Source organism: Acomys russatus, chromosome 10 (assembly GCF_903995435.1).
Source record: "Acomys russatus chromosome 10, mAcoRus1.1, whole genome shotgun sequence".
Lineage (NCBI taxonomy): Eukaryota > Metazoa > Chordata > Mammalia > Rodentia > Muridae > Acomys > Acomys russatus.
The window spans coordinates 65,378,589-65,450,677 of record NC_067146.1 but is presented as its reverse complement, the minus strand read 5'-3'; the positions used below and the strand labels follow the sequence as shown (position 1 = coordinate 65,450,677).

Genomic DNA, 72,089 nt, shown 5'->3' with positions numbered 1-72,089 from the left:
CCAGATTTTTAAAAAAAGATGAGTTTTTTCGTCTTCTTTTAAAAAGGGATTTATTTTTATTTTTATTTATATGTACAAGTGTTGTGCTAGCATGTATCCATGTGTGCATTCCTCGTTCTTGAGTGTTTTCATGTGTGCATTCCTGGTTCCTCACATAGGCCTGAGGAGGTCATGGAACTCCCTGAAACTGGAGTATCAGATGGGTTTCAGTGACAGGCTGGTGTAGCCACAGTTATTGCTTGATTTTCTAAATTACAGCTTCTTCCTGAATTTCAATTGTTCTAATAGCAAAGCAAATTCTTCATATGATTTAACTAAAATTTGTGGCAATAAATATATCCATTCCATTTTGCTGCCAAGTTTTTATTCATTGTACATTGTTTTTTTCCCTTTTTTAAATTAATTTATTCTTGTTACATCTCAATGTTTATCCCATCCCTTGTATCCTCCCATTCCTCCCACAGCAAGTAGCCAAGAAGAGACTTGATACCCTATGAGAATATATAGGGGGACGTAATCCCCCTCATTGTACATTGTAAGTTGCTTTTTCCACATTAAAATTTCTACTCTCTATAGCTTACTTAATACAATAAAAATGTTCTTGATGCTAAGATGAATAAAAAGATGCTCCCTGCTAATATTGACATCGTAAGCCTTTCTTTTGAAAACATTTTAATCTACTCTTGGTCATCAAAGGTAATGGAAACTGTATCTTAAGTCTGTTTATTAATACAAGTTTCTCTGGATCATATACACAATGTGAATTTAAACTTTTTACACTGACCCAAATCATATATAAAAATTTCATATGCCTGTTTATTTCATTTCATCTACATTTAGTGAACTATTATTGGTAAATAAAAATTGTTGTATACACATACATGATGTACAATGTGTTTTATATGAATGTGTGTTTTGTATGCTTGTGTGTTTGTTTCAAGTGTTCCTCTCCATATGCCACCATTTAAAAATTATGTTTTTATTGACAAAAATTTTTATAGAATTATTCTTATTAGGGATTTCCCTTCCCCTAGTCCTTCCAGTACATCTTCATCTCCTCTCCCAACCAGATCCACACCTTTTCTGTCTCTCCTTAGGAAACAAACAGGCCTCTAAGTAGTAATAAAATAAACCACAATAAGATAAAACAAAATAAACAAAATCAGAATAGGATAAAACAGATAGAACAAATAGAGTCAGCGAAAAAGCACAGTTAGCACCCAAGTTCAACACAGGTATCCATAAAGACACAATCAATTGCAATAGATGCAAAAGTCCAATAAGGATTGCACTGAGTTCTTGAGTTGTTGTTGGGCATCTTCTGGAGGGCATGGGGCCTACCCTTAAGAGTAATATATTTACCCAAATGAGATTCTCTAAGAGAAAACTAATGATTAACTCCCAACTGGATATCAAATGGAGTTGGCTTCTAATTAGGGATGGGGTGTGTATCTACTATTTCTGCTGTAGCCTCCCATCTGGTACAGACCTGTGTGGCCATGTGCATTGTGTCTCAGTCTCTGATCTTATATGTGTGCCTGTTTTGCTGTTTTTAGAAGGCCTTGTTTCCTTCATGGCCTCTATCCAGTCTGGCTCTTGTAGTGTTTCTACCATCTTCTGAAAAGAATTCCCTCTGGGGCCCAGAGGATGAATGTATTGGAGACATCCCATTTAGGGATAAGGGTTGCAAGGTTTTTTATTTTCTTCATATTTTCTAGCTATGGGTCTCTGTATCTGTTCCCTTCTGCTGCTTGGCAAAGCTTCTCTGATAATGTCTGAGCCAGACTCCTATCTGTGAGTCCATCAGAATGTCAAGAGGAGTCACTTTATTGCTACATTCTTTTAGCAAAATTTCAGAATTTTGTTTTCTCCTTAATCCCTGGCCTATCTAGTTTCAGGTTCTTGATCACCAGAGACATGCTGGGCATGTTTTCCATCTCATAAAGTACTTGCCTTAAATCAAATAATTTATTAGTTGGTTACTCCCAGTAGCTTTGTGCCAGTATTGCACCAGTAAATCTTGCAAGCAGGTGAGATTGTAATATTCCAGTCAGTGTCTGTGTGTTTCTAGTTACACCCTCACTAACCTCAATTTCCACAGAACAATCAATGCATTTAAACTACTGAAGTGTATAGGAAATAGCTGTGAATTAATTTCTTATCAATAAGTGATCAATATTTATTCCGGTTGTCATCATCTCTTTCATAAAGGCATCCAGACAACTAGCTTGCTTGGCTAAGGTCTTCACCTCCTGAGTTCCTGAAGACTTACTCTTGTTGCTCTTTGTGGAAAGCACAGCAAGCAACACAACACTCATTTACACTCTCTGAGTGGTCAAACAGCTTTCAGGTAATTACTCACTAATGGTGAATCTTAAAATGAAAATGATACCTTTTATGTAGCATATTTGTATGTCCTTAGATTACTTAATCTTCATAAAGCAGAAGGCAAAGATATCCATAAGTTCATAAAACAAAACTGTTCTAGAATTCAAACTGTGACGATGAAGGGGTAAAGTGATTTTTCTTGGGAGAACATAGAGGTATGCACAAAGCAGTTCTTGGTCTCTTGTGTTGCAGGTCTCTTCAGACAGCTGCCTGCACACTGCATAGTCTTTATCTGGGTTAATTTAATAGTGATGGCTTCTCCACTATCATGAATGTTTATGGATACACTTTAGGTTTTAGTACTTACAACTGAAATTACAATTTAAACTAATGTGAAAGTCATCAGCACAATAAAAAACAAACAAACAAAGAAACCAAATGGCTTTTCTCAGTGCATGCATATGTTAACAATCCTGTAGCTTTTGTAGCTATGACCTGTTCTGGTCCAGTCTCGCTTCAGTGAGCCTGAGCGGACGACGCCACTTGCAGATTCACAAGGTATGTCAGTTTTTGTATGTGATAAACATTTACAGAGCAATGGACAGGAAGTAGAAACTTTGAAGAAACTACCTTTGGGGAAAAATGTATACATTACTCTCTTTTACCTTATGCTATCATCTTTTGATAATAATAATATTACATGTGTTATATTAATAAATTATGGATATATAATTAATAAAAATTATTACACAGATATATGATGTGTGCATTTGCAATTTTACAATTGGACAAAGTTACTATTCTTTGAAGTTGGAGACCAAGGCTTGTATTAAAGATTATCAGGGAGGTTTTATTTATTTAATTAGTAGTTATTTACTTTTACTTTACCTATATGAGTGTTTTACTTGCATGTATGTCTGTTTAAAACCAGCATGCCATGTCAGAGAGTGCAATGGGTCACTCAGAACTAGAGTTACAGATGGTTACAAGCCATCATGCCTTTGCTGGGAATATAACCTAGGTCCTTCTGAAGAGTTAAAAGTGCTCTTAACCACTGGTCCATCTTTCCAGGCCATATCCTCTACTAGATTAAGCTCTTTAGGTGCAAAAAGATGTAATTATATGATATGTTATTTATCATACCATATTCATGGAAATGTTAAAGGATGGTCGATTCCACTAACTTGTTCATTAATTTTTATGCATACATGCATGTGTACATCTATATTTGTGGAAATATTCAAGTGAACAATTTTTTTCTCACAAAAATCTGAGTCAGCATAGTCATATTCTATTTCTCTATCACAAAGCTGATTTTAAATAACTCAACTAAATTAATTCAATAATACATTGATCCTGTATAAATGGTAAAAATAACCTACATAAGGACCAAAGGTAAGACTGTTGAATGAAACTGTAAAAGTGTTTGGGTGCTGCCCCATGGAACGTTCTCTAAAATTGATCACATAGTTGGTCATGAAGCAAACCTCAATAGATACAAGAAGATTGAAATAATACCTTGTATCTTATCAGATCACCATGGTCTAAGGCTGGACTTCAACAACAACAGAAATAACAAAAAGCATACTAACACATGGAAACTAAACAACTTTCTACTTAATGGCACATGGGTCATGGAAGAAATAAGGGAAGAAATAAAAGACTTCCTGAAATTCAATGAAAATGATGGAACAACATACCCAAATTTGTGGGACACATTGAAAGCAATGCTAAGAGGAAAATTCATAGCACTAAGCGCCTTCAAAAAGAAAAAGGAATCATCCCACATACACAACCTAATGACACATCTGGAAACTCTAGAAAAAAAAAAAAGAAGCAGAAACACCCAAGAGGAATAGACGCCTAGAAACAATCAAACTCAGGGCTGAAATCAATAAATTAGAAACAAAGAGAACAATCCAAAGAATCAACAAAACCAAGTGCTGGTTCTTTGAGAAAATTAACAACATAGACAAACTGTTAGCCAATCTAACTAAAAGACAGAGAAACACTATCCATATTAACAAAATCAGAAATGAAAAGGGAGACATAACAACAGACACTTAAGAAATACAAAGAATCGTAAGAACCTACTTAAAAGGCATTTATGCCACAAAATTCGAAAATTTAAGGGAAATGGACAAATTTCTGGACCGATTCCATTTGCCAAAATTACACCAAGTCCAGATAAACAAATAAAATAGCCCTATTTCGCCTATAGAAATAGAAGCAACCATTGATAGTCTCCCAACCAAAAAAAAAGCCCAGGGCCAGATAGTTTCAGCACAGAATTCTACCAGACCTTCAAAGAGGAGCTAATACCGATACTATTCAAGCTATTCCAAAAGATAGAAATGGATGGAATATTACCAAATTCCTTCTATGAGGCCACAGTCACATTGATACCTAAACCTCACAAAGACCCAACAAAAAAAAAGAGAATTTCAGACCAATTTCTCTTATGAACATTTATGCAAAAATACTCAACAAAATACTCGCAAAGCAAATACAACAGCATATCAAAGACATCATTCACCATGACCAGGTAGGATTCATTCCAGGCATGCAGGGATGGTTTAACATATGGAAATCCATCAATATAATCCACCATATAAACAAACTGAAAGAGAAAATCCACATGATCATCTCTTTAGATGCAGAAAAAGCATTTGACAAAATCCAACACCCATTTATGTTCAAAGTGCTGGAGAGATCGGGAATACAAGGCACTTATCTAAACATAATAAAGGCCATATACAGCAAACCAACAGCCAACATTAAATTAAATGGAGAGATACTCAAGGAAATTCCTCTAAAATCGGGAACCAGACAAGGCTGCCCCCTGTCCCCTTAGCTTTTCAATATAGTTCTTGAAGTTCTAGACAGAGCAATAAGACAGCAAAAAGAGATCAAGGGGTCCAAATGGGAAAGGAAGAAGTCAAATTATCCCTATTTGCAGATGATATGATAATATATATAAGTGACCTGCAAAATTCCACCAGAAAACTCCTACAGCTGATAAACACCTTCAGCAAATTGGCAGGATACAAAATAAACTCAAAAACGTCAGTAGCTTTCCTGTATACAAAGGACAAACAGGCAGAGGAAAAAATTAGGAAAACTACTCCCTTCACAATAGCCACAAACAATATAAAATATCTAGGAGTAACTCTAACCAAGCAAGTGAAGGACTTATTTGAAAAAAACTTCAATCTGAAGAAAGAGATTGAAGATGACATCAGAAGATGGAGGGATTTACCTTGTTCATGGATCGGGAGAATCAACATAGTAAAAATGGCCATCTTACCAAAAGCAATTTACAGATTCAACGCAATCCCTATCAAAATACCCACAAAATATTTTGAAGATATTGAAAGATCAATTCTCAAATTCATATGGAGAAATAAAAAACCCAGAATATCAAAAACAATCCTATACAACAAAAGATCCTCCGGAGGAATCTCCATACCTGATCTCAAGCTGTACTACAGAGCAACAGTAATTAAAACAGCATGGTACTGGCAAAGCAATAGACTGGTGGATCAATGAATCGAATAGAAGACCCAGAGATGAATCCACACACATTTGCTCACTTGATTTTTGACAAAGAAGCCAAATCTATTCAGTGGAAAAATGATAGCATCTTCAACAAATGGTGCTGGTCTAACTGGATGTCTACATGTATAAAAATGCAATTAGATTCTTATTTGTCACCATGCACAAAACTCAAGTCCAAGTGGATTAAAGACCTCAAAGTAAAACCAGAGACATTAACTCAGTTAGAGGAAAAAGTGGGGAAGAGCCTGGGACACATAGGCACAGGAAACAACTTCCTTAACAGTACACCAACAGCCCAGGCCTTAATGTCAACAATTAATAAATGGGACCTCATGAGGCTGAGAAGCTTCTGTAAGGCAGGAGACACTGTCAAGAGAACAAAATGACAGCCTACAGACTGGGAAAAGATCTTCACCAACCCTTCATCTGACAAAGGTTTAATATCCAAAATATATAAAGAACTCAAGAAAGCAAACACCACCAAACCAAACAACCCAATTGCGAAATGGGGCTTGGAACTTAACAGAGAATTCTCAACAGAGGAATATCAAATGGCCGAGAAACACTTAAAGAATTGCTCGTCCTCATTAGTCATCAGAGAAATGCAAATCAAAACAACACTGAGATTCCATCTTACACCCATCAGAATGGCTAAGATCAAAAACTCAAATGACACCACATGTTGGGGAGGATGTGGAGAGAGAGGAACACTCCTTCATTGCTGGTAGGACTGCAAACTAGTACAACCACTTTGGAAAGCTATCTGGCGCTTTCTCAGAAAAATGGGAATAGGGCTTCCTCAAGACCCAGCCATCCCACTCCTTGGAATATACCCAGAAAATGCCCTACCACATAACAGGGACATATGCTCAACCATGTTCATATACGCTCTATACATAATAACCAGACCATGGAAACAGCCTAAGTGTCCCTCAGTAGAAGAATGGACTAAGAAACTGTGGTATATTTACACGATGGAATACTACTCAGCCATTAAAAACAAGGGATTTCCGAAATTTGTGGACAACTGGATTGATCTAGAAATTATAATATTGAGTGAGTTCACCCAGAAGCAAAAAGAGACAAACGAACGTTATATACTCACTTATATCAAAACACTAGTCCAAGGGATACGTACCATGAAAATCTTTACTTACCAAGAAAGTGGGTCAGAGGAGAGGATATCTGATTGAGACTTTAGGCAAGAGTAGCATGGAAGAAAGAGGAAATAGTAGGCCCATAGGGTCCTGGAAACCTACAAGAAGAACTTTATGACAGGCAGATCTGGATCCTGGGGTCCTCCTCAAACTAAGGCAGCAGCCAAGGAGAATATAGGCATTAAACTTTGAACCCCTACCAAGACCTAGCCGACGAACATGATATTCTCCACCGTTGAGTGGAGAGTGAGATCTGACTCTCACACGAACTCTGGTGCCCCTTTTCTGACCATGTTCTCTGGATGGGGAGACCTGGTGGCACTCAGAGGAAGGATAGCAAGTTACCAAGAAGAGACTTGATATTCTGAGAGCATATATAGGGGGAGGAGGTCTCCCTCAGTCACAGACATAGGGAAGATGAGAAGGGGAGAAATGGGAGGGAGGGAAGAATGGGAGGAAACAGGGGAAGGGCTAACAATCGAGATGTAATATGAATAAATTAATAAAAAAACATGAAAAAATGCTTTGTAACACACAGAGACACAGTAATAAAATAAAAATAAATAAACAAAAAAAACCAACAAACAAACAAACAAACAAACAACGAATTCCCGAAATTTGTGGATAAATGGATTGAGCTAGAAATGATCATAATGAGTGAGTTAACCCAGAAGCAGAAAGAATCAAATGGTATATACTCACTTATATCTGCATACTAGCCCAAGGGGCATGTCCCAAGAAAGCCTTCACTTACCAGGAAACTGGGACAGAGGGGAAGGCATCCTATTGGGACTCTAAATGAGAGAAGCATGGGAGAATAGCAAAATAAAAGGATCCAGAGGGTCCTAGAAATCTACAAGTAGAACAATATGATAGGCAGATTTGGGCCCAGGGGTCCCGCTCAAACTAAGGCACCAGCCAAGGACAATACAGGAGGTAAACTTTAAACCCCTTCCCAGATCTAGCCAATGGTCAGAATATTCTCCACAGTTGAGTGGAGAGTGTGATACGACTTTCTCACATACTCTGGTGCCTCACATTTGACCATGTCCCCTGGAGGGGGAGACCTGGTGGCACTCAGAGGAAGGACAGCAAGTAGCCAAGAAGAGACTTGATACCCTATGAGAATATATAGGGGGACGTAATCCCCCTCAGGAACAGTCATAGGGGAGGGGAATAATGGGAAAATGGGGGGGTGAGGAATGGGAGGATACAAGGGATGGGATAAACATTGAGATGTAACAAGAATAAATTAATAAAAAAAATAAGGAAAAAAAAAAAGAAAGAAAGAAAGAAAGAAAAAAAAAAAGAATCAAATGGTATATACTCACTTATATCTGCATACTAGCCCAAGGGGCATGTCCCACGAAAGCTTTCACTTACCAGGAAACTGGGACAGAGGGGAGGACATCCTACTGGGACTCTAAATGAGAGAACCATGGGAGAATAGCAAAGTAGAAGGATCCAGAGGGTCCTAGAAACCTACAAGTAGAACATTATGATAGAAAGATTTGGGCCCAGGGGTCTCGCTCAAACTAAGGCACCAGCCAAGGACAATACAGGTGGTAAACTTTAAACCCCTACTTAGATCTAGCCAATGGTCAGAACATTCTCTACAGTTGAGTGGAGAGTGGGATATGACTTTCTCACTACTCTAGTGCCTCACATTTGACCATGTCGCCTGGAGGGGGAGACCTGTTGGCACTGAGAGGAAGGACAGCAGGTTACCGAGAAGAGACTTGATACCCTATGAGCATATACAGGGGGAGATAATCTCCCTCAGGAACAGTCATAGGGGAAGGGAATAAGGGGAAAATGGGAGGGAGGGAAGAATGGGAGGATACAAGGAATGGGATAACCATTGAGATGTAACAAGAATTAATTAATAATAAAAAATTTTGAATTATTTTTCTTTTCAAAATATACATTTATATTATTACACATTGTTAAAATATACCATCTCTATCAGGAAGAACAATGAGACAATCAGGAATTACATAAATATTACATTCATAGTGAGTTGGCTATTTGTATTTGGTGAACTTGAAGTAACCATCTTTCCTATCTCATTGGGTCTAAGTTTTTGAATGGAGATTAATATTTATCATATCTTGATCTATCTTGATCTAAAGTCATCTTAACCCCTAACCTACTAAGCTTAATTTAAAGACTAAACTATATGGTCTTCAAACCCATCAGAGACTTGAGAAGGGATAAAACAGAAATACTTGGTGAACCTAGAGTGTAATTTGGCAGCTTCCAAAATGAAAAATATGACAGAGACAGTTTACAGCCTGAATAGTCACCTAATGCTCTCTATAACAGTGGAGCATTATTTTCAGCTGTCTGGCCCAATATATCTGACAGACATAGTGGTGAGGCAGGGACTATTGTGGACTTGCTTACCATTTTGGCAGTGTTTGGCTGTTGATTCTGCCTGCACCCAAACTTGCCCATTTTTAGGCAGAATTCTGTCTGTGGCAGAAACAAGGAATTTTCCCCAGTGGTGTGTTTGCCACATTTGAAGCCAACTCCATTAGGAGGTTCTTTCATGCTTGTCTTTTTCTTTGAGGTGGCTGGGTGTTGGCAGTTGTTATCTTGTCTTTTGGTTAAAGAATCTCTAGAATAGTAAAAACATCTTTAAATGCCATATTCTGTAGATCTCTGAGATTTTTGAGGACCCTATTTAACTATTTTACCTCATATATCTATTGCTGTTACCATCAGAAAAGGACAGCATTGTAGAGAGCTTCTGATACCAATTGGTCCAGCAGCTCAGACTGTCCCACACAGGACTCCTATTAAGCCTGGAATTTCATAACCTTTAAAACACTGACAAAAAAATGTTATCCCTCACTTACTTAACCATTTCCCCAATTTTTTTTTTTTTTGGCAGAATCTCTTTTAAATAGAAAATCACAAAGAGCATCTCTATGTTCTATGAAGGTCCTCTTCAGCAAGTTCATGTTCTTCATAAAGTGTAGAAAATAGTGCCTGTCTTATTGTCACATGTTCTGTCTTGTTGGAGGCTGTCATTTCCATATCTTCAGATATGATCATGTAGCCTGTAGTAACTACAGCAACCAAGAAAGCAAAACAGGACCACGGCCAGGATAGGGGCTGTAGTGGGAGCAATAGAGAGCAGAATAGCTGTGTATAGGTATGTGATCAGGGAAATGGGAAGACAGGGCTCCTTAGGCATGGAGGGGGGAGGTAAATACAGAAGAAGGAGGTAGTTAGGTAAAATAACAATATGGATGGCTAAAAATGACATAAGGAATGATACTGTGGATGATTTACTTCCCTCCCCCAGAAAAAGTAAAAAAATAATATTTGTATTGATAGCGAGGAGTTAGTTCTTTAATCCTAAATTAGAGTTCACAGAGGGTTTAAACGAGATAGGAACAGGAATTGAATGGCAATCCATCTAGGACCATTTATAACCATATTGGTTATACAATTATAGGGTGTGGAATGTAAAGTAACGGTCTCCAACTGTATCTACATCTTCAATTCTAGATTCTGAAGATGTCAGATTTCATGAAAAAGGTGACATAAAAATATTATTAAAATAGTGAGATTAAAATTATGAGTTGAATTCCTGCATAGTTGCCATATACAGCATGGTAAAATAGCATTGTAAAATAGTAGAATACGAGACTGACTCATCTGGCTTTATCGTATTTCTTCTCTGATTCCCCCCGCCCCCAAGACTTACATAGCTTTGTTCAGTTGTGTAAATGTTATTAGCATTGTGTGCTCTTCACTTCTGTGTTAGGTGTTAGGTATAAAATGAGACAATGTAAATCAATAGCTTTGGATTTCTAAGACATGACTCAGGTGCAGTATAGGCATAGTATGAACTGTGTATAGATTTGACTGTGAATTCATTTATTATCTACAATATGCTCTATATACAGGAGATACGTGGAGTACACACACATATATATATAGGCTGTGATGTACAGTCTGGAACATCAAACGTTCAAGAGACAGGTTAATCAGAAATTAGTAGGGATGAACTGGAGTGATGGTTCAGTGGTTAAGACAATTTGCTCTTTCAAAGGACCAGGAGTAGATTCCTAGCATCCACATGGCAGCTCAAAACTGTCTGCAATTCCAGTTCCATCAGGTTGCTCTCCTTATACCAGTGAACAAAATAAAATTAAATAAATTATTAAAAAAGAATTAGTAGGAAAATAGAATGGTTATATATATATACTGTTCAGTTAATTGAAAATTTGATGTATAATCTATTTTTTCAGATATTAGAAATATTCCTACACTATGGTCTGAAGATGAAGCCACCTCTATAATGTCCTCATTAGACAATATCCTTTATTTCCAAGCTGGGCTTAAAGTCTTAGCCAATATGTTTCCTTTTTATCTATACCTGCACAATCCTAGATCACAGATATAAGCCCATGGACCTGATCTCCTGTCAACTGTCCTTCATTCACATAGTGATGCTCCTCACTGAAGGAGACTTTTGTCTTACAGATATATTTGAGTCACTGGATGTTGAGAATGACTTCAAATGTAAGACAACTTTTTACATACACAGGGTGATGAGAGGCCTCTCCATCTGCATCATCTGCCTCCTGAGTGTGTCCCAGGCTGTCACAATCAGTCCCAGTACTTATCTGTTAACAAAATTTAAGCATAAATTAAAAAAATACACAATTATTGCTTCCTTATATATCTGGTCTTTCAATTTGTCCCTCAGTAGTAGAATGTTCTTCAATGTTGGTGGTTTTACCAATGTGAGTGCGACCAGTCAGATGAAGGTCACTAAATTCTGCTCCCTCTTCCCCATGAACTACAACATCAGGGGACTGATTTTAGCAGTGACAACCTCCAGAGGTATGTTTCTTGTAGGAGTCATGCTGACCACAAACACATACATAGTGATTCTCTTGTTCATCCATCAGAGGCAATGCAAGCATCTTCATAGCATCAGCCACCTGAGACATTACCCTGAGAAAAGAGCCACACAGACCATCTTGCTTCTGGTGGTTTTCTTTGTGGCCATTTACAGGGTAGAATTCACCATCTCATCCACCCCAGTCCTGTTATGGATATATGAACCAGTCTTCCTGACTGTTCAGAAGTTTGTGATAAATGTTTATCCCATAATTACTCCTTTCGTACAAATCAGTTCTGATAATAGAATAATCATTGTGCCGAAAATCCTGTCGTCAAAGCAGGACCATATTTTTTTTTAAAGATGATTGTTGCTCTTTTTAAAAAAAATTCTTTTTTTTTATATGTACAAATGTTGTGCCACCATGTGTGCATGTGTGCATTCCTGTTTCTCACATAGGTCAGAGGAGGTCATGGAATGCTCTGAAACTGGAGTATCAAATGAGTGTCAGTGACAGGCTGGTGTAGCCCAGTTATTGTTTGATATTCTGAATTACAGATTCTTTTAAACTTCAATTGTTCAAACAGCAAAGCAGATTTTTCATATGATTTAACGATAATTTGTGGCAATTATTATATCCATTCTTTTTTGCCACCAAGTACTGTAAAGTTCTTATTCATTGTTCATCATAAGTTGCTATTTCCACATTAATTCTTCTCTTTCTTATTTTTTTTTTACTTAATATGATAAAAGTTTTCTTGATGCTAACATGAATCAAAAGAAGGTCCCTGATGATAGTGACTTTCTAAGCCTTTTTTTTGAAAACTTTTTAATCTACCCTTAGTCATCAAAATCCATCTAAATGGTGTCTCTAAACTGGGCTATGGTGGCGCATGCCTTTTATCCCAGCACTCAGGAGACAGAGGCAGGAGGAGCACTGTGAGTCTGAGGTCATCCTGGTCTATAAAGTGAGTCCAGGACAGCTAAGGCTACACAGAGAAACCCTGCTTCGAAAAAAAAAAGTATCTTTAGCTTGTGTACTAATTAAAGTTTCTCTGATTCATAAACATAATGTGAATTAAATTTTTTCATTTTTTACATTTACTCAAGTCATATATAAAAATTTCATAGGCCCGTGTATTTTCACTTCATTTCATCTACCTTTAATGAAATGTTAGCTGCAATTAAAATTGTTTACATACATACTTGATGTGCAATGTGTTTTTTATGAATGTGTGTATGATTATATGTATGTGCACACATGAAGAGTGTGTGATCATGTAGATTTGGCGGCCAGGAGAGAACCTTGGCTATTATTCTTCAGAAGCCATTCACCTCGTGCTTTGAAGGAGTGTCTCTCACTGTACACGAGGCATGCCAAGTATGCCAAGGTGGTCGCCTCAGAGATTCTCCAATCTCTGCCTCTCCACCTCTGCGATTACACCATACTCCACCATTTAAAAATTATGTTTTTTATTGACAAAATATTTTTTTCATACAATAAATTCTGATTAGGGGTTTCCCTTCCCCTCATCCTCCCTGTTCATCCTCATCTCCTCTCCCATCCAGATCCATCACCTTTCTGCCTCTCTTTAGGGAACAAATAGGCCTCTAGGCAGTAATAAATTAAACCATAATATGATAAAACAAAATAAGCAAATCAGAATAGGACAAAACAAATAGACATTATCTCAAGGTAAAAGGCTAGAAAAAGGTATTCCATGCAAATGGACACAAGGAGTAGGCTAGTGCAGCCATTTTAATATTGTATAAAATAGACTTCCAAACAAAATTAATCAAGACAGATGAATATGGTCACTTCATACTCATCAAAGATAAAGTCAACCAAGAGGACATCACAATTCTAAACATCTATGCTCCCAACACAAGGGCACCCACATTTGTAAAAGAACTATTAACAAAGCTTAAACCATGCATAGATACCCACACATTAACAGTGGCAGATTCAACACCCCACTTTCACCAAAGGATAGATCAGGGAAACAGAAACTGAACTGAGAACTAACCAACGTCATGAATCAAATGGATCTAACAGATGTCTACAAAATTTTTCACCAAAACACAAAGGATTATACCTTCTTATCAGCAACTCATGGAATCTCCTCCAAAATTGATCATATAGGAGGTCACAAAGCAAGCCACAACAGATTCAAAGAGATTGAAATAATACCTTGTACCACATAAGATCATCATGGTCTAAAGCTGGACTTTAACAACAATAGACATATCAAAAAGCCTACACACACTTGGAAACTAAAGAACTCTCTCCTTAATAACACCTGGGTCAGGGGAGAAATAAAGAAATTAAGGACTTCCTGAAATTCAATGAAAATGAAAGATCAACATACCCAAATCTGTAGGACACATTGAAAGTGGTACTAAGAGGAAAATTCATAGCGCTAAGTGCCTTTATAAAGAAACTGGAAATATCTAATATAGGCAGCTTAAAGACACATCTGGGAAAGTAGAAACACCCAGGAGGAATAGATGTCTGAAAATAACCAAACTCAAGGTTGAAATCAACAAATTAGAAACAAAGAGAACAATTCAAAGAATCAACAAAACCAGGAGCTGGCTCTTTGAGAAAGTTAATACAACAGATTAATCCATTAGCAACCTAACTAAAAGGCAGAGAAACACTATCCAAATCAACAAAATCAGAAATGAAAAGGGAAACATAAGAACAGATACTGAAGAATCATAAGATCCTACATCAAAGGCTTGTCTAGCACAGAATTTGAAAATCTAAGGAAAATGGACAATTCTCTTGATCATTTCCACTTGTCAAAATGGAATCAAGATCAGATAAACAAATTAAATAGCCTTATTTCTCCTCTAGAAATAGAAACAGTCGTTAGTAGTCTCCCAATGGGAAAAAAAAAGCCCAGAGCCAGATGGTTGTTTCTGCTTCTTTTTCCTAGGGCTTCCAGATGTGTCATTAGTTGCCGATATTAGCTATTTCCAGTTTCTTTATGAAGCCACTTAGTGCTATGAATTTTCCTCTTAACCCTGCTTTCAATGTGTCCCATATTTGCGTATGTTGTTCCTTCATTTTAATTGAATTTCAAGAAGTCCTTAATTTTTTTCTTTATTTCTCCCCTGACTCAAGTGTCATTAAGTAGAGAGTTGTTTAGTTTCCAAGTGCCTGTTGGCTTTTTGGTATTTCTGTTGTTGTTAAAGTCCCACTTTAATCCGTGGTGATCTGATAGTGTACAATGTATCATTTCAGTCTTCTTGTTTCTGTTGAGGCTTGTTTTGTGACCTACTATATGGTGAATTTTGGAGAAGGTTCCATGAGGTGCCCTAGAGTGCGGGAACCCCTACCGGCTTGTGGGGGTTGGCTAGGATTCTGCCTGTTCCATCCAGGTCGTGGGGCCTAGGTTCTTTGTAAAAATTCAAGTGTTGGCAAGCATATGAGTTTAGCTCTGGGTCTTTCATGTGATTTCATTGATCAACATGTCTGTGTTAATGCCAAAACCATATGGGTTTCATTATTACTGCTTTGTAGTACAGCTTAAAATCAGGTATTGTGATACTTCCAAAAGTTCTTTTGTTGTACAGGAATGATTTTGCTAGTCTTTTTTTTTTCATATGACATTGAAAAGTGCTCTCTCGTAGTCTACAAAGAATTATGTTGGAATTTTAATGGGAATAACACTGAATCTGTAGATTGCTTTTGGTAAGATGGCCATTTTTATTATTTTAATTCTACCATTCCATGAATGTGGGAGATCTTTCCATGTTCTGATATCTTCTTCAATTTCTCACTTCACATGCTTGAATTTCTTGCCATACAGTTCTTTCACTTGCTTTATCAGAGTTTTCATATTATTTAAAATATTTATATTATTTGTGGCTATAGCGAAAGGTGCTATTTCCCTAATTTCTTTTTCAGCTTAGTTATCATTTGTATAAAGGAAGGCTACTCAATTTTTTGAGTTAATTTGCTGAAGGTGTTTTTCAGTTGTAGAAGTTCTTTTGTAGAAATTTTGGAATCACTTATGTATTCTATCCTATTATCTGTGAATTATAATACTTTGACATATTCCTTTCCAATTGGTATCATTATGATATCCTATAGTTGTCTTATTGTAGTAGCTAGGACTTCTAGTACCCTTTTGAAAAGAGGAGGTGTTGGATTTTTGCCAAACGTTTTCTTCAGCATCTAAAGAGATGATCATGTGTGTTTTTATTTCATTTTGTTTATATGGTGGGTTACATTGATGGATTTCTATATGTTCAACTATCTCTGCATGGCTGGGATGAAGCTTCTTTGATCATGGTGGATAATGCTTTTGATGTGTTCTTGGATTCCATTTGTGAATAGTTTATTGAGTAGTTTTAAATCACTGTTCATGAGGGATATTGGTCTGAAATTTTCTTTCATGTTGAATCTTTTTGTGTTTTAGGTATCAAGGTGACTATAGCTTCATGGATTGAATCTGGCAATGTTCCTTCTGTGTCTATTTTGTAAAATATTTTGAGGAATATTGGTATCAGCTCTTCTTTGAAAGTTTGTTAGAATTCTGCACAGAAACTTTCTGACCCTGGGATTTTTTGTTGGGAGACTTTTAATGAGTGCTTCTCTTTCCTTAGGTATTATAATACTATTTAACTCATTAAGCTGATCATGATTCATCTTTGGCATATGCAATCTATCAGGAAAATTGTCTGTTTCATTTAGATATTTTTTCCATTTTTGTGGAGTATAGGCATTGGAAATACTACCTTATGATTTCTTGGATTTCCTCAGTGTCTCTCACAATATCCCCCTGGTATTTCTGATTTTCTTAATTTGGATATTGTCTCTCTGATTTTTAGTTAGTTTCATTAAGGGTTTGGCTATCTTGTTGATTTTCTCAAATAGCCAGCTTTTCATTTCATTAATTCTCTGTATTATTCTCTTTGTTTCTGATTTCAAACCTGAGCTTGATCATTTCTTGCCATCTACTTTTCGGTGTATTCGCTTCTTTTCATTTGTGACCTTTCAAGTGTGCTGTTAAGTTGGTAGTATGTGATCTCTCCAATTTCTCTACAAAGACACTTAGTGCTGTGCTATGAACTTTCCTCTTAGCACTGCTTTTATTGTGTGCCAGACCTTCATTTTCATTGAATTCTATAAAGTCTTTAATTTCTTTTTTTCTTGATCCTGTGGTCATTGAGTAGAGAGTTGTTCAGTTGCCATGAGTTTATAGGCTTTCTGTCATTTCTGTTGTTGTTGAGTCCCAGCTTTAATCCATGGTGGTCTAATATGATACAAGTTGTTATTTCAATCATATATCTGTTGAGCCTTGTTTTGTGACTGAGTATATGGTCAATTTTGAGAAGAAAGTGTATTCTTTTGTGTTTGGGTGAAATATTCAGTAGATATATGTTAGGTTTATTTGATTCATAATGCATGTTAATTTCATTATTTCTCTGTTTAGTTTCTGTCTTGTTTACCTCCCCATAGTATGAGTGTGGTTTTGAAGTCTCCAATTATTAATTTGTCAGAATCAATTAGTGATTTAATCTTTAATAATGTTTATTTCATGACTGTGAGTGTCCTTGAATTAGGGGCATAGATGTTCAGAATTGAAACTTCACCTTGGTTGATTTTTCTATTGATAAAATATCCTTTCTTATCTCCTTTGGCTACTTTTGCTTGAAATTTTTTTGTTAGATATGGGAGTAGCTACTCCTGCTGTTTTGTTTTGTTTTTCTTTTACTGTTTTGGTCATTTGCTTGGTAAATCTTTTTCTAGCCCTTTACTCTGAAATAATGTGTATCTTTGTTTCTCAGATGTGATTCTTGAATGCAGAAGAATGACGGATCCTGTTTTTGCATTCATTCTGTTAGCCTGTGTCTTTTTATTGGAGAATCAAAGCCATTGATGTTATGAGATATTAATGAACAGTGATTGCTAATTCATGGTGGTTGTGTATGTATGTGTGCCTTCCTTCTTTTGTTTTTGCTGGTGTGAAATTATTTAATCACTGTGTTTTCTTGGGTCTAGTTACTCATGTTGTATTAGAATTTTCCTTCTAGAATGCTTTGTAGGACTGGGTTAGTTGAGAGATATTGTTTAAAGTTGGTTTTGCTGTGGATCATCTTGTTTTCTCCATCTATGGTGTTCAATAAATTTGCTGTCTATAGTATCAGTGGTATCTTAGTGTGTAAGATATCTAAATTCCTGAATGAAAATCAGTATCTGTCATATCTCATCTCTATTAACTTAAAACATGTCTCTTGATCTAAAAACATCTTAAACCCTAATCAACTAAGCTTAATTATAAGACTAAACTATCTGGTCTTCAAACCCATCAGAGAGTTGAGAAGAGATAAAACTTAAGTGCCTCAGTGAAATGGAAGTGCAAGTTAGCTGCTTCCAAAATGAAAAAATAATTGAGATTGTTTACTGCCTGAACAGTCCCCCAACACTCTCTAGAACATTGGAGCATCATCTTCGGGCTTCTACCACAGTATCTCTGACAGACATCTTTGTAAGGCAGGAACTACTGGGGACTTGCTTACCCTGTTTTGGCAGAGTTTGGCTGATGACTTGCCCTGCATCTAAGCTTGCCTATTTTTAGACAGAATTCTGTTTATGGCAGAAATGAGGACATTGTCTCCAGTGGCTTCTTTGTCACACATGAAGCCAACTCTACATGGAGGTTCTTTGATGTTGATCATCTTCTTTCAGGTATGGTGCGTGTTGCCAGAAGTTAAGTTGTCTCATTGTCAAACAATCTTTATGATAATAAAAACATCTTTAAATGCAATATTCTCTAGGTCTCTGAGGCTTTTAAAAACATTTAACTATTTTACCTTATGTATCTATAAAATCATATTTATCTGTTAGACACAGGATATAAATTCTTTGGTAAAATTAGACTAGTTCTGACATGAGCATGATTTTAATCAATATATAAAATTCTATACCAAGGAATTAAAAATAACTTTAGTTGTGATAATAATTAAGGCCTTGAGTTGAGGAGTAGATTCAATAATCTACATCTTGGTCTATTCTCCCTCAATATTTCTATCTCCCCCTTTCTTTCTCTTTAGTTTCTATCTCCTTAGGTTTTAATGAAAGATAAAGGAAAAGAGAGGTGTCTCTGAGTCAAACCTAGATTTCTTTCTAAGACCAATAATAATTTAAAACCACCTCCCAGAGAAAATATGGGTCTGTAGCCGACGCAACCCCCCTTAGATGAACTGGGATGTCATTCTCTAAAGGGTTCTTCAGGCTGATTTAGGGAGAATAATACCTTTGAATACCCTCCAATAAAAATTAGGGAAAATGGTTAAGTAAACCAGCAATGGTATTTGTGGTCCAGTTTCTAAATGTTGAGAAATTCCAGGTTTATATAGGAGTCCTGTGTGGGACATTCTGAAATGCTGAGCCAACTGGGGTCAGAAGCTTTCTACAATGCTGTCCTTGATGCAGTCCAATTCTGACGTGTGACAGTAACTGAGGGGCTTGGGGATGGAACGGAGGATGCAGGATGTCACTGTCATGCCTGCTGATAGGAGTGAATCCTGTCAGGTCTGATGCAGCATCAGCATCTGGTTCTTTTGTTGTGAAAACATAATTTCTCACAAGCATTATTCAGTGCTAACATTATAATTGTATGAGGTGTGCGGGGTGAACAGATCAATTAAGGCTGGTTCTCTACTCATTGTATGAGCAGAATCTCCCTTCATGCCATAGTAAGAATGGCCTCTAATGAAAAGTCATAGAGAATCTATGACTAACAGGAAGCCTTGTCTATGCATAGGCATTCATATCTCAGCCAGCCTCAGAGCTATTCCCATGTAGTGGGATTAGCAATATAAGTTACATACTTGTTCTGTAGCTTGAAGTCTTTACATCTTCTAACAGGTTTAGAGTGTCCAGTTTTAAGTTGATGTCTTTAATCCACTTAGGCATTAGTGTTGTTCATGGTGGGAAATTTAGGTCTATTTACCTTTTTCTACATTAGCTATCCAGTTAGACCAGCATCATTTGTTGAAGATGCTACTTTTTTTTTCCTTTTTAATGGGTTTGTCTTCTTTGTCAAATATTAAATTCCCATAGATGTGTGGATTACTTCTGGGTCTTCCATTCAATTCCATTGATCAACCAGCCTATTTCTATGACAGTACTATGCTCTTTTTATTACTGTTATTCTATAGTACTGCTCCAAGTCCCGGATGGAGATTCCTCCAGAAGATCTTTTATTGTACAAGGTTGTTTTTGCTATTCTGAGTTTTTTCTGTGTGAAGTCGAGAATTAGGTTTTCAAGGTCTGTAAAGAATTGCTTTGGAATTTTGATGGGAATTGCATGGAATCTGTAAATTGCTTTTGGTAAGATGGCCATTTTTACTATGTTGATTCTGTGATCCATGAACATGAGAGATCTTTCCATCTTTTGATATCTTTTTCAATTTCTTTCTTTACAGACTTGAAGTTTGTACAGACGTGCTTGGTTAGAGTTACACCAAGATACTTGCATTTTTGTGGTTATTGTGAATGTTGTAGTTTTTCTAATTTCTTTCTCAGCCCATTTGTCATTTGTACACAGGAGGGCTCATGATTCTTTGCGTTGAATTTTTATGCAGCCACTTTGTTGAAGGTATTTATCAGCTACAGGTGTCCCTTGGTAGATTTTTTTAGGATTACTTAAGTAGAACTATCATGTCATCTGTGAACAGTGATTGTTTGATTTCTTCTTTTCCTATTTGTATTCCCTTGATCTCCTTTAGTTGTCTTATTACTCTATGTAGGACTCAAGTATTCTATTGAAGATACAAGGAGATGTGGACAGCCTTGTCTTGTATGTGATTTCAGTAGAATTGATTTAAGTTTCTCTACATTGAGTTTGATGTTGGCCATATGCTTGATATATATTGCTTTTATTATGTTAAGGTATGTGCCTTTTGTGCTTGCTCTCTCCAAGTCTTTTAACATGAGTGAGTGTGGGATTTTGTCATATAGTTTTTCAACATCTAAGCAAATGATCATGTCTGTTTTTCTTTCAGTTTGCTTATATGATGGATTAAATTAGGGGATTTCTGTATATTGAATCACCCCTGCATACTTGGATGGAAGCCCATGTGATAATGGTAAATGATATTTTTGATGTGTTCTTAATTCAGCTTGTGATTATTTTATTGAGTATTTTTTTTTACATCAATCATATATAAATTGGTCTAAAATTCTTTCTTTGTAGAGACTTTCTGTGGTTTAGGTATCAAGGTGACTATGGCCTCATAGAATGAGTTTAGTATGTACTTCTGTTTCTATTTTTGTGGCTTGTGACTATAGATCCTGTCCTATTCTCTACAGTTTCTATTTCCAGGATTATCTCAGATTGTGAAGTATAGAAAAACAAAGACCAATGAAACATTGCAAAGAGAAGTGATCCACAATTGTTGTTTCATTGTCTGTGATGTTCTGTTTGGTACTTTTCAGTTGGCACAACACATGCCCATTGAACATGACAGCTTCCAGAAAAAAAAAATCACACTGCTTCTCATGTGTCTGTTTAAATGTAGAAAAAGAATCCCACATCTGATACTTTGGACCAAAACAAACAAACAAACAAACAAACAAAAAACACATTAACATGACAGAAGTGAGTCCTCAAGGAAACCAGGAACAACTTACACACCCCCCCCACCCCCCCACACACACAGGAGAGAGAGAGAGACAGAGACAGAGACAGAGAGACAGAGAAGACAGGGACAGAGAGGGAGAAAGAGAGAGCCTTCTGAACCTTTCCAGGGGCTCAAGACTAAGGAGAAGGACAACTACCCTAATTCTCACATCCTCACAGAAGTTTACGGATATAGGACTAACCTCTTATTGAGCGTTGATATCAGCTACTGTTAATGGTTTGATGTTAATCTGTGTCTCTTTATCTAGTTAAAAATCTCTTTTACAGGAAACTGGGTTTCTCTATTTTGTTACATAACTGCTTAGGGTGTGATGCCTTTTTGGTCATTGCTCCCTTGCTTAGAATGAAGTATGCTGCTTTATCACTCCTGACTAGACTTACTTCACAGTCTCTTTTGTTAGATGTTAGCATAGTGACACTGGCTCTCTTTTTGTTCTATTTGATTGAAGTTGGTTCTATTTGATTGTTTATCCTTGCACTTCAAGGTGATGGCTATGTTTAAAAATATGATCTGTCTTTTGTAGGTAGAAAACAAATGGAATTTCTATCTTGATCCATCAGTCAGTCTGTCATATGTGAGTAGAGAATTAAGGTCATTTATGTTTAAATTATGATTAAAAAGCAAATTTTTAGTTCTGTCCATCATGTTGTTGATTTTAGTTGTTCTTTTTTTTTTTTTGGTTTATAACATAATACAAGATAATATTTATTAACTTTTTACCTCAATTCACTGAAGAAAATTCTGGCACACCCTTTTTTGCAAATTAATTTATTAGAATATCAAAATTTATGCAACAGCTTCATTTTCCCATTATTAATTTAAAAATGATATCAGACAGTGTTGATAAGTAAAACTAAGTAATTTCTAAATTTAGGAGGATTCCTTTCTAATGATACCCCTACAAGTGCTGTTAAGAATATTTTTAACTAATACACATTGATTTCATGCAAGCCTAAATTTAATTATTTTTTGTCTCTCAAATCAAAGCTCAAACAACCTGCAGCATTTTATTTTTATTTTTTTTCCTTTTTTTATTACTAATTTATTCAAATTACATCTCAGTTGTTAGCCCATCCCTGTATCCTCCCATTCCTCCCTCCCCCTGCTCCCTCCCCCCATTCCCCTCCCCTATGTCTGTGACTGTGGAGAAGGAGATCTGACTGTCACACAAACTCTGGTACCCCATATTTGACCATGTCCCTTGGATGGGGACCCGTGGTGGCACTCAGAGGAAGGATAATAGGTCATCAAGAAGAGACTCGATACCCTATGAGCATATACAGGGGATTTTAGTTGTTCTTATGGGTACTTTTTATTTTAATTATTATCACTTCATTTTTTTCTACAGTCTCTTTTCTGTGTTCATTCCTCACTCAGCCCAAAATAATGCTTCTTGTATAAAGCAGGTTTAGATTGTGTAATATAAGAATTTTTAGGTTGTCTATGATGTGAAATAATGTTCCTTTTTCTTTGATCGTAGTATTAATTTTGCTGTGTACATTTATTACCTTGGTAAACATTTTGGACTTGGGATGTATTGCTGCTGGCTCTTCTGGCTTTGAGAGTTTGCATTCTGAAATCAGCTGTTCTTAGTTCACTGTTTTTCTGGAATTAGTGAAGTTCATTCTTCCTGTTGATGGGGTTTTCTTTGTAACAAGCATTTTTTTTCCTTAGTGCTTTCAATCCATTTTTGTTCTATATCTTAGTGTTTTAACTATAGGAAGCATGGAAAATGTTGTTTCTGCTTGTGTCATTTTTTTTTTTTTGTGCTGTGTATTTCTAGCACTTGTATGGTTATGGCTTTTCTCAGTTTGGGAAAGTTTTCTTCTCTGATCTTATTGAAAGTGCTGTCTTTTCTATTGACTTGGGAATGTTATTTCCTCACCTGTGCCTATAATTTGAAAGTTTGACTTCTTTCATGGTGTCCTACATACACAGTACTTTCTAGGCATGCACTTTACCAACTATGTTGCATTCCCTGACCCCACAGCCTGATTTTCACTGATAATAGAGTTACATTACCTCACTTCTGTGTGGTAAACACACAAGTGTGTTTGGAGGTTGTAATGGTGTCATTATTTTAGCCAACTAACAGCTGTTATTTTCTATCCAAGTTTGTAAAGACACTGTCAAGTATGTATGGAAGCCATCTCAAATATTTTAGCAGCAGAAAGGGTAACATTGGGAGTATGAAATATTTTTATACTACTTTTAAATGAATATTATTATTCTTACGTTTGTTTTGTCACAATTAGGATCAGTTAATCATCACAGGCAGGTATGCTTGGGAAAAATAACTCACACATGGGAAACCCAGAGCTCAGCTGCTCCTACTCCACTGTTCTCCTGGAATTCAGGAAGTTCACTTTTCCATTTGATGGTGCCACTTTGTAACAACCTCCATGTCAGAATTGACTTCTCCAGATGACATGATCATTGTGGGTCTAGAGGGAGATGGGCTGATAATATAACTACTTTTTAGGGCCTCACTCTAAATGGATATTTGTTGAAGAGCCAACCTGGTGAGCACTTCTTTTACTCTTCATTAATAATGAGAGCTGTTAGTAGGTGATAGAATAAAGCAGGGTTTTCTGTAGTAAATTATTAGAAAATTTAGTGCTTTGAATATGATTATTTTGGTCATACAGTATAATGATGACACAACAGATGCATATATACATAAAAGTATCAGAGTAAGGATTTATTAAAGAACATAGATTTCACTTAGTGTGATTTCTCATTATAATGTATATTATAGTAGAAGGGTGGCTGTTACAAAGAGGAGAGGGCCTAGCTGAAGCCTGGGTAGAGAGCAAGAGGACAGGCTACCAGGATGAAGATTATCAATGGGTACTATATACTGAATGAAAATATAATGAAACCATCATTTTATACTGATATGTATGTATGTATGTATGTATGTATATATGTAAAAAGTTGCTGTAGATGGAATATTTCAACCAGCATATCTGAGTATGTATTCTTCTGTGTACTCTAGTAATTCTAGGACTATGGTTCCATGTAGGTATTGCCAACTGTGTTAATCTTCTATCCCTGTAACAAAATACTTGAAATACATTAGAGGGGGAAAAAAAAAAAAAGAAAAAAAAGAAAAAAAAACTCAGACATTTATTGGTTTGAAGTAGTCCACTTACAAATTAAGATATATACGAATTGTTTAATGTTCATATTCTACTAATTTTCTTTGGCTAACTTGTTGTATGCATTTAATTAAGTGAAACAAGATAGGAAAATATAACAAATATTAACTAATTTAGTGTTTATCAGTTATTTCCAATTCTGATAAGTCTGTATATACTTAGGAATTCTTAGAGAAGTTTCTACTCATGGTCTAGTAAAGCATGAGACATTTTATACATTATACAGTGAGTTTTTGTAAAAATTTAGACAGATTTGTTTATTGCAATGATTTCTAACTAAGTAGATCTTTTCTGGATATTTCAAAAGTGTCTGGAAATGTTACCTTACTTTATTAAGTCCATGTTAAATTTTCTTACAAAAATGTAAATTGGACAATTTTCAGTATGTATTTGGATGTTTAAATGAAAATAAATCCAGTTTTAATATTTCAAATTTTCTAAATTGAAGCTTGTATCATTGTTACTGATACAATATTGAGTAACCATTTTATTTGCAGAGAGAAATATTTTCAATTCTCAAATAGTATGCAATTATTTACTGTCAAAATATCCTACGTCTTCTATAATAGTTACAAAACACATTTTTTGTTAAAATATGCATTCACAAAGAAATAGAAAATAAATTTAAGTTTAGGTGGTTAATATCACAAATCCAAGAGGGAGAAGGAGAGAGCAGGGAGGACTCATACATGCCAGACACAAATATAATAAAATTAAACTGGAAAACAGATAATGCAAAATTTGTGAAATATGATAGGCAGATTTGGGCCCAGGGGTCCCGCTCAAACTAAGGCACCAGCCAAGGACAATACAGGAGGTAAACTTTAAACCCCTTCCCAGATCTAGCCAATGGTCAGAATATTCTCCACAGTTGAGTGGAGAGTGTGATACGACTTTCTCACGTGTTCTGGTGCCTCATATTTGACCATGTCCCCTGGAGGGGGAGACCTGGTAGCACTCAGAGGAAGGACAGCAAGTAGCCAAGAAGAGACTTGATACCCTATGAGAATATATAGGGGGACGTAATCCCCCTCAGGAACAGTCATAGGGGAGGGGAATAATGGGAAAATGGGGGGGGGGGGAGGAATGGGAGGATACAAGGGATGGGATAAACATTGAGATGTAACAAGAATAAATTAATAATAAAAAAAACATGGAAAAAAAAAAAAAAGAAATTGTTGTTTTAAAAAGACACAGTGATGCCGGTTAAAGCCATTAAGTTTTTTGCCACAGAGTATAAATACCATAACAACCAAATCATAGAAGTTTATTGTTGTAAGCATTATATAAAATTTAGTTTGTTTTTGTAATTTACATTAAATATCTGCACTGAAACACTATGCATGGACCCTGGATCTCATTTCATCAACTGCAAAACAGAGGACCCGTTTTCTACTTTCTGTATAGTTCATTTTATTTCACAAATGCATTTAATATAATGCCTAGTTTTTTATTCAAATGATATACAGGTGTTCTTGTTAGCACATCTGGCATACATTATGCTACTACTATTACTCTCTTCTTAGTCTCAGTGGTTCAATAATCTCTCTCTCCTGTTCCCTCCCTGTCTCTGTCTCTGTCTCTCTCTCTCATGCACAGGTGTGCATGCACGCGCGCGCGCACGCGCGCATACACACACACACACACACACACACACACACACACACACACACACTGCCAATGACCATTTTCATGGAACTTGTGACCAAATTCTGGGTGTGATTTCTTCCCTACAGTCTCACTGTGACACTTCTGCTGCTGCTTCATCTCAGGGGAGCTGGTTAGTAAGTGTGAGATTGCAATATTCTAGTCAGTGTCTCTGTGCTTCTAGTTACACCCCCACTAACCTCGATTTCCACAGAACGATCAATGCATTTGAACTACTTAAGTGTATAGGAAATAGCTGTGAATTAATTCCTTATCAATAAGTGATCAATATTTATTCCGGCTGTCGTCATCTCTTTCAAAAAGGGATCCAGACCACTAGCTTGGGAGGCTAAGGTCTTCACCTCCTGAGTTCCTGAAGACTTACTCTTGTTACACTCTGTGGATAGTAGTTGAGGCCACACCATACTGACTTATGTTCTCTGAGCAGTCATACATCTTTCAGGTAATTACTCACTAAATATGGTAAATCTTAAAATGAAAATGATACTTTCATCTAGTATTTTGTATGTTTCCTAGATTACTGAATCTCCACAATGCAGAAGGCAAAGATGTCCATAAGTTTATAAAGCAAGACTGTTCTAGAATCCAAACTGTGATAATAAAGAGGTAAAGTGATTTTTCTTGGGAGAACATAGAGCTATGGACAAAGCAGCTCTTGGTCTCTTGTGTTGCAGGTCTCTTCAGACAGCCAACTGCACACTGCTTAGACTTTGCTCTGGGCCAATTTAATAGTGATGGCATCTCCACTGTTCTGAATATTTATGGATACACTTTGGTTTTAGTACTTACAAGTAAAATTATAATTTATTGTAATGTGAATGTCCTCAGCACTAAAATAAAAAAATGGCTTCTCTCAGTGCATGCATATGTTAACAACTCTGAAGCCTTTGTAGCTATGACCTTTTATCGTCCAGTCTCAGTTTCAGTGAGATCAAGAGCATGATGCCACTTCCTGAATCACAAGGTGTGTCAGTTTTTGTGTGTGATAAACATTTACAGAGCAATGGACGTGAGGTAGAAAGTTTGAAGAACTTACCTTTGGGTGAAAATTTTTATGTTACAATCTTTTTTACCTTATGCTATCATCGTTTTATGTTAATAATATTATGTGTGCTGTATTAATAAGTTGTCGATGTATAATTAATGAAAAATTTTATACATATATGGTGTGTGCATTTGCAAATTTAAAATTGAACAAATCTACTAATCTTTTAATCAGGGAGTTTTTATTTCTTTATTTAATATTTCTTTATTTTTATATTACATATATGATAAAATGTATGATTTATCATGTCATATTCATGGGGATGTTACAGGATAATCTCTTCCACTAACTTCTTCACTGTTCATACATGAATGTGTGCATCTATATTTGTGAAATATATAAGCAAACTTGAAAGTACAATCAAACCCCCTTTTTCTCTGTGTCACTTTAGTCATTTCCTATTTCCTATTTCTCTATCATAAAGCTGATTTTAAAGTACTGAATTAAATAAACTTAATAAAATGATCCTGTTACCTGTGCAAGATAGTCTACATAGGCACCAAAGTAAGACTACTGAGTGAAACTGTAAAAGTATCTGGGTGCTGGTGATGTATGTTAACACTAGGGACATTGTTTTCCAATGCACGGGAAGGAATCTTTCTTAAAAGAAAATTCCAAAAGAGCACCAGTATATCTTCATCTTCAGCAAGTTCATGTATTTCAAAATATGTGGAAAATAGTCCTTGTCTTAATGTCACATGTCCTCTCTTGTGGGAGGCTCTGAGATCCCTATCTTCAGATGTGGTTATGTGGCCTGTAGTGATTACAGAAACCAAGAAAGCAAAAATGGGACCATTGCCAGGATAGGGGAGGTGGTGGGAACAATAGGGAGCAGAATGGCAGCATGCAAGTATCTGATCAGGGAAATGGGGATGACAGGCTCCTTAGGCGGGGAGGAGGGAGGTAAATACAGAAGATGGCGAGTGGAAGTTAGAGGTGAGTAGTGGGATACAATTGACCAGATAGGGAAAATGGAAAATGGGTGGGTTCTTAGGTAAGTGTGAGGGAGGTAAATACAGAAGGAGAAAGATAGGTAAAATATGGATGGCTAAAACAGATAAGGAATAATACTGTTAATGACTTACTTCCCTTATCCACAAAAAGGAAAAAAATAATGTTTGTCTTGAAGCTAGGAGTTAGTTTTAGTTCTTTAATCTTAAATTAGAGTTCACAGTGGGTTTACATGATATATGAACAGGAACTGAATGGGCATCCATCTAGGACCCCTTATAACCATAATGGTTATAACCTATTAATAGATTGTGGAAAGTAAAGTAATGGTCACCAATTGTTTCTATGTCTTCCATTCTAGACTCTGAGGATGTCAGATTTCATGGAAAAAGAAACATAAACAGATGAATAAAGCAGTGAGACTATAACTAATTATAACAGTGATTGCATTAAAATTATGAAGTGAAATCATGGATAGTTGCAATATAGAGCATAGTAAACAGTAGAATATGAGACTGACCCACCTGATGTTTTTGTTTTTTTTCTGTGATTTACTCTACAGGACTTACATAGTTTGTTCAGTTATATAAATGTTATTAACATTCTGTGCTCATCACTACTGTTTTAGGTGTTAAGTATACAACGAGATAATCTAAATAAACAGGGTTGGATATCTAAGACATGAGACTCAGGTGCAATATAGGGAAACAAAGTGTGAAAGGTGTACAGATTTGACTTTGAATGCATTTATTATCTACAATATGCTGTATGCACCGGAGATACATGGAGTGTTTATGGAAATGTAGTCTGTGATGTACAGTCTTGAACACCAAATGTTCCAGACAGGTTAATCAAGAATTAGTGGGCATAGGCTGAAGTGATGGCTCAGTGGTTAAGAGCATTGTTTGCTCTTCCCAATGACCAGGGTTAGATTCCCAGCACTCACATAACAGCTCACAACTATCTGTTACTCCAGTCCCATCAGATTTGATATCATTATACCAATGCACAAAATAAAATTAAATAAATTATTAAAAATGAATTAGGAAAAATAGAATAGTGATATATACATACTGTCCAGTTAATTGAAAATATGATGTATATTTTATTTTTTCAGATATAAGAAATATCCCTACACTATTATCTGAAGAGGAAGCCACTCAGTTATGTCTTTATTAGAGAATATCCTTTATTTCCAAGGTGGGCTTGGAGTCTTAGCCAATATGTTTCTTATTATTTTCTATACCTGCATAATCTTAGATCACAGATATAAGCCCATGGACCTGATCTTCTGTCAACTGACCTTCATTCACATAATGATGTTCCTCACTGCAGGGGAAATTTGGCTTGCAGACATATTTGAGTCACTGAATGTTAAGAATGACTTCAAATGTAAGGCAACTTTTTACATATACAGGGTGATGAGAGGCCTCTCCATCTGCATCACCTGCCTCCTGAGTGTGTTCCAGGCTGTCACTATCAGTCCCAGTACTGCTTTGTTGGCAAAATATAAACATAAACTGAAACAACACATTATTAAAGCTTCCTTATATATTTGGTCTTTTAATTTGTCCTTCAGTAGTAACCTGATCTTCTATGTTGGTGGTTTTACTAATGTGAGTGAGACCAACCAGATGAAAGTCTTTAAATCGTGTTCACTCTTCCCCATAAACTACATCATCAGAGGATTTCTTTTAACAGTGACAACCTCCAGAGATGTGTTTCTTGTAGGAGTCATGCTGACAACAAGCACATACATGGTGATTGTCTTGTTCAGACATCAGAGGCAATGCAAGCATCTTCATAGCATCAGCCAACTGAGAACATCCCCTGAGAAAAGGGCCACCCAGACCATCTTGATGCTGGTAGTTTTCTTTGTGGCCATTTACTGGGTGGATTTCATCATCTCATGCATGTCATTCCTGTTATGGATGTACAACCCAGTCATCCTGACTGTTCAGAAATTTGTTATGAATATTTATCCCACAATTACTCCTTTGGTACAAATCAGTTCTGATAACAGAATAATCAATGTACTGAAAATCCTGTGGTCAAAGAGGCACCAGATTTTTAAAAAAAGATGGTTTTTTTGTCTTCTTTGAAAAAACAATTCTTTTATTTTTATTTATATGTACAAGTGTTGTGCTAGCATGTATCCATGTGTGCATTCCTGGTTCTTGAATGTTTTCATGTGTGCATTCCTGGTTCCTCACATAGGTCTGAGGAAGTCATGGGACCCCCTGAAGCTGGAGTATCAGATGGGTTTCAGTGACAGGCTGGTGTAGCCACAGTTATTGCTTGATTTTCTAAATTACAGCTTCTTCCTGAATTTCAATTGTTCAAACAGCAAAGCAAACTAAAATTTGGGGCAATAAATATATCCATTTCATTTTGCTGCCAAGTACTATAAAGTTCTTATTCATTGTACATTGTAAGTTGCTGTTTCCACTTTAATTTTTCTACTCTCTGTATTTTACTTAATATGATGAAAGTGTTTTTGATTCTAAGATAATTCAAAAGATGCTCCCTGCTAATAGTGACTTTTAAAGCCTTTCTTTTGAAAACATTTTAATCTACTCTTAGTCATCAAAAGTAGTGTAAATTGTATCTTTAGTTCTGTTTACTAATTAAAGTTTTTCTGGATCATATACACAATGTGAATTTAAATTTTTCATTTTTTACACTGACTCAAGTCATATATGAAAATTTCATATGCCTGTCTATTGCATTTAATGTACATTTAGTGAAATATTATTGATAAATAAAAATTGTTTGTATACACATACATGATGTACAATGTGTTTTATATGAATGTGTTTTTTGTATGTTTGTGTGTTTGTGTCAAGTGTTCCCCACAATACCCCACCATTTAAAAATTATGTGTTTTATTGAGAAAATAGTTTTCATATAATATATTCTGAATAGAGTTTTCCCTTCTCTTAGTCCTCCCAGTATACCCTCATCTCCTTTCCCAACCTGATCCACACCTTTTCTGTCTCTCCTTAGGAAACAAACAGGCCGCTAAGTAATAATAAATTAAACCACAATAAGATAAAGCAAAACAAGCAAATCAGAATAGTACAAAGCAAATAGAAGTAAAAGAGTGAGGAAAAAGCACAATTAACATCCAAGTTCAACACAGGCATCCCAAAGAATGACAAAGCAGTCATAGTATAGATGCCAAAGACCTGTAAGAATTGCATTGAGTTCATTTTTTGTTGGGCATCTTCTTCTGGGCATGAGGTCTACCAGTAAGAGTAATATACTTCCCAAAATGAATTTCCTTGGAGAAAACCAATGTTTGAATTGCAACTGGACATCAAATGGAGTGGCTTCTAAGTTGGATGGGCATGTATCCACTTTTTTTTTTGTTTTTCAAGACAGGATCTCTCTCTGTGTTAGCCTTGGCTGCCTTGGACTCGCTTTGTAGACCAGGCTGGCCTCGAACTCACAGCGATCCACCTGCCACTGCCTCCCGAGTGCTGGGATTAAAGGCGTGCGCCACCACGCCCAGCCTATGTGTCCACTTTTTATTCTGTAGGACTCCAACAGGTGCAGACCTGTGCAGGCCCTGTGCATAGTTTTCCAGTGTCTGAGTTCAGATGTGTGTCTGTTCTGCTGTGTTTAGAAGGCCTTGTTTCCTTGGTGGACTCTGTCCAGTCTGGATCTAATAGTCTTCTTACCATCTCCTCCACAGAATTCCCTAAGGACCAGAGAATGAATTTGGTGGAAACATCTCAAGTAGGGATAAGTTTTTCAAGCTCTCTTAACTTGTTCATATTTTCTATCTGTGAGTCTCTGTGTCTGTTCCTACATGCTTCTGAAGGAAGCTTCTCTGATGATGACTGAGCAAGACTCATATCTGTGAGTCCAGTAGAATGTCATTAGGAGTTATTTTATTGCTACCTTACTTTAGCAGATCTTCAGAACTTGTTTTCCCCTTGATCCCTGGCCTATCTAGTCTCAGGTTCTTAATCACTCGAGAAGTGTTGGGTATGTTTTCCATCTCATAGAATATATGATTCAGATCATATAAGTTATTTTTTTGTTATTTCCTCTAGCTTTGTCCCAGTATTACACAAACAAACTTGCTAGCAATTCACCATTACAGACCAAAGTGTTTCTAGTTGGCTTGGTGTTTAATTTTTTTCTTATGTAGTATACCTGTTACCTTCAAGTACCAGGAATCATTTAGGAATATATAGATTTAATATATTACATATTTTAATACATTAATATATATTTTAGTAGCTCTATTATATTTTATTTCCATTTGATCTCTTAAATGCTTCTTATTCTTAGCTGTCCCTCTCTGCATTCACTTTCTTTATATCCTTCCCCCTTCACATTTACTCCTATTTTAGCCCCCTTATTTATCCATAACTATCCTATTTTTTCTTCTAGGGACATCATCTTTCCACATCTTTTTTATTCAATACCTAATCTCTGTGGTTACATGGATTAAACATCATGGTACTGTGGAAATAACTACAGTTTGAATTTTGGGCCAAACTCTGAGTCAGATCTTATCCACAATTCTGTCAATAACCTGACATCTATCAGACCTGGCTTTAACTGAAAAGTCATGATACCTTTGTGGTCTCCCAGAATCATTGTCAATTCATAACCAGTATGCACCAGGCCTGGAAAAATCATAGTCATTCTAGAAAAACCTGGGTGTTCTTTTTGAGAACAATGGGAAAAGGGTTATCAGCACAACTCTTGCTTCAAACTGCCCAATGTCTGTCCTAGCCACTCCACTTGGGTCCTCTGCCAGAGAGCAAAGGCTTTTAACAACTAAGCCATTTCTCTACCACTAGGAAAGTTGGATTTTAACAGTGAATCCACTAAAATATTTCGATTACCTTAAGCCTTAAAAGCCTTTAATCAACACTAAACAAAGTAATTTCAGGTATCTCAATCTCCTCAGTAGGCTACCATTTGTCAAATACTTCAGCAAACTCCTGGTACTACTTTGATTTAGTTAGGGTTACTATTCTTATGAACATCAAGACTAAAAGATAATTGGGAAGGAAAGGATTTATATGGCTCACACATCCATATTGTGGTTCATCTTTGGAAGAGGTCAAGACAGATACTCAAGCAGTGCTGGAACTTGGAGACAGGCACTAATGCAGAGGCCATGGAAGGGTCCTGTTTCTGTGTGTGCTCAATATAGCACTCTCAGGCTGCTTTGTTTTAGAATTCCAGACCTCCAGGCCAGGGATGGCACTATGCAGAATGAGTTGGACACTGCCTCATCAGTCACTAATGAGAAAATGCCTTATAGACCTTCCTACAGACAACCAGATGTTTTGTTTTGTGTTTGTCTTTCTTCTTTTTGGGTTTAAGGTTTTTATTTTAATGAAAATGAAGATAATTTTTGTATGATAAATAATGATAAATATTTAGAAATTAAATATATATATGTAAACTTTTGTATGATAAATAATGATAAATATTTAGAATTAAATATATATATGTAAACTTTTATGGATTCATATATCATATTTCTTACTTTTTTCTTTTTCTATTTACATCAGTAATTTATTCATATTACTTCTTGTCATCCTCTCAATTGTATCTTCACATTCCCTCTCCCACTTTCTTTCATTCTATTCCCTTTCCCTAGGTCTGTGACAGAAGGGGACCTTATACCCCACTATAAGATCACAGCCTGTCAGGTCTCTTCCTTATAGCCTGCTTACTCTTTCTCTGAGTGTCACCAAGTCTCTACACCAAGAGAAAGTGGTCAAATAGGTGGCACGAGAGTTCATGTCCAAGTCAGTCCCTGCTCTCCACACAATTGTGGAGAATGTGCTTTCCATTGGCCAGATCTGGATAGGAGTTCCAAGTGTACTGTATGTATTGTCTTTTGTTGCTACAGTAGTTTGAGCTGACCTGCCTGGGTCCAGCTCTGCCAGCCTAAATGGTCTTCTTGTAGATTTCTAAGACCTTCTGGATTCTTCTATTTCCTCATTCTTACTTAGCTCTCTCACCTAGAGTCCTAATAGGAATTCCCAGTATCCATCCCAATCTCTGTTGAAGTAAAGTCTTTCAGGGGCATCTCTGTTGGTCTAGTGTATAATTATAAGTGAATATAGGGAGGCAGTTTTCCAAGATGGCAGTGCCTATCATACACTGTACTGATCTACAGTGTGGAGACCAGGGATGAGACAGGAGCCACAGACTTCAATTACTGGAGAACACTATGTGAGTTGTGTCTCACAATGCAGAACACCACCTGGTCTGGCCTGGGGTCAACCAACAGCCCACTCAAGACCGGAACCCACTTCCCAGACTCTGTAGCCGGCCTCTATAGCCCAAACTCAGTGTGTGGGACAGTAGAACACTGCATCTCATGGCCTGGGGAAGTATCAGGGAAACAGGTAATCTGTCCTTGGATCCAACCCCTCCCCCCTTTCCCCATGCCAGTCTTGAGGGCCCTGGGGTCCAAGGGGAAGCACAGGCATCTGTGAACATCTTGCCTAGTCACAGTGTGTGTGGTCTGAATTGGACCAGACAGGAACCAGGCTTCTGGCCACAGAGGACAGAGCCTGCCAAATTGGGCAGATAGAATCCAGCCTGTCCAGTCCTCACATCCAGGCAGGGAGTCCCATGTTCTTAGGAGACGCTGGACAGCCCTGAGTTGTCTGGACAGGGGTGTGAACAGCTGCCTGAAGTCACTGGGAATGGACTGCAACAGTCCTGCTCTCTGAACAAGGTCCATGTGGGAACCTATCTATCTGCCAAAGTGATCCAGGCCTGCACAATTGGGTAGATAAAACCCAGACTGTCCATTCCCCACAGCCTGGCAGGATCTCTCATGCTCTTGGGCAAGGCCGGAAAGCCCTGGGCAGAAGTCTGAACAGCAGCCACAACTCAGAGGGACTGAACTGCCAAAGATGCGCTATCTAGACTTGTCCAGGTAGGAATCTGACTGCAGGCTACAGCAGTCTGGGTCTGCACAATTGGGCAGATAAAGCCAGGCCTTGCCAGTTTACATGGTCTGGAAGTGTTTTCCATGCACCTGGGTGAGGCTGGACTTCCCTGAGGGGTTGGGACAGAAAATTAAACAGTGGCCCCAGCACAGCTGGTCTGAATTTCCTCAGTAGCCTGAATGGGATCAGTTAGAAGTCTACCTGTGCTGATGCAGTAGGGAGCATGAGGTGTACAGAAAAGTTTCCTGGAGTGGAAACCAGGTCACCTGCCTGATCCAGGGAAGAACTCCCTGATCCTCACAGGCAAGGACACATGATATATAATGACTCACGAGCTATCCACTCTCAACAATCAGTGAAGGACACCAGGAGTTACTTCCCAACATTAGAGATAGCAAGATGATTAAAGGACAGCATAAGAGTGCAAACACCAAAACCAAAAACAATTCAGCATCTCCAGATCCCAGCTATCCTAAAGAAAGCAACCTCGAGAACTGAAAGACAATGGAAATACAAGAAAATGACCTCAAATCCTTATTAATGAAAATAGAAGAAATGAATAAAATCTATGAACCACAACCACAACCACAACAATAAAGAACAACAAAAAAGGAAGATGCAACCAAACAGGTTGAAGACATAATAGAGGCCTAAAGAAAGGCACTGGAAAAAATTCAGGAAAATACAAATAAACAGATGAAGAAAATCAATAAAACACTTCAAGATCTGAGATTAAAATGGAAACAATGATAAAAGCAAAGAGAGAAGGAATTTGGGAATGAGGGAACTTAGCAAAGAAAACAAGCTACACGGAGGTGAACTTCTTTATCAGAATCCAAGAAATGGTGGAACAAATCTCAGAACTAGCCATTACAATTGTAGAACTCAAAGAAACCATCAAAAGAAAATAATAAATCTGAAAAATGCCTGACACAAAACATCCAAGAAATCAAGGACACCATAAACAGGCGAAACCTGAGGATAATAGGTATTGAGGAAAGAGAAGATGCCTGACTCCAGGGCCCAGAAAATATCTTCAACAAAATCATAGAAGAAAAATTCCACAATTTAAAGAAGGAGATGCATAAAAACATACAAGAGGCCTACTGAACACCAAATAGAATAGACCAGAAAAGAAAATCTTCCCATCACATAATAATAAAACACAAATATACAGAAGAAAGCAAAAAATATTAAAAGTGGGTAGAGAAAAAGAACAAGCAACATACAACCGCAAACTTATCAGAATTACACCTGACTTCTCAGCAGAGACCATAAAAGCCAGAAGGGCCTGGACAGAGGTCCTGAAAACCCTAAGAGACCACAGATGCCATGCAAGACTACTATACCCAGTGAAACTATCAATAACCATTGACGGAGAAAACAAGATATTCCGTGATAAAAAACAATTTCAAACAGTACCTATCCACAAATCTGGCCTTACAGAAGTTGCTAGAAGGCACCCTCCAAACCAAAGTGACAAGCTACAACCAAAATGTCATAAGAAATAGATCATTACACTGTCATAAAAACATAAGGACACACTCTACTGCAACCAACATAAAAAAACAAGGGACTTAATAGTAAGTGGTCTTTAATATCCCTCAACATAAATGGTCTCAATTCTCCAATAAAAAGGCAGGGTAACTGAATGAATGCACAAACAAGACCCAACATTCTTCTGCATCCAAGAAACCCATCTCAGCCACAAAGATAGACATTGCCTCAGGGTAAAAGTCTAGAAAAAGGTATTCCATGCAAACGGAAACAAGGAGCAAACTAGTGCAGCCATTTTAATATCATATAAAATAGACTTCCAAACAAAATTAATCACTTTATACTCATCAAAGATAAAGTCAACCAAGAAGACATCACAATTCTAAACATCTATGCTCCCAATACAATGGCACCAACATTTGTAAAAGAACTATTAACAAAGCATAAACTACACATCGATTCCCGCACATTAACAGTGGTAGATTCAACACCCCACTTTCACCAAAGGATAGATCAACAAAACAGAAACTGAACTGAGAACTAACCAACGTCATGAGTTAAATGGATCTAACAGATATCTAAATAACTTTTCACCCAAACACAAAGGATTATACCTTCTTCTCAGCAACTCATGGAATCTCCTCCAAAATTGATCATATAGTAGGTCACAGAGCAAGCCACAACAGATTCAAAGAGATGGAAATAATACCTTGTACCATATAAGATCACCATGGTTTAAAGCTGGACTTTAACAACAATAGAAATATCAAAAAGCCTACACACACTTGGAAACTTAAGAACTCTCTACTTAATGACACCTGGGTCAGGGGAGAGATAAAGAAAGAAATTAAGGACTTCTTGAAATTCAATGAAAATGAAAGATCAACATACACAAATCTGTGGGACACATTGAAAGTGGTGCTAAGAGAAAAATTTATAGCACTAAGTGGCTTCATAAAGGAACTGGAAATATCTAATAGCAACTTAATGACACTTCTGGAATCCCTAGAAAAAAAAAAGAAGCAGAAACACCCAGGAGGCATAGATGTCTGAAATTAACAAAACTCAAGGCTGAAATCAACAAATTAGAAACAAAGAGAACAATTCAAAGAATCAATTAACCGAGGAGCTGGGTTTTTGAGAAAATTAACAAGATAGATTAATCCATTAACAACCTAACTAAAAGGCAGAAAGACACTATCCAAATCAACAAAATCAGAAATGAAAAGGGAGACATAACAACAGACACTGAAGAAATACAAAGAATCATAAGATCCTTTTCAAAGGCGTGTCTACCACCAAATTTGAAAATATAAGGGAAATGTACAATTTTCTTGATCTTTTACACTTGACAAAGTTGAATTGCGACCAAAAGCAAATTAAATAGTCCTATTTCTCCTACAGAAAAGAAGCTGGGGACTCCAAGATGGTGTCAACCAGCATGCGCCATATCTGATCTACTGTGCAGAGACCAGGGACTTGAATGGAGCCAGAGACTGCTGGAACTTGAGAACTGTAGGTGAGTGGGGTCCCAAACTCCACAGACCACTGATGGGCCTGGCCACAGGACAAGCAACAGCCTGGAGATCCTGAACCCACTCCCCAGATGCTCGAACGGAACCTACATGTGGGCTGCAGCCAGCCTATAAAGCACAAACTTGCTGTGTGGGGAGGTGGTACTCTGGATCTCCTGGCCTGAGGAGTCTCAACGAATAGGGTGAAATTGCCCTTGGATCCTTCAATCCATGCCACCCCAAACTGTGGAGGTCCCACAGGCTGAGTGGCAACACAGGCAGCAGGGCCCACCAAAATCAGCTAGAGTGGGCATGCAGCACACAGGGCCATCATGGGCCCAATCTAGAGCCGGTCGCAATGGACTGAGCCTGTAAAAGGGCAGTTAGAAACCAGCTTGGACTATTCCTATAAGCCCAGCAGGATCTCCCACGCTATTGGGAGAAGTTGGCCACCCCTGTGGTGTCTAATCACTGACCGAAAGGTGAATACAGCGCCGAGGTTCTGTTAGCAGTCCTGGCTACAGGGTTACAGAAAGTGCAGGCACCTTGGAACCTGCCAGTGGTCTGAAACAGTCCTGTCTCAGGGCCGTCACTATTGACCCTGCACTCTCCAATAGAGAGTACCTAACTGGATCAGCTCCCACAGGCTTGGCAGGATTGCCCATGCTATTGGGAGATGTTGGCCACCCCTGCGGTGTCCAATCTCTGACCTAAAGGTGACTACAGCTCCGAGGATCTGTGAGTATCCGGAAAGTGCAGGCAGCTTGGAGCTGGCTGTGCTCTAAAACAGTCCTGTCTCTGGGCTGCTGCTACTGACCCTGTACTCTCCAACAGACAGAACCTAACTGGATCAGCTCCCATAGACCCAGTAGGATCGCCAAAGCTATTGGAAGAGGTTGGCCACTCCTGCGTTGTCTAACCGCTGACCTAAAGGTGACTACAGATCGCGGGATCTGTGAATAGTTCTGGCTACAGGGTCACAGAAAGTTCAGGCAGCTTGGAACTGGCTGCAGTCTGAAACAGTCCTGTCTCTGGGCCACTGCTACTGTTCCTGCACTCTCCAACAGAAAGAACCTAATTGGATCAGATCCCAAAGACCCGGCAGGATCTCCCATGCTCTCGGTAGAGGCTGGAAGCTTCTGCAGTGTTTAGAACAGAGCTAAAAGACAGCTATAGCCAAGAAGATCTGAGCCAGCTGTGGTCTTGGCTACAAGGCAGCAGGAAGGACAAGCAGCTGGGACCAACCTACCCAACCACAGTGCTTGTGTGCTGACCTTGGTCTAGGTCCCCAAAGAGCTAATCTGAATTATAGCAGTAAGGTGAAAGGGTCCAGACAGAAACCTACTTCTGCTGACTCAGTCTGGAGCCTAAGGTGTAGAGAAAAATCTTCAGGAGTGGAAACCTGATCACCTGCCTATTCCAGGGAAATACTCCTTGATCCCCACAGGAAAGGGCACCCATCCTCTAATTATTCACCAACTATCTACTCTCAACCAGTGAAGGACACCAGAAACTACCTCCCAACATCAGAGACACCAAAATGACAACAGAACAATGAAAGAATGCAAACAAAAACCAAAACAGTTTGGCATCTCCAGAGTCCCAGCAATCCCAATGAAAGCAACCCAGAAAACCCAAAAGTAATAGAAATACAGGAAAATGACCTCAAGTCCTTAGTAAGGAAGATGATAATGGAAGAAATGAATAAAATATGTAAACAACAGCAGGAGGATGCAAATAAGAGGATTGAAAACATAAAGAGGCACTGGAAGAATTTCAGAAAAATACAAACAACCAGATGAAGAAAATCATTAAAACAGTTCAAGATCCGAAGATAAAAATGGAAGCTATGTTAAAGGAATACACAGAAGAAAAACTTGATCGAGAGGCATCAGAAAAGAAAGCAAGCATCACAGGGGTGACCTTATCTAACAGAATGCAAGATATGGAGGAATGAATACAGGGACTTGAAGACACATTCGTAGAACTTGAAACAAGCATCAAAGAAAATGCTAAATCTGAAAAGTTCCTGACACAGAATATCAAAGAAATCAAGGACACCATGAAAAGATGAAACCTGAGAATAAAGGGCATCGAGGAAAGAGAGGACACCAGACTCCACATCCCAGGAAATATTTTCAACAAAATCATAGAAGAAAATTTCCCCAATCTGAAGAAGGAGATGGATATGAGCATACAAGAGGCCTACGGAACACCAAATAGAATAGACTATAAAAGAAAATATTACACCACATAATAATACAACCACAAAATATACAGAACAAGGAAAAAATATTAAAAGTGGCAAGAGAAAAAGGCCAAGTAACATACGATGGCAAACCTATCATAATTACACCTGACTTCTCAGCAGAGACCATGAAAGCCAGAAGGGCCTGGAGAGAGGTCCTGCAAACCCTAAGAGACCACAGATGTTGGGCCAGACTACTGTACTCAGCGAAATTATCAATAACCATTGACGGAGAAAACAAGATATTCCATGACAACAACAAATTCAAACAGTATCTATTCACAAATCCAGCTTTACAGAAGTTACTAGAAGGAAAACTCGACCCCCAAAGGGTCAGATCACAACCACTACAGAAAACCAACAGCCCAGGCCTTAAGATCAACAATTAATAAATGGGACCTCATGAGGCTGAGAAGCTTCTGTAAGGCAGGAGACACTGTCAATGGAACAAAGTGACAGCCTACAGACTGGGAAAAGATCTTCACCAACCCTACATCTGACAAAGGTCTAATATCCAAAATATATAAAGAACTCAAGAAATTAAACACCACAAAACCAAATAATCCAATTGAGAAATGGGGCTCAGAACTAAACGGAATTCTCAACAAAGAAATATCAAATGGCGGAGAAACACTTAAAGAAATGCTCAACCTCCTTAGTCATCAGGGAAATGCAAATCAAAACGACACTGAGATTCTATCTTATACCCATCAGCATGACTAAGATAAAAAAATTCAAGTGACACCACATGCTGGCAAGGATGTGGAGAAAAACGAACACTCTTTCATTGCTGGTGGGAACAGAAACTAGTACAACCACTTTGGAAATCTATCTGGTGCTTTCTCAGAAAAATGAGTATAAGCCTTCTTCGAGACCCAGCTGTTCCACTCCTTGGAATATACCTAGAAAATGCTCCCCCACACAACAAGGACATATGCTCAACCATGTTCATAGCTGCCTCATTCATAATAGCCAGAACACAGAAACAGCCTAAGTGTCCCTCAGTAGAAGAATGGATAAAGAAATTGTGGTATATTTACACTATGGAATACTACTCAGCTATTAAAAACAAGGAATTCCTGAAATTTGTGGAGAAATGGATTAAAGTAGAAATTATAATGAGTGAGTTCACCTAGAAGCAAAAAGAGTCAAATTATATATACCCACTTATATCAAGACGTTAGCCCAAGGAGCATGTCCCATGAAAGTCTTCATGTACCAGAAAAGTGCGTTAGAGGGGAGGACATCCTATTGGGACTTTAGATGAGAGAAGCATGGGAGAATGGGGGAAATAGAAGGATCCAGAGAATCCTAGAAACCTATAAGAAGAACATTGTGACACATAGATCTGGGTCCAGGGGTTCTGGTAAAACTATGGCACTAGCCAAAGACAATATAGGCAGTAAATGTCGAACCCCTACCCAGATCTAGCCAATGAACAGGACATTCTCCACAGTTGAGTGGAGAGTGGGGTCTGATTTTCATGTGAACTCTGGTGCCCCATTTTTGACTATGTCCCCTTGATGGGGAGGCCTGGTGGCACTCAGAGGAAGGATAGCATGTTATCAAGAAGAGACTTATACCCTATGAGCATATATAGGGGGAGGAGGTCCCCCTAAGTCACAGACATAGTGGAGAGGAGTAGGGTGAAAGTGGGAGGGAGGGAGGGAGGAATGAGAGGACACAAGGGATGGGCTAACAATTGAGATGTAATATGAATAAATTAATAAAAATATTAAAAAAAAAAGATATGGAAGCTGATATTAATAGTCTCCCAACCAAAAAGAGCCCAGGGCCAGATGATTTCAGTGCAGAATTATACCAGACTTTCAAAGAAGAGCTAATAGAGATATACTTCAAGATAGCCCAAAAGATTAGAAATGGATTGAACATTACCAAATTCATTCTACAAGGCCACAGTCATGTTGATACCTATACCCACAGACATCTATTCCTCTTGGGTGTTTCTGCTTCTTTTTTTCTAGAGCTTCCAGATGCGTCATTAAGTTGCCTATATTAGATATTTCCAGTTTCTTTATGAAGCCAGTTAGTGCTATGAATTTTCCTCTTAGCACCACTTTCAATGTGCCCCATAAATTTGTATATGTTGTTCCTTCATTTTAATTGAATTTCAGGAAGTCCTTAATTTCTTACTTTATTTCTTCCCTGACACAGGTGTCATTAAGTAGAGAGTTGTTTAGTTTCCAAGTGTGTGTATGCTTTCTGATATTTCTATTGTTGTTAAAGTCCAGCTTTAGACCATGGTGATCTTTTGAGTACAATGTGTTTCAATCTCTTTGAATCTGTTTAGGCTTGCTTTGTGACCGAGTATATGATCAATTTTGGAGGAGGTTCCATGAGTTGATGAGAAGAAGGTATAATTCTTTGTGTTTGGGTGAAAAGTTCTGTAGACTTCTGTTAGATCCATTTGATTCATGACATTGGTTAATGCCATCATTTCTTGATTTAGTCTGTTTCATTGACTTATCCTTTGGTGAAACTGGGGTTTTGAAGTCTTCCACTATCAATGTCTGGGGGTCAATGTGTGATGTAAGCTTTGTTAATATTTCTTTTACAAATTTGGGTGACCTTGTAATGAGAGTGTAGATGTTCAGAGTTGTGATGTCATCTTGGCTGACTTTACCTATGATGTGAAGTGTCTTTCCTCATCTCTTGATTAATTTTGGTTGGAAGTCTCTTTTACTAGATATTAAAATGGCTACACCAGCTTGCTTCCTGTGTCTGTTTGCTTGGAATACATTTTCCAGCATTTTACCATGAGATAATATCTAATCTTATGGCGGAGACATGTTTCTTGAAAGCAGAAGAATGTTGGGTCTTGTTTATGCATCCATTCAGTTAGTCTGTGTCTTTTTATTAGAGAATTGAGACCATTGACATTGGTCTCATATTAATGACCAGTGACTATTAAGTCCCTTGATTTTGATGTTGTTTGAATTAGAATGATTGTGTGGTTATGTTTTTGTGACAGTGTAGTTATCTATTTCTCATCTAATTTTGGTTGTATTTTGTCACTTTGGGTTGGAGTTTTCCTTTTAGTAACTTCTGTAAGGCTGTATTTGAGGTTAGGTATAGGTACTGTTTTAATTTGTTTTTATCATGGAATATCTTGTTTTCTCCACCAATGGTTATTGAAAGTTTCATTGGATAGAGTAGTCTTGCCTGGCATCTGTGGTCACTTAGGGTTTGCAGGACCTCTGTCCAGGTCCTTCTGGCTTTGGTGGTATCTGATGAGAAATCAGGTGTAATTCTGATAGGTTTGTCATTATATGTTATTTGGCCCTTTTTCCTTGCTGTTTGTATTATTTTTCCTTTATTCTGTTTATTTTGTGATTTGATTATTATGTGTTGGGAACATTTTCTTTTCTGTTCTGTTTTTTAAAAATTAATTATTTATTTATTCTTGTTACGTCTCAATGGTTATCCCATCCCTTGTATCCTCCCATTCTTCCCTCCCTCCCATTTTCCCATTATTCCCCTCCCCTATGACTGTTCCTGAGGGGGATTTTCCTCCCCCTGTATATGCTCATAGAGTATCAAATCTCTTCTTGGTAACCTGCTATCCTTCTTCTGAGTGCCACCAGGTCTTCCCCTCCAGGGGACATGGTCAAATATGAGGCACCAGAGTTTGTGTGAAAGTCATATCCCACTCTCCACTCAACTGTGGAGAATGTTCTGTCCATTGGCTAGATCTGGGTAGGGGTTTTAAAGCTTACCGCCTGCATTGTCCTTGGCTGGTGCCTTAGTTTCTATTCTATTTGGTGTTCTGTAAGCCTCTTGTATGTTTATATGCATCTCCTTCTTTAAATTAGGGAAATTTTCTTCTATGATTTTGTTGAAAATATTTTCTGGGCCTTGGAGCTGGGTGTCTTCTTTTTCCTCAATTCCTGTTATCCTCAGATTTTATCTTTTCATGGTGTCCTTGATTTCTTGGATGCTTGGATCAGGAATTTTCCAGATTTAGCATTTTCTTTGACGGTTGTTTCAAGTTCAACCATAGTATCTTCTACTCCTGAGATTCTTTCCTCCATCTTTTGAATTCTGTTAGAGAAGCTTAGGCCTGCATTAATTGATTATTTCTCTAAGTTCTTTTGTTCCCCACTTTCTTCTGTCTTTTTATCATCGTTTCCATTTTCATCTTCAGATATTGAACTATTTTATTGATTTTTTTTTCATCTGGTCATTTGAATTTTCCTGAATGTCCTCCAGTGTCTTTCTATGGGCCTTCAGATATTTAACTGTTTTATTGATTTCCACCATCTGATTGTCTTTTCCTGAATTTCTTCCAATGCCTCTCTATAGGCCTTTTTAATGTTTTCAATCTGTTTGGCTGCATATTCCTGCATTTCTTTATGGTTTTTATTTGTTTCCTCCATTGTTATCCTTATTACTATGAATTTGAGGTAATTTTCTTGTTTCAAGTGTGTTTGAGTTCTCAGAGTTGATTTCTTTGGGATAATTGGGATCTGGAGATGCTGAATTGTTTTGGTTTGTGTTGTTTATATTTTTTAAAAAGATTTGTTTATTTTATGTATATGAGTACACTAGAAGAGGGCACCAGATCGCATTACAGATGGCTGTGAGCCACCATGTGGTTGCTGAGAATTGAACTCACGACCTCTGGAAGAGCAGACAGTGCTCTTAGCCACTGAGCCATCTCTTCAGCCCGTTGTTTATGCTTTTACACTGACTTCTAGTCATCTTGATGTCTCTGACATTGGGAGGTAGTTTCTGGTGTCCTTCCCTGGATCAGGAAGGTGAGTTGGTTTCAGCTCCTGGGGACTTCACTCCACATCATGTGCTCCCCACTGGGTCAGCAGAGGCTGGTGCTGATGTCTGTAGCCAAAGAATCAATTTGAGTTAGTGGAGATTAATTGTGTTATTCTGCCTATGGCTGGGTTTGAAAATCTTGCTGTAGGGCCCTAGGCTCTCTGGTGTCTTAGACTCAGTCAGGTCTAGAGTGCTGGAACCCCTAGTAGCTTGTGGGGATTGGCTAGAATTCTGCCTGTTCCGTCCAGGCTGTGAGGCCTTGGTTCCTTGTGAAAATTCAAGTGTTTGCAGGCATATGAATTTATCTGTGGGTCTTTCATGTGATTTCATCCATCAACATATTTGTGTTAATGCAAAGACCATTTATTATTTTAAAGTAAGTTATTGTGATACTTCCAAAAGTTCTTTTATTGTACAGGAATGATTTTGCTAGTCTTTTTTTCTTATATGACTTTGAAAAGTGCTCTTTCATGGTTTACAAAGCATTGTGTTACAATTTTGATGGGAATAACATGAATTTGTAGATTGCTTTTGGTAAGATGGCCATTTATATTATTTTAATTCTACCATTCCATGAGTGTGGGAGACCTTTTCATTTTCTGATATTTTCTTCAATTTCTCACTTCACATGCTTGAATTTCTTGTCATACAGGTCTTTCACTTGCTTGATCAGAGTTTTTGTATTATTTTAGAAATTTATATTATTTGTGGCTATAGTGAAGGGTGTTATGTCCCTAATTTCTTTCTCAGCTTACTTATCATTTGTATAAAGGAGTGCTACTCGGTTTTTTGAGTTAATTTGAGGAAGGTGTTTTTCAGTTGTAGAAGTTCTCTGGTAGAAATTTTGGAATCACTTAATGTATCCTATCATATCATCTGTGAATTACAATACTTTGACATATTCCTTTCCAATTGGTACCATTGTGATATCCTATAGTTGTCTTATTGCACTACCTAGGACTTCCAGTACTATGTTGAAAAGAGGAGGTGTTAGATTTTGTCAAATATTTTCTTCAGCATCTAAGGAGATGATCATGTGTGTTTTTTTATTTCATTTTGTTTATATGGTGGATTACAGTGATGGATTTCCATACTTATGTGGCTGGGATGAAGCCTCTTTGATTATGGTGGATAGTGTTTTTGATGTGTTCTTGGATTCAGTTTGTGAATATTTTATTGAGTAGTTTTGCATCAATGTTCATAAGGGATATTGGTCTGAAATTTTCTTTCTTGTTGAATCTTTTTGTGTTTTAGGTATCAAGGTGACTATAGCTTCATGGATTGAGTTTGGCAATGATTCTTCTGTGTCTATTCTGTAAAATATTTTGAGGAATATTGGTATCAGCTCTCCTTTGAAAGCCTGTTAGAATTCTGGGAATTTTTGGGGAGACTTTTAATGAGTGCTTCTATTTCCTTAGGTGTTATAGTACTATTTAACTCATTAAGTGGATCTTAGTTTAACTTTGGTATATGCAATCTATCAAGAAAATTGTCTATTTCATTTAGATTTTTTTTTCAATTTTTGTGGAGTATACATTTTCAAAATAAGACCTAATGATTTCTTGGATTTCCTCAGTGTCTGTCATAATATCCCCTGTGTAATTTATGATTTTGTTAATTTGGATATTGTCTCTCTGATATTTAGTTAGTTTCATTAAGGGCTATCTTGTTGATTTCCTCAAAGAGCCAGCTTTTCGTTTCATTAATTCTCTGTATTGTTCTCTTTGTTTCTAATTTCAACACTGAATTTTATCATTCCCTGCCATGTACTTCTCTTCATTTTGTTTGCTTCTTTTCATTTGTGATCTTTCAAGTATGCTGTAAAGTTGGTAGTATGTGATCTCTCCAATTTCTCTACAAAGACACTTAGTGCTATGACCTTTCCTCTTAGCACTGCTTTCATTGTGTACAATAAGTCTGGGGATGCCAGATTTTCATTTTCATTGAATCTATAAAGCCTTTAATTTCTTTATTTCTTTCTTGACCCAGTGGTCATTGAGCAGAGAGTTGTTCAATTGCCATGAGTTTGTAGGATTTCTGTCATTTCTGTTGTTGTTGAGTTTCAGCTGTAATCCATGGTAGTCTGATATGATACAAGTTATTATTTCAACCATGTGTCTGCTTGTTTTGTGACTGAGTATATAGTCAGTTTTGTAGAAGGTTCCTGGAAGGGCTGAGAAGAAGTTGTATTCTTTTATGTTTGGATGAAATATTTTGTAGATATACGTTCAATTTATTTGATTCATAATGTATGTTAATTTCATTATTTCTCTGTCTAGTCTCTGTCTTCTTGACCTCCCCATTAGTATGAGTGTGGTTTTGAAGTCTCCAATTGTTAATTTGTCAGAATCAATTTGTGATTTAATCTTCAACAATGCTTCTTTCATGACTATGATATGAGTGCCCTTGAATTAGGGGCATAGATGTTCAGAATTGAAACTTTACCTTGGTTGATTTTTCTATTGATAAAATATCCTTTCTCATCTCCTTTGACTACTTTAGCTTGAAAATATTTTTTGTTAGCTATGAGAGTAGCTACTCCTGCTGTTTTGTTTTGTTTTGTTTTTTTGTCATTTGTTTGGAAACCTTTTTTTTAGCCCTTTACTCTGAAAAAATGTGTATGTTTGTTTCTCAGATGTGTTTCTTGAATGCAGAAGAATGATGGATCCTGTTTTTGCATCTATTCTGTTAGCCTGTGTCTTTTTATTGGAGAATCTAAGACATTGATGTTGTAAGATATTGCTGACCAATGATTACTAATTTCTGTAATTTTGGCATTCATGGTGGTCATGTGTGTATGTGTGTCCCCCTTCTTTTGTTTTTGTTTATGTGAAATTTTTTAATCACTGTGTTTTCTTGGGTCTAGTTACTCATGTTGCATTGGAATTTTCCTTCTAGTATGCTTTGTAGGACTGGGTTAGTGGAAAGATATTGTTTTAATTTGGCTTTTCTGTGGATCATCTTGTTTTCTCAAACTATGGTGTTCAAAAATTTTTGCTGTCTATAGTATGGATGGTATCAGTGGTATCTTAGTGTGTAACATATCTGCCCAGGCTCTTCTGGCTTTTAAGTCTTTGTTGAGAAGTTCTGTGCAATTCTAATAGGTCTGGCTTCAAATGGTATTTGGCCCCAATCCCTTGCAGCTTTTAATATTTTTCCTTTGTTTTGTAAATGTAGTGTTTTAGTTTTTACGTGGCAATCTATTTGGTTTTATGTAGACTTCTTCTACATTTATAGGCATCTCTTTCTTTAAGATAGAGAAATTTTCTTCCATTAATTTTCTGGGCCATGGTGCTGGGAATCTTCTCCTTTTATTCCTGTTAATCTTAGGTTTTGTCTTTTCATGGTGTTCTGCATTTTCTGTGTTTTCTGTTAGAAACTTGAGAATTAGTATTTTATTTGACAGACATATAGATTTTTTGTATTGCATCTTCTAGGCATGAGATTCACTCTTCCATCTCTTGTAGACTGTTGGTAATGCTCGAGGGTATAGATCTTGAACATTTTCTGAGGTTTTCTTATTTCTAGAATTGTCTTGGTTTTAAAAAATTGCTTCTATATGTCTTTTCATGTTTTGAAGAATTTTATTCATTATTCTTCCCTGTTTGCTTGTATTTTCTTGTATTTTTAAAAAGGGGATTTACTCATTTGTTTTATCTGTTTGATTTTCCCCTGTATTTCTGTGAGTGGTTTATTAATTTTCTGTTTAAAGGCCTACATTATACTCATAAGGTTATCTTTAGCTGTTGGGCATAGTGACACATGCCTGCATGCCTGTAATTCCAGCACTCAAGGAAGCAGAGACAGGCAGATGTCTATGAAGTTGTGGCCATCCTGGTTTACATAGTGAGCCCAGGACACCTAAGGCAGGCACACACACACACACACACACACACACACACACACACACACACACACATTTCCTGTGGCTTTGGTGTATTAGGATATACAGAGTTTGTTGTAGTAGGACAGCTTGTTTATGATGGTGCAATATTGTTCTGGGCTTTCGGTTTGGATGAGTGTGTTCTTTTTCTTTTTTATTAATTTATTCTTGTTACATCTCAATGGTTATCCCATCCCTTGTATCCTCCCATTCTTCCCTCCCTCCCATTTTTGCCTTATTCCCCTCCCCTATGACTGTTCCTGAGGGGGATTACCTCCCCCTGTATATGCTCATAGGGTATCAAGTCTCTTCTTGGTAACCTGCTGTCCTTCCTTTGAGTGCCACCAGGTCTCCCCCTCCAAGGGACATGGTCAAATGTGAGGCACCAGAGTACGTGAAAAAGTCATATCCCACGCTCCACTCAACTGGGGAGACTGTTCTGACCATTGGCTAGATCTGGGTAGAGGTTTAAAGTTTACCACCTGTATTGTCCTTGGTTGGTGCCTTAGTTTGAGCGGGACCCCTGGGCCTATCATAATGTTCTACTTGTAGGTTTCTAGGACCCTCTGGATCCTTCTACATTGCTATTCTCCCATGCTTCTCTCATCTAGAGTCCCAATAGGATGTCCTCCCTTCTGTCCCAGTTTCCTGGTAAGTGAAGGCTTTGGTGGGACACGCCCCTTGGGCTAGTATGCAGATATAAGTGAGTCTTTCTGCTTCTGGGTTAACTCGATGAGTGTATTCTTATGCTGAGCTTTAGCCATCTTGTTGTCCCTGGGGCTGGAAAATTTGGAGGTCATTGATAGTCACTGAAGGCTGTAACCTCTGTTTGTCACCAATGCTTGTTGTCTCTGGGGGTACAGAGCTGGAACCCAGGAATTTGTGCACAGAGGTCATGGGACAGGCCTTGTTCCTGCTGGTAGTCTCCAATGGCTGCTCTACAGATAGCTCTTATGGAGACATTTTCTTTTCTTTACTTTTCTTCAAATGTTATCAAAATTTATTCAACATTCACTAACACACAGTCCACTAATGGTCCTTTCTGTGCTTCTATCATGGGTGAAAACATGTAACATGAGGAAGTCAGTTTATAGATATTTTTTATCTTTGGATCTATTTTTTCCCTTTTTTTAAAAATTTATTTCAATTGATTTATTCATTTTACGTTTCTTTTTAAATTACATTTAACACATACATTTAAATTATTACACATGAATAAATAAGCTACATACAACAGGAAGAAACATGAGAAAATCATGTGTTATATAAATGTTACATTCATAGTGATTTGGCTACTTGTAGTTGTCAAACTTGAAGAAAGCCTCTTTCTTATCTTTTCAGGTCTAAATTCCTGAATGAAAATCTGTATCTGTCATATTTCATCTCTATTAACTTAAAATATGTCTCTTGATCTAAAAACATATTAACCCCTAATCAACTAAACTTAATTATAAGATTAAACTATCTGGTCTTCAAACCCATCAGTGAGTTGAGAAGGGATAAAACTGAAGTACCTGAGTGAAATGGAAGTACAGGTTAGCTGCTTCCAAAATGAAAAAATGACTGAGATCATTTACTGCCTGAACAGTCCCCCAACACTCTCTAGAACATTGGAGCATCATCTTTGGGCTTCTCCCCCTGTATCTCTGACAGACATAATTGTAAGGCAGAAACTACTGGGGACTTGCTTACCCTGTTTATGCAGAGTTCAGCTGATGACTTGTCTTCCATCTAAGCTTGCCCGTTTTTAGGCACACTGTCTATGGCAGAATTGAGGACATTTTCTCCAGTGGCTTGTTTGTCACATTTGAAGTCAACCTCATTAGTGGGTTCTTTGATGTTGATCATCTTCTTTCAGGTATGCTGCGTGTTGCCAGAAGTTAAGTTGTCGCATTGTCAAACAATCTTTACGATAATAAAAACATCTTTAAATGCAATATTCTCTAGGTCTCTGAGGCTTTTGAAGACCTTATTTAACTATGTTATCTTATGTATCTATAGAATCATATTTATCTGTTAGACCTGGAATATAAATTCTTGTGGTAAAATTAGACTAGTTTTTTGACATGAGCATGATTTTCATCAATATACAAAATTCTATACCAAGGAATTAAAAATAACCTTAGTTGTGTGTAACAATTAAGGCCTTGAGTTGAGGAGTAGATTCAATAATCTACCTTTTGTTCTATTCTCCCTCAATATTTCTATCTCCCTCTTTCTTTCTCTTCAGCTTCTATCTCCTTAGCTTTGGAAGAAAGATAAAGAAAAAGAGAGGTGTTTCTGAGTCCAATCTAGGTTTCTTTCTGTCTAAGACCAATAATAACTTAAAACCACCTCCCGATGAAAGTAAGGGTCTGTAGCCTACGCAACCCCCTTAGATGAACTGGGGTGTCATTCTCTAAAGGGTTCTTCAGGCTGATTTAGGGAGAATAATACCTTTGAATACCCTCCAATAAAAATTAGGGAAAATGGTTAAGTAAGCCAGCAATGGTATTTGTGGTCCAGTTTCTAAATGTTGAGAAATTCCAAGTTTATATAGGAGTCCTGTGTGGGACATTCTGAAATGCTGAGCCAACTGGGGTCAGAAGCTTTCTACAATGCTGTCCTTGATGCAGTCCAATTCTGATGTGTGACAGTAACTGAGGGGCTTGGGGATGGAACCTGGAGGATGCAGGATGTCACTGTCATGCATGCTGATAGGAGCGAATCCTATCAGGTCTGATGCAGCATCAGCATCTGGTTCTTTTGTTGTGAAAACACAATTTCTCACAAGCATTATTCAGTTCTAACAATATAATTGTATGAGGTGTGCGGGGTGAACAGATCAATTAAGGCTGGTTCTCTACTCATTGTGTGAGCAGAAGTAAGACATTTGTAAATCTCCCTTCATGACATAGTAAGAATGGCCTCTGATGATAAGTCATAGAGAATCTATGACAAACATGAAGCCTTGGCTATGCACAGACATTCATATCCCTGCCAGTCTCAGAGCTATTCCCATGTAGTGGGATTAGCAATATAAGTTACATACTTGTTCTGTAGCTTGAGGTTCTTACATCTTGATTGCAGGCCCCTAGTTCATCACCTTCCAATCCTATCCCTCCCTTATCCCCTTTCCCTCCCTTTCCTAGTCCTAAAAAAATTGAGCCCTCATCGCTTAATGTCCTTTGTACTATATATATCCTTTTCCTCTGTGGCCTGGCAAGGCCACCCTGCAAATCTCAGCACTCTGTACAGTTTATAGGTATGAATCTCTGCTCTATTGATATGTGAATGTTTTTCCTCAACTGTACCTATAATTTGAAAGTTTGACTTCTTTCTCTTTTTAAATTTTTTTTATTAATATATTCTTGTTACATCTCAATGGTTATCCCATCCCTTGTATCCTCCCATTCTTCCCTCCCTCCCATTTTTCCATTATTCCCCTCCCCTATGACTGTTCCTGAGGGGGATTACTTCCCCCTGTATATGCTCATAGGGTATCAAGTCTGTTCTTGGCAACCTGCTGTCCTTCCTCTGAGTGCCACCAGGTCTCCCCCTCCAGGGGACATGGTCAAATGTGAGGCACCAGACTTCTTTCATGCTGTCCTGCATACAAAATACTTTGTAAGGATGCAATTTACCATCTGTGCAGCATTTCCTGACCCATAGCCTGATTTCCACTTATAACACAGTTACATTACCTCACTTCTGTGTGGTAAACACACAAGTATGTCTGGAAGTTGTAACATTGCCTTAAAGTTAGCCAAACAGCTGTTAGTTTCTACCCAAGTCCCCGAAGACACTGTCAAGTATGTATGGAAGCCATCTCAAATGTTTTAGCAGCAGAGAGGGTAACGGTGGGAATGTGAAATGTTTTTATACTACTTTTAAATGAATATTATCATTATTACTTTTTTTTGTTCACAATCCTAGGATCAATTAATCATCACAGGCAGGTATGCTTGGGAAAAATAACTCACACATGGGAAACCCAGAGCTCAGCTGATCCTACTCCACTGGTCTCTTGGAATTCAGGAAGTTAACTTTTCCATTTGATGGTGCCACTTTGTAACAACCTCCATGTCAGAATTGACTTCTGCAGATGACGTGATCATTGTGGGTCTAGAGGGAGATGAGCTGATAATATAACTACTTTTTAGGGCCTCACTCTAAATGGATATTTGTGAAAGACCCAGCCTGGTGAGCATTTCTTTTACTCTTCATTAATAATGAGCGCTGTACGTAGGTGATAGAATAAAGCAGGGTTTTCTGTAATAAATGACTATAGAATTCTTTGCTTTGAATATTAGTTTTTAGTCATACAGTATAATGATGACACAACAGATGCTTCTAGACATAAGCGTATCAGCATAAGGATTTATTAAAGGACATTGATTTCAATTAATGATAAAGCAGGGTTTTCTGTAATAAATGACTATAGAATTCTTTGCTTTGAATATTAGTTTTTAGTCATACAGTATAATGATGACACAACAGATGCTTCTAGACATAAGCGTATCAGCATAAGGATTTATTAAAGGACATTGATTTCAATTAATGTGATTTCTCATTATAATATATATTACAGTAGAAAGCTGGCTATTGCAAAGAGGACAGGGCCTAGCTGAAGGCTGGCTAGAGAGCAAGAGGACAGGCTACCAGGATGAAGATTATCAATGGGTATTATATATTAAATGAAAATATAATGAAATCATTATTTTATACTGATATATATATGTAAAAAGTTGCTGTAGATGGAATATTTCAACCACTGTACCTGAGTATGTATTCTTCTGTGTACTCTAGTAATTCTAAGATTATGGTTGCATGTAGGTATTGCCAACTGTGTTAGTCTTCTATCCCAGTAACAAAATACTTGAAATATATTAGAGGGGTAAAAAAAAAATTCCAGACATTTATTCGTTTACAGTAGTCCACTTATAAATTAAGATATATATGAATTGTTTTTTAATGTTCATATTTTACTAATTTTCTTCAGTTAACTGGTTGCATTTCATTCAGTGAAACATGATATGAACATACAACAAATGTTAACTAATTTAGTATTTATCAGTTATTTTCAATTCTGGTAAGTCTGTATATATGTAGCAATTCTCAGAGAAGTTTCTACTCATGGTCTCATAAAACATGACACATTTTTTTACATTATATAATGAGTCTTTGTAAAAATTTAGACAGATTTCCTTATTCTATTGCAATGATTTCTCACTTAGTAGATCTTTTCTGGATATTTCAAAAGTGTCTGGAAATTTCACCTCACTTCTTTATTAAATCCATGTTAAATTTTCTTGCAAAAATTTAAACTGGATAATTTTCAGTAGGTATTTGTATATTTAAATTAAAATAAATCTAGTTTTAATAGTTCAAGTTTTCTAGATTGAATCTTGTATCATTGTTACTGATACAATATTGAGTAACCATTTTATTTGCAGAGAGAAAAATATTTTCAATTCTTAAATAGTATACAATTATTTAAAGTCAAATTACCCAATGTGTTTTATAATTGTTAGAAAACACATCTGTCAATTAAAATATGCATTCATAAAGAAATGGAAAATAAATGTAGGTTTAGGTAGCTATAATCACAAGTCCGAGAGACAGAGAGAGAGAGAGAGAGAGAGAGAGAGAGAGAGAGAGAGAGAGAGAGAGAGAGAGAGAGAGACGTGCCAGACACAAATATAATAAAATTAAACTGGAAAACAGATAATGTAAAATTTATAAAATTGTCCTTTTAAAAAGACACAATGATGTCAGTTAAAGCCATTAAGTTTCTTGCCACAGAGTATAAATACCATAACAACCAAATCATAGAAGTTTATTCTTGTAAGCAGTATTGTGAGTTTAGTTTGTTTTTGTAATTTATATTAAATATCTGCCTTGATACACTATGAAGGGCCCATGGATCTCATCTAGTCAACTGCAAAACAGAGGACACATTTTCTACCTTCCGTATAATTCATTTTATTTCACAAATGTATTTAATATAATTCCTAGTTTTTCATTCAAATGATATATTGTATTATTGTTAGCATCCCTGGCAGACGTTATGCTTCTGCTATTACTCTCTTCTTAGTCTCAGTGATTTGATAATCTCTCTGTCTCTGTCTCTGTCTCTCTCTGTCTCTGTCTCTCTCTGTCGCTGTCTCTCTTACACACACACACACACACACACACACACACACACACACATTGCCAATGAACATTTTCATGGAACTTGTGACCAAATTCTGGGTGTGATTTCTTCCCCACAGTCTCACAGTGGCACTTCTTCTGCTGCTTCATCTCAGGGGAGCTGGTTAGTAAGTGTGAGATTGTAATATTCTAGTCAGTGTCTCTGTGCTCCTTGTTACACTCTTACTAAACTCAATTTCCACAGAACAATCAATGCATTCAAATTACTTAAGTGTATAGGAAATAGCTGTGAATTTATTCCTTATCAATAAGTGATCAATATTTATTCTGGCAGCCATCATCTCTTTCATAAAGGGATCCAGACAACTAGCGTGGGTGGCTAAGGTCTTAATCTCCTGAGTTCCTGAAGACTTACTCTTGTTACGCTCTTTGTGGATAGTAGTTGAGGCAAAACCATACTCACTTATGTTTTCTGAGCAGTCATACAGCTTTCAGGTAATTACACACTAATTATGGTAAATCTTAAAAGGAATATGATACTCTTTATCAAGTGTATTTGTATGTTGTTAGATTACTAAATCTCCACAAGTTTATAAAACAAGACTGTTCTAGAATCCAAACTGTGACAATGAAGGAGTAACATGATTTTTCTTGGGAGAGCATAGAGGTATGCACAAAGCATCTCTTGGTCTCTTGTGTTGCAGGTCTCTTCAGACAGCTGCCTGCACACTGCATAGTCTTTATCTGGGCTAATTTAATAGTGACGGCTTCTCCACTATTATGAATGTTTATGAATACACTTTAGGTTTTAGTATTTACAAGTAAAATTACAATTTAAACTAATGTGAAAAGCCTCAGCACTAAAATGAAAAAAAAAAGTGGCTTCTCTCAGTGCATGCATATGTTAACAACTCTGATGCCTTTGTAACCTTTTTTGATCTAGTCTCAGCTTCAGTGAGCATGAGAGGATGATGCCACTTGCTGAAATCACAAGGTATTCCAGTTTTTGTATATGATAAAGATTTACAGAACAATAGACACTAGGTAGAAAGTTTAAAGAACTTACCTTTAGGGGAAAATTTTTATATTACAATCTTTTTTTACCTTATGCTATCATCTTTTTATATTAATAATAATACATGTGCTATATTAATAAATTAAATGTATAATTAATGAAAATTATTATACACACATCATGTGTGCATTTGCAATTTTATAATTGAATAAAGCTGCTAATCTTTTAATTTGGAGCCTGCAGCTTAAATTAAATATTATCAGGGAGCTTTTATTTCTTTATTTAATATTTATTTTTATTTTACATATATGAGTGTTTTACTTCATGTATGTTTGTATATCACTGGCATTCCATGTCAAGATTGCAATGAGTCACTCAGAACTAGGGTTACACATGTTTACAATTTATCACGCTGTTGATGGGAACCTAACCAAGGTCCTTCACAAGAGTTAAAAGTGCTCTTAACCACCGTCCATCTTTCTAGCACATATCATCTACTAGACTAAGCTCTTTAGGTTAAAAAAAAACCTGTGTTGTTCATCATGTCGTATTCATGCGGATGTTGTAGGATGATCTCTTCCACTAACTTCTTCACTAATCACAAATGCATGTGTGCATCTGTATTTGTGGCGTATACATGTGAACTTGAAAATACAATTGAGCCCTCTTTTTCTCACAAGAATATGAGTCAGTATTGTAATCTTCTATTTCTCTATCGCCAAGCTGATTTTAAATTACTTAATTAAATAAATTCAATAACAAAATGATCGTGGTTCCTGATCAAAATACCTTTTTTAAGCACCAAAGTTAAGACTGCTGAGTGAAACTGTAAAAATGTGTTGGGACCTAGTTTTCCAATGTACGGGAATGAATCTCTTTTAAAAAGAAATTCCAAAAGATCCTCACTATATCTTCATCTTCAGCAAACTCATGTATTTCATAATGTATGGAAAATAGTACTCGTCTTAATGTCGCATGTCCTCTCTTGTGGGAGGCTCTGAGATCACTATCTTCAGAAGTGGTTATGTAGCCTGTAGTGACTACAGAAACCAAGAAAGCAAAAATGGGACCATTGCCAGGATAGGGGAGGTGGTGGGAACAATAGGGAGCAGAATGGCAGCATGCAAGTATCTGATCAGGGAAATGGGGATGACAGGCTCCTTAGGCAGGGAGGAGGGAGGTAAACACAGAAGATAGCGAGTGGAAGTTAGAGGTGAGTAGTGGGATACAATTGACCAGATAGGGAAAATGGAAAATGGGTGGGTTCTTAGGTAAGTGTGAGGGAGGTAAATACAGAAGAAGGAGGAAGTTAGGTAAAATAACAATACAGATGGCTAAAGAGATGTAAGGAATAATACTGTTAATGATTTCCTCCCCTCATCCAGAAAAAAGAAAAATTAGTGTTTTTCTTGACAGCTAGGAGTTAGTTCTTTAATCTTAAATTAGAGTTCACCGTGGGTTTACATGATATATGAACAGAAACTGAATGGGCATCCATCTAGGACCATTTATCACCATAATGATTATACAATTAATAGGTTATGGAAAGTAAATTAATGGTCACCAATTGTTTCTGTATCTTGCATTCTAGATTCTGAGGATGTCAGATTTCACGGAAAAAGAATCATAAACAGATGAGTAAAGCAGTGAGATTATAATGAACTATCACTGTGATTGCATTGAAATTATGAGTTGAAATCATGGATAGTTGCAATATAGAGCATAGTAAACAGTAGAATATGAGACTTACCCACCTGATGTTTTTGTATTTCTTTTGTGATTTCCTCTACAGGACTTACATAGTTTGTTCAGTTGTATAAATTAACATTCTGTGCTCATCACTGCTGTTTTAGGTGTTAAGTATACAATGAGACAATCTAAATAAACAGGGTTAGATTTCTAAGACATGAGACTCAGGTGCAACATAGGGAAACAAAGTGTGAATTGTGAATAGATTTGACTATGAATGCATTTATTATCTACAATATGCTGTATGTACTGGAAATACATAGAGTGTTTATGGAAATGTAGTGTGTGATGTACAGTCGGGAACACCAAATGTTCCAGACAGGTTAATCAAGAATTAGCGAGGATGAGCTGAAGTGATGGCTCAGTGGTTAAGAGCATTGTATGCTCTTCCAAAGGACCAGGTTTAGATTCCCAAAAGCCACATGGCAGTTCACAACTGTCTGTTACTCCAGTCCCATCAGATTTGATATCGTTATACCAATGCACAAATAAAATTAAATAAATTATCAAAAAAGAATTAGTAGGAAAATAGAATGGTGATATATACATACTGTCCAGTTTATTGCAAATTTGATCTATAATATAAATATTTTTTCAGATATTAGAAATATTCCTACACTATGGTCTAAAGGTGAAGCCATCTCCATTATGTCCTCATTAGAGAATATCCTTTATTTCCAAGCTGGACTTGGAGTCTTAGCCAATATGTTTCTTAATTTTTTCTATACCTGTATAATCCTAGATCACAGGTGTAAGCCCATGGACCTGATCTCCTGTCAACTGACCTTCATTCACATAATGATGCTCCTCACTGCAGGGGAAATTTGGCTTGCAGACATATTTGAGTCATTGAATGTTAAGAATGACTTCAAATGTAAGGCAACTTTTTACATACACAGGGTGATGAGAGGCCTCTCCATCTGCATCACCTGCCTCCTGAGTGTGTCTCAGGCTGTCACTATCAGTCCCAGTACCTCTGTGTTGGCAAAATATAAACATAAACTGAAAAAACACATTTTTAATGCTTCCTTATATATTTGGTCTTTCAACTTGTCCTTCAGCAGTAGGTGGATCTTCTATGGTGGTGGTTTTATCAATGTAAGTGAGACCAACCAGATGAAAGTCTCTAAATTCTGCTCACTCTTCTCCATGAACTACATCATCAGAGGATTTCTTTTAACAGTGACAACTGCCAGAGATGTGTTTCTTGTAGGAGTCATGCTGACAACAAGCACATACATGGTGATTCTTTTGTTCAGACATCAGAGGCAATGCAAGCATCTTCATAGCATCCGCCAACTGAGAGCATCTCCTGAGAAAAGGGCCACACAGACCATCTTGGTGCTGGTGGTTTTCTTTGTGGCCGTTTACTGGGTTGACTTCATTATTTCATGCATCCCATTCCTCTTATGGACGTACAGCCCAGTCATCCTGACTGTTCAGAAGTTTGTGATGAATATTTATCCCACAATTACTCCTTTGGTACAAATCAGTTCTGATAACAGAATAATCAATGTACTGAAAATCCTGTGGTCAAAGAGGCACCAGATTTTTAAAAAAAGATGAATTTCTCTCTTCTTTCATAAAACAATTCTTTTTTTTTTTTTTTTTTTTTTGGTTTTTCGAGACAGGGTTTCTCTGTGTAGCCTTGGCCATCATGGACTCGCTTTGTAGACCAGGCTGGCCTCGAACTCACAGCGATCCGCCTGCCTCTACCTCCCGAGTGCTGGGATTAAAGGCGTGCGCCACCACGCCCGGCTTCATAAAACAATTCTTTTAATTTTATTTATATGTACAAGTGTTGTGCTTGTATGTATCTATGTGTGCATTCCTGGTTCTTGAATGTATTCATGTGTGTATTCCTGCTTCTCACAGACTTCTGAAGAGGTCGTGGAACCTCCTGAAACTGGAATTTCCAATGGGCACCAGTGCCATGCTGGTATAGCCCCAGTTATTTTTTGATTTTCTAAATTACAGACTGTCTTAAATTTTTATTGTTCAAATTACAAAGCAAATTTCATGTGATTTAAATAAAATTTGTGGCAATAAATATATCCATTCTCTTTTGCTGCCAAGTGCTATAAAGTTCTTATCATTGTATGTTGTAAGTTGATATTTCCACATTATTTTTTCTACTCTCTATATTTTACTTAATATGATAAAGGTGTTTTTGATTCTAAGATGAATCAAAAGACACTCCCTGCTACTAGTGACTTTTAAAGCCTTTCTTTTGAAAACATTTTAATCTACTCTTAGTAATCAAAAGTAGTGTAAATTGTATCTTTAGTTCTGTTATTATTTAAAGTTTTTCTGGATCATATACATAATGTGAATTTAAATTTTTCACTTCATCTACATTTAGTGAATTATTATTGGTAAATAAAAATTATTTGTATACACATACATGTTGTACAATGTGTTTTATATGGATGTGTGTTTTGTACACTTGTGTGTTTGTGCAAGTGTTCCCCACCATGCTCCACCACTTAAAAATTATGTTTTTTATAGACAAAATATTTTTCATACAATATAATCTGATTAGAGTTTTCCCTTCCCCTAGTCCTCCAAGTGCATCCTCATCTCCTCTCCCAAACAGATCCACACCCTTTTTGTCTCTCCTTAGGAAACAAACAGGCCTCTAAGTAATAATAAAATAAACCACAATAAGATAAAATAAAATAAGCAAAACCAGAATAGGATAAAAGCAATAGAACAACTAGAGTCAGAGAAAAAGCACAGTTAGCACCCAAGTTCAACACAGGTATCCATAAAGACACAAATCAATTGTAATAGATGCAAAGGTCCTATAAGAATTGCATTGAGTATTGAGTTCCTTTTTTTTTTTTTCTTGTGCATCTTCGGGAGGGCAGGAGGCCTACCCTTAAGAGTAATATATTTACCCAATGAGATTCCTTTGGAGAAAACTAATGTTTAACTTCCAGCTGGGCACCAAATGGAGTTGGCTTCTAATTAGGGATGGGGGCATGCATCTACTATTTCTGTTGTAGGACCCCATGTGGTGCAGATCTGTGTGGGCCCTGTGCATATTGTCCCAATCTGTGGGTTTATATGTGTGTCTATTTTGCTGTGTTTAGAAGGCCTTGTTTCCTTTGTGGCCTCTATCCTTCTGGCTCTTGTAGTCTTTCTAAAATCTTCTGAAAAGAATTCCCTCTGCGGCCCAGAGGATGAATTTGTTGGAGACATCCCATTTAGAAATAAGTGTTTCAAGGTATCTTATTTTCTTCATATTTTCTAGCTATGGGTCTCTGTATCTGTTCCCTTCTGCTGCTTGGCAAAGCTTCTCTGATAATGCCTGAGCAAACCTTCTATCTTTGAATCCACCAGAATGTCACGAGGAGTCACTTTATTGCTACATTCTTCTAGAAAAACTTGAGAATTTTGTTTTCTCCTTAATCTCTGGCCCATTTAGTCTCAGGTTCTTGATCACCAGAGAAGTGGTGGGCATGTTTTCCATCTCATGGAGTATTTCCTTTAAATAAAATCAGTTATTAGTTGGTTACACCCAGTAGCTTTGTGCCAGTATTGAACCAGTAACTCTTGCAAGCAGGTCACCATTATTGAGCAAAGTGTTCTTTAGCTAGGTTGGTGTTTAATGTTTTTCTTATGTAGTGCTCCTGGTACTGTCTAATACCAGGAACTCTGATGCATAGCAATGAAGGCTCTAGATAGTGTCCATCTGAAATTCTTCATGTCCAATGAGTTATGTAACTTATCTTCAGGAACAGTGTCTTACCATCAGTTTGTGGAGAACAGAAAAACAAACAAACAAACAACAACAACAACAAAAAACAAAACGATCTTGACAATACCCTTGGTGGTTTGGATGTTCCGTGGAGATTTTTTTGGCCAACAACTCGATTAGATTTAACAGATTCTTGGCACTGGAAGCTTCATTTAGTGAATAGAGATTTCATTTGGGGTTCTGCCTCCCCTGTTATTTGGTGACTTCATTAGATTGCCCTTGTATATGTATATATTTTAGGAAGCTCTATTGTGCTATGTTTCCATATGATCCCTTAAATGTTCCTTTTATTTTATCTGTCCTTCCCTGCATTCACCTTCTTTACCCCCTCCCTCTTCCAATTTGAAACTCCATTCTAGCCCCCCTTTATTTATCCATAACTATCTATTCCATTTTCTCTTTTAATTTTTTTGATGGGCCAACAATTTATGTTTTATTCTTTGATAATTACTATTTAAAACAATGCAGATAATAGAAAAAAAGTTTCCCCAAAGTGTAATACATAAGGATCACTATTTGGACGCATGGGAGAACAGCAAAATAAAAGGATCCAGAGGGTCCTAGAAATCTACAAGTAGAACAATATGATAGGCAGATTTGGGCCCAGGGGTCCCGCTCAAACTAAGGCACCAGCCAAGGACAATACAGGAGGTAAACTTTAAACCCCTTCCCAGATCTAGCCAATGGTCAGAATATTCTCCACAGTTGAGTGGAGAGTGTGATATGACTTTCTCACGTACTCTGGTGCCTCACATTTGACCATGTCCCCTGGAGGGGGAGACCTGGTGGCACTCAGAGGAAGGACAGCAAGTAGCCAAGAAGAGACTTGATACCCTATGAGAATATATAGGGGGACGTAATCCCCCTCAGGAACAGTCATAGGGGAGGGGAATAATGGGAAAATGGGGGGGGGGAGGAATGGGAGGATACAAGGGATGGGATAAACATTGAGATGTAACAAGAATAAATTAATAAAAAAAAATTAGAGAAAAAAAAAGGATCACTATTTGTCTGCACTCGAGATAGGAGCATTCTTCTTTTTTTTTTTTAAATTTAATTTTATTACTCATGTATAAGACAAACTACATACAGCAGGGAGAACCATGTGACAATCATGAGAATAATGAGTTCTATACATGTTACATTCATAGTAACTTGGCCATCTGCATTTGTCTCATTTAAAGGAAGTGTTTTTTCTGTCTTGTTGGGTCTAGATTTCTGAATGAGATTCAATATTTATCCTATCTCAGCTCTAATAGCTTAACTTCTTTATCTTGATCTAAAACGATCTTGTCCCCTAACCAACTAAACTTGGTTGTAAAACTATACTATCTTGTCTTCAATGCCCCTCAGAGACTTGAGAAGGGATAAAACTTAAATTAGTGAGTGGACCAGAAGTGTGGGTTAGCAGCTTCCAAAATGTATAAATTGACTTAAGACAGTTTACTGCCTGACCAGTCACCAAAAACACTTTATAGTGTTGGAGCCTCATCTTCAGCTTTCTGGCCCAATATCTCTGCCAGACTTGTGCACAGGGCAGGAACTATTGAGGACTTGCTTACCCTGACTTGGCCGAATGTGGCCCTTGACTCTGCTTGCACCTAAGTAGCCCATTTTTAGGCAGATTCTGTTTGTGGCAGGAACAAGGACATTTTGCCCAGTGGCTATTTTGCCAACGTTGAAGCCATGTCCATAAGGAAGCTCTTTGATGTCATCATCTTCTTTGAGGCCGACTGGGTGTTGTCAGGAGTTAATTTGTCTTGTTGTCGAAGAAATTTAGGATTGTAAGAACAGCTTTAAATGCCATATTCTGTGTGTCTCTGAGGTTTTTGAAGACCTTATTCAACTATTTTACCTCATATATTGATAGAGTCATATCTATCTGTTAGACTTAGGTTATATATTCTTGTGTTAAAATCTGCCAAGTATTTGACATGCCTATGATTTGTATCTATATACTAAATTCTATAGCCATGACTTAGACATAACCTTCAGTATAAGTAACAATTAAAGCCTTGAGTTAAGGAGTAGGTTCAATCATCTAGCTTTTGTTCTATCCTCCCTCTATGTTCCTAAATCTCCCTTTCTTTGCTTTCAGATCCCGTCTCCTTGCCTATGTATGTAAGATAAAGGCAGAGGGAGACGTTCCTTCATTTCCCCTAATTTTTTCTCTGTATAAGACCAATAATGACTTATGACAACCTCCCAATGAGAATAAGCATTTGTAGAGCAAGTGAGTAAACAGAACCCTATACAACCCCCTCTTTGAGGGAACGGGGCATTGTTCTCTTAAGGTTTCTTCAGGTTCAATTGGGGCACATAATACCTTGGAGTGGGCTCCCAAAATTGGAGGGAATGGTTAAGCCCTCTAGTGATTGCATTTGTGGTTCAGTTTCTAAGTGTTGAGAGATTCCAGGCTCAGTAGGAGATTGAAATGGTGGGCCAAATTGGATCAGAAATTTTCTACAATGTTGTCCAGGAAGCTGTCCAACTCTGATGAGTAAAAGCAACATAGTCATCCGGGGTTGGAACTAGGGGGATGCAGGATGCCAGTGTCCATCGTGCTGGGAGGAATGATTCCTGTCAGGTCTGATCCAGCTGGCTAATTTGTTCTGAAAACATAATTTCTCACTAGTATTATACAGTTCTAACTATAATTGTATGAGGTATATGGGATGCACAGTTTTCTGGTCATTGTATGGGTCAACATAAGGCATTTGCAAATTTTCCTCCTTGCCTTACTATTAGTGGCCTCTAATAGTAAGTCACAGAGAATCTGTGGTCCACATGAGGCCTCTCTAAGCTTTTACATTTATATCTCTGCTAGTCTCAGAACTATTCCCATGTAGTGGGATTAGAAATATAAATTACCTGCTTGTTCTGTAGTTTGAGTTCTTTATATCCCAATTGTGGCCCCTTCTCTCATCCCCTCCTGATCCCATGCGTCCCTCTTCTACTCCTGATCCCATCCCCTCTCTCATTTCCTTTCCCTCCTTCCCCTAGTCTTTAGATAGGGGAACTCTCCTTCCCTAACATCTGATCTTAGTTTATCTACGATCCCAAATACTATATATGATCTCTTCCTTTGTGGCCTGGTTGGGCCACCCTACACCATCCAGACTCTGTCCAGTGTCCAGCTTTAAGTCTCTGTAGTTGTCCCTGTAGTCTGCTGGGAGGAGTCTCTCCTAGGTTGTCTGTGTTGGTTTAAAATCCACATATGAGTGAGTATATACCATGCATGTCTTTTTGGGTCTGGGTTATCTCGCTTAGAATGATCATTTCTAATTCCATCCATTTGCCAGCAAAACTCAAGATTTCCTTTTTTTAAATTTTATTTTATTAATTTATTCATATTACATTTCAATGGTTATCCCCTTCATTGTATCCCCTGATTCCTCCCTCCCATTTTCCCCTTACTCCCCTCCCCTATGACTGTGACTGAAGGGGACTTCCTCCCCCTGTATATGCTCAGAGGGTATCAAGTCTCCTCTTGGTAGTCTGTTATCCTTCCTCTGAGTGCTACCAGGTCTCCCCATTCAGGGGATATGGTCAAATATGAGGATTTCCTTGTGCTTAATAGCTTAATAGTATTCCATTGTGTAGATGTACCACAGTTTTTAAATTCATTCTTCAATGGAAGGACATCTCAGTTGTTTCCAGGTTCTGTCTATTATGAATAAGGTGGCTATGAACATAGTTGCACAGATGTCTTTGTTGCATGATGGGGCATCTTTCGGGTATATGCTCAGGAGTGGTATAGCTGGGTCTTGGGATGGAGCTATTCCCAATTTTCTGAGAAAGCACCATATTCCTTTCCAGAGTGGTTGAACAAGTTTGCACTCCCACCAGAAGTGGAGAAGTGTTCCCCTTTTGCCACATCCTCTCCAGCATGTTTTGCCATTCGATTTATTGATCTTTGCTAATCGGATAGGTGCAAGACGCTCTGGCTAGAACTATGAGTACTATATTGAAGAGATCTGGAGAGAGTGGACAGCTTTGCCTTGTTCCCGATTTTAGAGGAATTTCCCTGAGTATCTCACCATTTAATTTGATTTTGGCTATTGGCTTGTTGTATAAAGCCTTTATTATGTTGAGGAAAGTGCCTTGTATCCCCGATCTCTCTAAAACTTTAAACATGAATGGGTGTTGGATTTTATCAAATGCTTTCTCTGCATCTAAAGAGATGATCATGTGGTTTTTTATTTTCAGTTTGTTTATATAGTGGATTACATTGATGGATTTCCGTATATGAAACCATCCCTGCACGCCTGGAATGAAGCTTATCAGGTCGTGGTGAATAATATCTTTGATGTGTTCCTGTATTCATTTTGCAAGTATTTTATTTAGTATTTTTGTATTGATGTTCATAAGAGAAATTGGCCTGAAATTCCCTTTCTGTGTTGAGTCTTTGTGAGGTTTAGGTATCAATGTGACTATGGCCTCATAGAATGAATTTGGTAATGCTCCATCCATTTCTATCTTTTGGAGTAGCTTGAATAGTATCAGTATTAGCTCCTCTTTGAAGGTCTGGTAGAATTCTGCACTGAAACCATCTGGCCCTGGGCTTTTTTTGGTTGGGAGACTATCAATGATTGCTTCTATTTCTGTAGGGGAAATGGGACTATTTAGCTTGTTTATCTGTTCTTCACTCAACTTTGGCAAGTGAAATTGATCAAAAAAAAAATCGTCCATTTCTCTTAGATTTTCAAATTTTGTGGCATATATGTCTTCAAAGTAGGATCTTATGATTCTTTGTATTTCTTCAGTGTCTGTTGTTATGTCTCACATTTCATTTCTGATTTTGTTGATTTCAATATTGTCTCTCTCCCTTTTAGTTAGTTTGGCTAATGGTCTGTCTATCTTGTTGATTTTCTCAAAGAAAAATCTTGGTTTTGTTGATTCTTTGAACTGTTTTCTTAGATTCTAATTTGTTAATTTCAGCCCTGAGTTTGATTATTTCCAGATGTCTACTCCTTTTGGGTGTTTCTGCTTCTTTTTTTTCTAGGGCTTCCAGTTGTGTCGTTAAGATGCTTATGTGTGATGTTTCCAATTTCTTTTTAAAGGCACTTAGTGCTATGAATTTCCTTCTTAGCACTGCTTTCAATGTATTCCACAAATTTGGGTATGTTGTTCCTTCATTGTCATTGAATTTCAGAAACTCCTTGATTTCTTTTTTTATTTCTTCCCTGACCCAGGTGTCATTTAGTAGAGAGTTGTTTAGTTTCCACGTATGTGTAGGCTTTTTGTTATTTCTGTTGTTGAATTGCAGCCTAAGAGCATGGTGATCTGATAGGATGCAAGGTATTATTTCTATCCTCTTGTATCTGTTGAGGCTTGCTTTGTAACCTACGATGTGATCAATTTTGGAGAAGGTTCTATGGGGTGCAGAGAAGAAGGTATATTCTTTCTTGTTTGGGTGAAAGGTTCTATAGATATCTGTTAAATCCTGTTGACTCATGGCATTGGTTAATGATGTTATTTCTTGGCTTAGTTTCTGTTTCAATGACCTATCCTTCTGTGAGAGTAGGGTGTTGAAGACTCCCACTATTATTATGTGGGGATCGATGTGTGGTTTAAACTTCTTTAGCAGATCTTTTACAAATGTGGGTGCCTTTGTATTGGGAGCATAGATGTTCAGAATTTTGATGTCATCTTGGTTGACTTTACCTTTGATGAGTATGAAGTGTCCTTCTGCATCCCTTTTGATTAATTTTTGTTGAAAGTCTATTTTGTTCGATGTTAAAATGGCTACGCCTGCCTGCTTCTTGTTACCATTTGCTTGGAGTATTTTTTCCAACCTTTTACCCTGAGGTAATGCCTATCGTTATGGGTGAGATGTGTTTCTTGAATGCAGAAGAATGTTGGATCTTGTTTATGCACCCATTCAGTTAGTCTGTGTCTTTTTATTGGAGAATTGAGACCATTGATGTTGAGAGATATTAATGACAAGTGACTGTTAAGAGTCTTAATTTTGATGTTGGTTCTAGTCGAGCGTTTGTGTAGTTGTGTTTTTGCCACGGTATAGTTATCTATTTTCTGAGTAGTTTTGTTTATACCTTGGCCCTTTGTGATGGAGTTTTCCTTCTAGTACCTTCTGTAAAGCAGGATTTATGGATAGGTACTGTTTTGATTTGTTTTTGTCATGGAATATTTTGTTTTCTCCATCAATGGTCATTGATAGTTTTGCTGGGTAAAGTAGTCTGGCCTGGCATCTGTGGTCTCTTAGGGTTTGCAGGATCTCTGTCCAGGCCCTTCTGGCTTTTATGGTCTCTGCTGAGAAGTCGGGTGTAATTCTCATAGGTTTGCCCTTAAATGTTGTTTGGTCCTTTTCCCTTGCAGCTTTTAATATTTTTTCTTTGTTCTGTATTTTTTTGTGTTTTGATTATTATGTGACGGGCAATTTTTCTTTTCTGGTCAATTCTATTTGGTGTTCTGTAGGCCTCTTATATGTTCATAGGCATCTCTTTCTTTAGATTGGGGAAATTTTCTTCTATGATATTGTTGAGAATTGTTTCTGGGCCTTGGAGTCTGATATCTTCTCTTTCTTCAATGCCTATTATCCTTTCATGCCTATTCTTCCATTCATGGTGTCCTTGATTTCTTGGATGTTTTATGTCAGGATTTTTCCGGATTTGGCATTTTCTTTAATGGTTGCTTCAAAATCTGTGATTGTATCTTCTGGACCTGAGATTAGTTCCTCCATTCCTTGGATTCTGTTAGAAAAATCTCACCTTTGTATAGTAAAAACGATCCTACACAATAAAAGATCTTTGGGAGGAATCTCCATACCTGATCTCAAGCTGTACTATAGAGCAACAGTAATTAAAACAGCATGGTACTGGCACAGCAATAGGCTAGTGGATCAATGGAATTGAACTGAAGACCCAGAGATGAAACCACACACATTTGGTCACTTGATTTTTGACAAAGAATCCAAATCCATTCAATGGAAAAACGACAGCATCTTCAACAAATGGTGCTGGTCTAACTGGATATCTACATGTAGAAAAATGCAATTAGACCCCTATTTGTCACCATGCACAAAACTCAAGTCCAAGTGGATTAAAGACCTCAACCTAAAAACAGTGACATTAATCCAGTTAGAGGAAATAGTGAGGAAGACTCTGGAATACATAGGCACAGGAGACAACTTTCTGAACAGAACACCAACAGCCCAGGCCTTAACGTCAACAATTAATAAATGGGACCTCATGAGGCTGAGAAGCTTCTGTAAGGCAGGTGACACTGTCAAGAGAACAAAGCGACAACCTACAGACTGGGAAAAGAGCTTCACCAACCCTACATCTAACAAAGGTCTAATATCCAAAATATATAAAGAACTCAAGAAATTAAGCACCACCAAACCAAATAACCCAATAGAGAAATGGGGCTCAGAACTAAACAGAGAATTCTCAACAGAGGAATATCAAATGGCTGAGAAACACTTAAAGAAATGCTCGACCTCATTAGTCATCAGAGAAACGCAAATCAAAAGGACACTGAGATTCCATCTTACGCCCATCAGAATGGCTAAGATCAATAACTCAACTGACACCACATGCTGGTGAGGATGTGGAGAAAGAGGAACACTCCTTTATTGCTGGTGGGAATGCAAACTATTACAACCACTTTGAAAATCTATCAGGTGCTTTCTCAGAAAAATGGGAATAGGGCTTCCTCAAGACCCAGCTATTCCACTCCTTGGAATATACCCAGAAGATGCACTACCACACAACAGGGACATATGCTCAACCATATTCATAGCAGCCTTATTCATAATAGCCAGAACATGGAAACAACCTAAGTGTCCCTCAGTAGAAGAATGGGTAAAGAAACTGTGGTACATTTACACTATGGAATACCACTCAGCTATTAAAAACAAGGAATTCCCGAAATTCGCGGACAAATGGATTGAGCTAGAAATTATCATAATGAGTGAGTTCACCCAGAAGCAAAAAGAGTTAAATGGTATATACTCCCTTATATCGAGACACTAGTCCAAGGGGCATGTCCCCATGGAAAACTTTACCTACCAGGAAAGTGGGTCAGAGGGGAGGACATCCTATTGAGCCTTTAGGTGTGAGAAGCCTGGGAGAATGAGGAAATAGAAGGATCCAGAGGGTCCTGGAAAACTACAGGCGGGTCTGGGCCCTAGGGTCCTCCTCAAACTATGGCACCAGCCAAGGAAAATATAGGCAGTAAACTTTGAACCCCTACTCAGACTAGCCATTGGACAGAACATTCTCCACCGTTAAGTGGAGAAGGAGATCTGACTTTCACACAAACTCTGGTGCCCCATATTTGACCATGTCCCTTGGATGGGGATGCCTGGTGGCACTCAGAGGAAGAATAATAGGTCATCAAGAAAAGACTCGATACCATTATGAGCATATACAGGGGCAGGAGGTCACCCTCAGTCACAGACATAGGGGAGGGGAATGGGGGGAAGCGGGAGGGAGGGAGGAATGGGAGAATACAAGGGATGGGCTAACAACTGAGATGTAATTTGAATAAATTAATAATAAATAAAGGGAAAAAAAGCTCACCTCTCTTTTGCTCGCCTTCTTCTCTGAGGTCTCATGTTCTCGTTTTTCTTCTGTCTCTGTGTTTATCATTGAATCCATTTTCATCTTCAGATATTGAACTGAACTGATTTTTTTATTTCTTTCATCTGATTCTTTGTACATTCCTCCATTTCTTCCATTGCCTCTTTACAGGGCTTCAGAGCTTGAACCGTTTTATTGATTTTTTTTCATCTGGTTTTGTATTTTCCTGAAAATTATCCAGTTCCACTCTATGTGCTTCTTTTATGTCTCTCACCTGTTTGGTTGTGTCTTCCTGCATTTGCTTATGAATTTTATTTGTTTCTTCCTTTATCATCCTCATTACTAAGGATTTGAAGTCATTTTCTTGTATTTCCATTGTGTTTGAGTTTTCTGGGTTGTTTTCTTTGGGATAGCTGGAAATTGGAGATGCCATATTGGTTTGTGTGTGTGTGTGTGTTTGTGTGTGTGTGTGTGTGTGTGTGTGTGTGTGTGTGTATATGCTTTTATGCTGTCCTTTAGACATCTTGCCATCTCTGTTTTTGTTGGGTAGCTTCCAGAGTTGGGTGGAGGGAGTCTGATGTTAGATTCACTTGTTTTCTCACAATTTCCCTAGGCCGGAAGCTCTGATGCTTCACTGGTGTGGTTGGCAGGAGGCTAGCCCTGTTGTTTTGGACTCTCACATCCCGTGATATTCAGCTCCTTTGTACTGTGGGTCCTGCAATCATTCTGGGTCTCTGAATGAGCGTTGGGTCAGGCCAAAGTGTCCACAGCCTTCTGAGTCCCCTGCCAAGTCCAGCCAGGGACACTGGGCCCAAACCAGCCCTGAGCTCAGCTAGATTCTCAGGTCCCGAACCATCTGCCAAGCTCAGCTAGGGACTCTAGGCACAATCCATGCACGGAGCTCCCCTAGGGACTCTGAGCCTAAAATGCATGGAAAATCCAGCCAGAGTTTTTGGGCTGGGACTGGGCTTCAAGCTCAGCTATGGGCTTTTGGCCTAAAGCGCATACTGTGGTCAATTATAGTCTCAGGGCCTGAAACGTCCACCAAGCTCAGCCAGGAATTCTGGACTCAAACTGTGCACCGTGTCCAACCAGAGTCTCAGAGCCAGGACTGCGCCAAAACGTTGAGCATTTCTTTAAGTGTTTCTCAGCCATTCTACATTCCTCTTTTGAGAATTCTCTGTTTAGTTCTGTTGCCCATTTTTTTTTTTTTTTTATGATTTTGGTTATTTATTTCTTTGAGAATGGTACAGTTATAGAACAAATGACTATGGTATGCTCCTAAGTGACACAGTGTTCATGGGTCAGTAGTTTGTGCAGATTCTGTTGGACTGTGATTCTGAGTCCTATGTTACCCCATGGAACATTCTGGTGGGGAATGAGCTCTTTTTTTTTTATTTTTTTATTTTTTTTATTAATTTATTCTTGTTACATCTCAATGTTTATCCCATCCCTTGTATCCTCCCATTCCCCCCCCCCATTTTCCCATTATTCCCCTCCCCTATGACTGTTCCTGAGGGGGATTACGTCCCCCTATATATTCTCATAGGGTATCAAGTCTCTTCTTGGCTACTTGCTGTCCTTCCTCTGAGTGCCACCAGGTCTCCCCCTC

At 37.5% G+C, this 72,089-nt stretch overlaps 4 protein-coding genes across 4 annotated transcripts in view; all 4 read left to right on the top strand.

The window, feature by feature from the left end:
- Positions 1–22, top strand: part of LOC127194712 (vomeronasal type-1 receptor 90-like) — a 918-nt gene extending 896 nt beyond the window's left edge. The window contains exon 1 of the mRNA XM_051152275.1: positions 1–22. This exon is cut by the window's left edge and continues 896 nt beyond it. Within this exon, the coding sequence (XP_051008232.1) occupies positions 1–22 (22 nt within the window).
- An 11,336-nt stretch (positions 23–11,358) lies between these two features.
- LOC127194713 (putative vomeronasal receptor-like protein 4) lies at positions 11,359–12,268 on the top strand. Its single transcript, XM_051152276.1, is given in 2 exon segments — positions 11,359–11,442; positions 11,444–12,268. Coding segments are annotated over 2 exon segments (909 nt in total).
- A 17,293-nt stretch (positions 12,269–29,561) lies between these two features.
- Positions 29,562–30,497, top strand: LOC127194708 (vomeronasal type-1 receptor 48-like). Its single transcript, XM_051152270.1, has one exon. It carries the CDS (start codon positions 29,562–29,564, stop codon positions 30,495–30,497), a length of 936 nt encoding a protein of 311 aa, XP_051008227.1.
- A 28,313-nt stretch (positions 30,498–58,810) lies between these two features.
- Positions 58,811–59,734, top strand: LOC127194723 (putative vomeronasal receptor-like protein 4). Its single transcript, XM_051152288.1, has one exon. It carries the CDS (start codon positions 58,817–58,819, stop codon positions 59,732–59,734), a length of 918 nt encoding a protein of 305 aa, XP_051008245.1. The 5' UTR covers positions 58,811–58,816.
- The last annotated feature ends 12,355 nt before the right edge of the window (positions 59,735–72,089 follow it).

What these genes read in the sequence shown, in the direction of transcription:
- LOC127194708 (XM_051152270.1), top strand. Translation starts at nt 29,562, where the DNA reads ATGTCTTTATTAGAGAATATCCTTTATTTCCAAGGTGGGCTTGGAGTC.
- LOC127194723 (XM_051152288.1), top strand. Translation starts at nt 58,817, where the DNA reads ATGTCCTCATTAGAGAATATCCTTTATTTCCAAGCTGGACTTGGAGTC.